The sequence below is a fragment of the Anguilla anguilla genome, chromosome 1 (genome assembly GCF_013347855.1).
Source record: "Anguilla anguilla isolate fAngAng1 chromosome 1, fAngAng1.pri, whole genome shotgun sequence".
Classification (NCBI taxonomy): domain Eukaryota; kingdom Metazoa; phylum Chordata; class Actinopteri; order Anguilliformes; family Anguillidae; genus Anguilla; species Anguilla anguilla.
In genome coordinates, this window is record NC_049201.1 from 48,813,340 (window position 1) to 48,885,428 (window position 72,089).

The 72,089-nt window shown below is 44.9% G+C and overlaps 2 protein-coding genes across 4 annotated transcripts in view; both read left to right on the forward strand.

Annotated features, from left to right (window-relative positions):
- Window positions 1-12,197: 12,197 nt before the first annotated feature.
- nr4a3 (nuclear receptor subfamily 4, group A, member 3) lies at window positions 12,198-49,778 on the forward strand. 3 transcript variants are annotated; one of them, XM_035394652.1, is made up of 10 exons: window positions 12,198-12,567; window positions 14,269-14,320; window positions 15,752-15,907; window positions 16,964-17,045; window positions 22,623-23,491; window positions 33,946-34,075; window positions 36,429-36,592; window positions 37,172-37,371; window positions 42,782-42,960; window positions 47,644-49,778. In XM_035394652.1, the coding sequence occupies exons 4-10, from the start codon at window positions 16,982-16,984 to the stop codon at window positions 47,931-47,933; spliced, it is 1,896 nt and encodes a 631-aa protein (XP_035250543.1). In that variant the 5' UTR covers window positions 12,198-12,567; window positions 14,269-14,320; window positions 15,752-15,907; window positions 16,964-16,981; the 3' UTR covers window positions 47,934-49,778. The 3 variants fall into 3 exon arrangements, with proteins under 3 accessions (XP_035250543.1, XP_035250535.1, XP_035250551.1); XM_035394644.1 differs by lacking the exon at window positions 14,269-14,320; XM_035394660.1 differs by lacking the exons at window positions 14,269-14,320; window positions 16,964-17,045.
- A 5,891-nt stretch (window positions 49,779-55,669) lies between these two features.
- stx17 (syntaxin 17) overlaps window positions 55,670-72,089 on the forward strand; it is a 29,116-nt gene continuing 12,696 nt past the window's right edge. The window contains exons 1-3 of the mRNA XM_035382423.1: window positions 55,670-55,868; window positions 56,982-57,289; window positions 58,920-58,985. Coding sequence (XP_035238314.1) covers window positions 57,167-57,289; window positions 58,920-58,985 — 189 coding nt within the window. The 5' untranslated portion in view covers window positions 55,670-55,868; window positions 56,982-57,166. The remainder of the gene's footprint in view (window positions 55,869-56,981; window positions 57,290-58,919; window positions 58,986-72,089) is intronic.

Sequence of the window (72,089 nt, forward strand, 5' to 3'; positions counted from 1 at the left end):
TAGGATTACAACTTGGCAATCATGTAAAAACCCCACACAACCCAATAAAATGTCATTGTCTCAAGAGTCATGGAAGACGCATCCCAGTCATACTACCTACTGCCATAGCAAGTCGCATCGAAACATGGGCATGACTGCCGAGGCTTCATCAGGGGAACACCTCCGCACACAAAAGATCTTAGGGGTAAATGTCAAGCTATTCTGTAATTACATAGGTTTTTAAAAGAAGGTTAAAGAAGAACCAGGAGAAATTACTCAATGATCCAGATTGCCAGTGTGAAATAGTTTTTTGAATGAGACTTCTTCCAAACCACAATTCACCCAGAGGTCAAAAAGAAACACACACAAATGTATAAAATACTGTATGAGCTATATATATGTATATATATATATATAAAGAGAGAGAGAGAGAGAGAGAGAGAGAAAGAGAGAGAGAGAGAGTTCATCCAGTATTTTAAACATCTGAGTCTTTGGAGTTCATTTTATGAGTGTGCACATGAGCAATCAGCTATTTTCCTCTCAGACTTAAAACAAATTGTAATTGCTTTGTTGGTTTCGAACAGCAGTATTGGCATGACATTCTGATAAGTGAAATTAAGTTTTTTTGCTCTTTGTTTAAAAGGTCAGTGATTTGGGCTGTAGTTTTTACTCACTGCCGGGAACTATCACACAACAGGCAGGGACAGGCATATAATTAATGTGGTGCGGGAGTGCGTGTGTAAGCCGCACGCCCACACAGCGTAGACCAACCTGCGCTGCTTATGACACCCGGGTCACGTCAGGGCCCAGCCTTCTCTGGCATCGCAGGCCACAATCCCGGCCTCTCTGATGCCGGAGGCAGAACCCAGTCACACGAGAGCGGAACACAAGTATTTATTGCCCATTAAAAACGCAATACTGATTTTCCCTCAGCTCTTCGGTTTAAAATGCAAAACAGTCAAACACGAATAAGCAATCATGACATAAATACAACAATGATGTTAAACAAACAGAAACATTTCAGCTTAACATTTCTAGTTACATTGTTATTTAAGACACGGAAACATGTGTTAACATAAACACACTTCTGAAAAATTTTTTTTAATATAGCATTTTATTGTAGCTTTTAATACATAGTTATTGTTGTAATTAGCGTACACCCATTTCACACAGCTGTGACCTGTGAACAGGAAACCATTGTTGCATCCATTGTCATGCCACAATGAAAAACACTTTTGACATGGTTCATTACTTTTTCTGCAACATGAAACCCAACAGTGCCTGAACTGTGACCCAGTAGTTCAGAATTCTGGCTCCTTCAGTAGGTCACACGCTGAAGACTAATCACCTGACAAACAGTTTTGTTTTGTTTTTTAAACTACAATAGTTCTCATTGGATCAAGGATGGCATCAATAGCAATAAAAAAAACGTTGTAGTATAGGGCATCACATTGTCTGTAGGTTTTTGTAGTTAAAGTCAGCAGTAGATTAGCCCTTGGCAACCAGGTCGGTGGACACTTTCACCAATCAATGACTAAGCAAAAATGAAGGCTTAAGCACTTACACACTTAGATACACTAAAACCAGCATACACACCAGTCCACCAGTGCACCCCTGCAGTATACTAAACATAATGGATTTCACCTTATAGCCTACAGAATATTTATCGCTCAATCTGTTTGAATTCTACAGGTATATAAACAGCCTAAAAACTATAAAAACAAGAACATACTTTTACTTTTCATGAAAACACTTTGTTATCATGTAACTTTGATTCTTTTTACAAAATACAAATACATATGAAAAAAATACAAAAATACAAAATATACAAAAGAAGAATCCATCAAAATGTGCAAACTTTATTTTATATTTTTGAAAGGAGCACTAAGAAGACCATCATTTTAAAATATATAAACTGCACTTTGTTATTTATAAAAATATGTCCAGCTCAAAACTTTCTCTTTTAGGTCAATAGCTGGCAAGGCTTTTACAAAGGCAGATCAACTTTCCCACTTTCCTGAAAGTCATATTCCGGTCAAATCTGTGGTCAGATGGGCCTGGAGTGTTGCATAATTTTTTATTTTATTTGAGGCCCCTCATAAATATCAACATTTCAACACAATTTGATGTACAGTGATTCACATTTAATTTGAGTGTTCATCCAAATGGCAATGTTTAAGCTGTAGAGCAGAGAAAGCAGTACTCTGACAATGCTCAATGCAGTCAAACACTTATTGTATCTACAGTCCACTGGTATACATTAACAGCTTTCTACCATAAATACATTTCTCCACTTCTCACCAAGAAAGAAAAAGAATCATAAAACCTGCACCAGCTTAAAGTGCTATTCTGTGACTGTGAAAATGGATCAGGTAGGAAATGAGCAGACTGACAGAGGTTTTTATGCAAAACTAATAAAAAAAATAATTTATTGGTCCAAGGGCACAAAATTAACAATTAATTAAGAAGAAATTACTATTATTTGACTTCTGGTTTCACAGAGCTATACAATTAAAAACCACAAACTCTTAAAAGACTTATGTCAGAAATACTAGCTAACAAAGGCACACTTACAGAATATACAGACTATAAAACCACTGATTGTTAACAGTACTAATTTATATTTAAAATCAATTAACACAGTATTTTCATGCAAATAATAAAACAAAGCAATGGGCTTTTGAATTCACTGTTCAATATGTCAGGCTGTGAAAAGGCACCCATTTCAAGCATGGCTTATTATCTGAGATCATAACTGAATCTGAATACAAAAAGAAAGCAGTTGGTACAATCTTCTTTTTATTGTAACTTCACATATAGAAAAAATCCTACCAAGCTCATCCTAAGCAGCATTTTACAGGGTGTGTCTAAATGAAATGAAATGAAAACAATTGGGAAGAAAAGCTACAGGGGCTAATGACATATATTTGTGTTTATTTGGCAAGTAGTTTACAAACTTTCTTTACCCTTTACCCATTTAATGAGTGAATACATCTTCTGACCTGTTCCTGATTAAAATATATGACATATGTTGAAATATGTAATTACATTTCTTAGCATGTCAAAACAACAGTCGGTATGCCATAGTTAAGGCAGTGCATGTAACAGCTAGAGCGCTTAATTGGCCATTATGACTTTCAGAGGAAAGTGCATCACCTAAAACTTTTTATGGATTATCTCTTGACCCACCTAAACAGCACAGACCAAGTTTGGGGACCACTTGACTAGTCCACACTTGGTGTATCCATGTTTTTAGGCATGAGTCCCCCATCCGTCCTCATCTCCCCTGGCGTGCACGTGTCCCATGACCCCCGTCATGTGCGGCGAAGCACGCCGCTCTTCGCGTCCGTCTACGTGCGTTTGGGAAGCGGGCGTGTCACACGGCAGCTGCGGAGGCACGCTCCCCGCACACGCGTAATCCCAGCATGCCCGGCGCCGCGGGCCCGGTCACCTGTCCCAGTGGCCCGGAGACGTGTGCAGTCCCGGGAACGGGTGATGTAATGCAGCCGCCGCTGCGCTAACCCCGTGTTCGCTCCAGTGACACATCATCACAAGGCTCATTCCTGCCCTCTTAACACCCCGCTGCTGCACCACACGCGGCCCGGCCAGGGACACGGAAAACCATCTCGCGGGCGTCTGTCCAAAGTGGCCTGGCTTCAAAACGCAGGCCGCAGATACTTGACGTGCAGCCAAAGGCCTTCGAGCCAGCACAGTTACTTGAGTACCTGACCCCAAGAGGAGTGACATCAAAGCTTTCCTTTCGTCCAGAAATTATAACATCCAAGGGTTGTCTTGTGATATCTGTATATTTCGCCTTTATTGGAGGTAATTTTCTTATGATGTCATCTGGGCAGTATCGCCTGAAGAACATTCTGGTGTTCATGTCAATACGTTAAGAGGTCCGGCAGATATTGTTTGAATGAAAGTTCCATTTTTACATGTCGCTGTTCAGATCACAACAAATGGCGAGCATTGTAGGCTGAACGGCCTGTTCTTGTTATTATGTTATGTTGTGTTATAATGTTACAAAAACTGAGAAAAACTGCATAGTTTGAAACATGTCAGTTGTGATGTCAACTGAATGTATGCTACAATTTTTGCTAATGCAAAGGTTATTTAATACTTTAATAAGTGAATTACTTTTGTCTCATCTGTATATTATGCATAAATACCATTATTTGGATGGTGGACGCCATATTTTATTTTCAAACTTTTAAAAGAGAAGCATCTAAAGAACAAATTAATTAAATCTTCCTGCCGATTGATCAAATGAGGGCCTGGTTTCAAAAAAGAAATTTGAGAGGATTTTCACTCGCAGATCACAACACATTTCACGAAAATGCATCACTTAGAAATCCCAAATTAATCACACATAAAAGTGCAATGACTACAGTCCTCTCACACATCCAATACTTTCCACCAAGTATGGCGTTTTCTTTGATCCCATTTTCTTTGATAGCATTTGGTTCCTAGCTTGCAACTGTTTCTACATGAAACACCAAAAAGAGCAGGAGAAATCTATTGCATCTTGCAGATCGTTGCAACTTTCTTGAAAAGTGACCCAATCTTCTACAATGACAAAAAATAAAATTGTCCCTTTAAAACAGCCAAAAATCCAATCCCATGTTGGGTGTACAGACTTCTCTAAAAACCCATGACCTAACCTGAAACTTTTTCTGAGTTTCAATAAACTACCTACACTTTATAGGCAACTTTGAGAGTAGTAGAAGGTACAAAAAAACAACAACAATATAGTACTTCAGCTCTTGGCATTTTCCATTCTTTTTTAGGTGAAGCCCTCAAAAAAATCAGTATCAACAACATGGGCCTCCCAATGAGATACAGATGAAATAATATCCTTATGACCTCACAGTTGCTGTCCCCATTCCACTTCAGCCCTGTCTATCTTTGAACCGCCAGACATTCACTATTTAGCATGAAACAACTTCCTCTACTTTCCACTGTGCGAGGACCTATAGAGAGGAGTTGCTTATGCCATCTAATCTAAATCTACTGGCTTGCACTTGTTTGGGATTTGAAACCTATGAATCGTTCAGAGAAGAAAGAACTACATGCCCGAGTAAGCATACTAAAGCACTGACCAGTGCTGACCCGAAAAACTGTCCACTTCAGACACCTCACAGCGTCGTAGCCACTTCCACCATCCCAATAACCTCACTTCCCCTTGAAAGGGGAACCCCGGCTCTATTTTTAACTGCCAACACTTCTACAAGGTAACACTAAGATAAGAGGAAGGAGCATATGATGTCAGTTTATATCCACCTCCGTCCACACTTGAAAATGATTGACGGTGAATAAATGCAAAAGAACACAGGAACAGTTGAATAAGACCACGTCAAAACCTAGTATATGCCTGGACCTCTCCAGCTGACCAATGATGTAACTTCATCACTCAGTCAGTCACAGACATTCGCGTTTGTAGGGCTGGCCCCGCTGCTGCGGTCCAGCCAAAAATTGCAGCTGAATTTAAGAGGCTTCAGGCAGAAATGACAAAAGAATAGTTTTTCTGGCAACTTAGGAAGAAATAAAGAAACCCTAATTGATCCATGTGCCTGTCTGGTCACTCACACCAAGACCAGAGATTCAGAAATAAGGCTCATACCCATGCATTCTCACACCTGAGTAAAGTTTTTCTTCGAAAGAGACAGCCCAGCCTGTGAGTCAATCCCTCACTCACTTACTCACACACAAACATAAAGTTTCAACCAACCTGTTGCCTGTGACTGATTAAAACAGGACAAAAACCCTGTCACCACTTCTTGTACCTATCTATCAACTGTTACATTTCATTCACAGTGTATGCCAAAACTCCATATAAATATTACAGACCAACAACTGATTGAGAACAAAAATGAAGTTACCGATGTTAAACTCCCAACGGTGAGAAAGCAACTCACAGAGTTGATCTATGACGACTGGCTGATTCATCCACTCAAATGTCATTCCTAATGTCAGGGTTCTGATTAGGACATGGAAAAGATCAACTCTGACAATGGATCCAGGCATGAAATGTGCTTGGCTTCGCTAGAGCAAATCGAAGTGTGGGATATGATAAATAAATGCTAGGTAAATCTTCTCGTGATATTCATGACTCATTTCATACCTATTTATTCTATGATATTGTGAAATATCAAAATCAATGAGAGAACCTATCTTTTCCACTTGGACAAGAAAACAAATGTTACAAAATGGTACAAACCACTTTCAGCTTGAAATACCAAACTGGTCAGTACGATGAGCTCTGCAATATATATTCTCTACAATATATTGAACAAATGCTACATTGGATTTAAAACCTTGTTCATTCCACGAAAAACAGCAGCATTAGATATCTAATGCTGCAGTAAACTGAACTTCTTTCAATTTGAATCATATTAATTAGCGACTGGACTGAGGTGCAAATCTGTTTTTTTTTTTAAGTAGCTCATGAATAATTTATGAATGTGGCATATGTAAACACGCAGACACTGCATGTTGCCCTGAAGGGCTTAGCTCTTATATCAACTAGCGGCTATTACAGCCCACAACCTAGACTCTCTAGACTTCACAGACGTGCAGGGAGAACGAGGCATCTTCAGCAGGAAAGTTCTCCACTCATTCTCATAGCTCTGTAAACCATGTTGGCAATACTCTGTGGCTGGTGTGAACCCAGGGAGAGAGAGTGCGAACTGAGGACAGTCACCAGTTTCATGAGCATGGCAGAGCTCTCAGGGAGGTTTTGAGGAAATGACCCAAGATGCTCTGGCATTTCCCAGGTCAAGAGGGCATGTACCTGGACCTTAAGACTCTCCGGGCACTCCGCGGCTGTGGGTCTGAAGCACGCAGGTGATCTTTCGAGGGAGAGGGCCCCCCTACATTAGCCTGCATTCCCCTTTGGGCTGCAGCCTGCATCTTTGACATTAACACTCCTTGAAACTGGCCTTTGGAGGGACCCGAGTGTGACTCACACAAACCCACGTGCACCACACACACACGCACACGCTCACTCACTCACTCACTAAATACAGCCCACGTAAAGAATTCCCCATATCTCTGAAAGGACACAACCTGCTAGGGCAGATCCTGAGAGGGATCCTGTCAGTGACAGCAATCTACCACTGAGGAACTGAGTCTTGTCTTGTTATGTTCAATTACCAGCTTACCATTACAGCTGAACAATAATTAAGCGTTTCCCCCCCTCCCCCCCCCCCCCCCCCCCCCCCTCATGCATTCCTTCAAAGGGACAGATGTATAAATCCTCACCTAAGTCTTCCATATTTTACCTTGTCTCCCAAAAAAAAAGTCTGAGAGAATAAACCCAACACCGGCTGTAGCTGCAGCATGCTGGAACATGACGCCCATGGGGCTGTTCTACTCTTTGAATACTAACCGTGGCAGTTATATTAACTCTAGAGGACTATTCCTGTCAATCTATTACAACACATCACGTGGCAACCCTGAAACACTTAGGATAATTCTTATTGAATTTTAATTCTTGTGTGTTATCAACATATTCTCCAGTGAGCTGTTGCAATGTTCAGCCAGAAACTTCAGCTCTGCAAATTGCCTTTATTCAACTTGAATGATCAGACAAGACCTTTGAACAATTATTGCCCTATCATTAAAATGACATATAGCCCCTTAGCGAAAGCTTTTCCATTTAAGGTTATGTCCATTTCCAGCCACCTCTTCAGTTTTCAAAACAAACGTGTTTGTTGCTAATAACATTGACTGGTTGTCACCATTTGTGTCCTCCGACACCACCCCCGCTCTCATACTCATGATGCTACTTCCCAAACAAGTGATGGTGACCCTCACTGTTCTGTAAAAATACGTCGCCACAATCACATGGTGCAGTGCTATTCATTGTGATACAAGCTACACGGGAACCCAAGTCAAACCAATGCTAGCAGCAGGTATGCATTAAAAAAGTTAAAGCACAGTGACATCCAGGTACAGTACCCTTGTCATGGCCCCAAGGGATAGCCCTGGAATGCACCGGAAGGAACGTTCTGCCGCCTAATCGTCATTTGCTGCAGATCCCTGAAGGGCACCCTGCGGCACTCACCCAGCCATGTTTTGAAGAGGCTGTTTCCTCTCATCAGCTTTGGTGTGAGGAAACTATCAGGCAAGCAAACCCTGGGCTGTGAGGGTGTATAACTGTGGCCTAGTAATCACACAGAGCACTGGAATGGTAACCTGCTCTCGACTTGTTCACAGGCGGCAGTGAGATAAGCCTGTGATGGGCTTTTAATACGGGCAGGGGAATCCCCCAGAGCTCTTTTCACGAACAATGAGGCAATAGAATAATATGACCCATTCAGCACAGCTCCATTCCACTGGCATTGCTAAGAACTGCCCTTTTCAAGATTTCCACCTTCAGTGGCATTTCTAGAGTAAAATCCAGATAAATTTATCCACGCAAAACTGTCTTTTTTAATGCAACACAGCTGATACTGGTGAAATAGGACATGGGCTTAAGGTTTCAATTAAATGAGCATCTTAGTAAAACTTCCAATTTTCTTGTTAATTAGATCATATGTATTATGTGACTCTGTTCATTTAAATTTGGGAGGGGAGGATAATATTTAATGTAAAAGTTGTGCAAGTTGCTCTGGATAAGAATGTCTGCTAAATGCCTGTAATGTAATATTTCATATCCATAAAAGCAGGACTGAGCAGACAGTTTTCACCTTTATTGCCATTTAACATGGGAACACAGCACAATGGTACGAGGGATTTTCAGCGTAACTCGGGCTCTCAACAGGTTTCCGCATGGACAACCATTCACTGCTCTGTCGTCTCATTCAGGTTTCAATCTCTAATCTGTTCTACTTGGTGGCTTCCATAAAAGCACAATCTAAGCTTCTGTGGATTATAGGAGAAGCAGTCGTCATCAGCCTGATAAGCTTTCAATAGAGAAAGTGAATCTTAGCTGTCCTTGTTCGACATGTGGATTGGTCAGTAACCCTTCAGCACTAGAACTGGGTATTTAACCGCAGCGAATTGGATAGTTTAGGCTACACTACATTTGCCATGTCTGTTCAGTGTCACAGAGAGTCTACACACTGACAGTCTACATGACACGACGTAAATTAAACTACATTGAGCTACATTTCTGGGTGAATAACTTTAAATATACATAAACTATAGAAATGTTGACCGTAGAGACACTTTGTATTCAAGTCCCACAACACAGCATAGCTCTTATTGCTCACGAGTTCTGGTGAAATAATATCGCTAGAAGATACGTTACGTTATTTAAGTAAAATTATGTAAAATTTTTTTTTTTTTTTTTAAATTCCTGATGCATTTAACAGAATCACACAAAGAGTGTATTTATAACACGTCTTGTGCGCATACAACACTTTTATAGATAACAAAATACTGGAACAAAATAGCAATTGCATTATTACATGACTTGGGAGTCGGTCAGGAGGTGCAGTCACCTCAAGTCAATAAGTATTTACTCTTAATTCTCTTCAGCCACAACTAAAGCTGAAGGAAATTCCCCGCTCGCGTAGAGTACCCTAGTTAACGTGCCGTAGACTTTTCCCCATCACAAATCTACCAGAACAAGCGCAAACTAAAGCAGACTGTCGAGGCGATTGTCGTCAATGTGGTGCAGTCAAAAAAGATTCTGCTTCGTTCACATACAGTGCAGCGGGAAAATTAACAGTACAACCTTTCTGCAGACGTATAGAAATCCTGTGACACAGTTAAATTATACATTTGTAAGATTTTTTTATTTGAGACATGTCCAATATGTGACGCTTTTCCTGTCCTTTTAAGTGGGGATCAATTTTGCCGGTGCTTTCAGACACGTGGACAAGTATTGACAAGGGCCGCACTCAGTCAATTTTCCTATTCACTACATGCCTACAATAGATTCAATAAGCTGGCTACTGTAACATCTCACTACTTGGCTAGGAGGTTTTCGATATAAATAACTACGACCGTCAGTGATATTATCTACAGATAACCGTTTTGCAAACGAACTACCTAAATTTTGAGCGAGAATAGCAACGTATCGCAAAAAGTCAATGTCAGCTAGCTAACTTGTTGCACGCGCACTAGTTACCACATAGCTGTGTCAACATAACCAGGAATTGGCACCCATTAGGCAGTAAACAGTTCGGTAGAATGAAAACGTAGTTATCCAGCCAATAAAAATCTAAAGGCTACTATTAAGGCTGGCTTGCGAAAAGAGAAACATATCTACACCAGCATGCCGTTACGTTCACAAACCTGTTTGTGACAGCACATTGTCCAAGATCTACCCGTAAAGTTCCCAGTGTCCGTGTCGTGTGACCCACTTTAACAAATAACCGCGTTAAACGGCTCCAATCATACCAAAGAACAAACAGCTCACAATTTACACAAAAAAGAAATAAAACACGTTAACCATGCAGCTGGCTAAGTAAATAGGTACCACAACGTAGCTAATGGTAATGGCTGACAACTGAGCGTATAATCAGTCATACTTTGCGAGTATCCAAGAATACCGAGATGGTAGCCTAGCTAGCTTAACTAGCTACCTCACAAAACATGCATTAGTGACATACACTTAGCAAGTTAGCTAGCTGTCAGTTACTATCTAATAAACATAGATATCTGTAAGCTATAACTTGCCAAGTAAAAACAGGGACATGCTTCCGCTAAAAATACCTGTCTACGACTATATTTGGCTTTGCTGGATCACAATCAAATTTCTAAAATAAACGGACCCGCCCCAGCACAATGAATGGGATCTCTTCTATCTCACACTGCTGCATCTCCCGCTGCTAATTTTAGTAACAGTGCTTGCGTCAATCACGCGCCTCAGTGCGTCAAGCTTTGTCCCCGCCTTTGGGGGCTGATCATTGGCCAGATTCGAGTACGTGGCCCAGGAAACCATGTGTCTTGTGATTGGCTGTCGCTGATTTTGTCTTCCCTTTGGTTTAAGCCGTCGCATTTAATTTTTTGCTTTCCAATGCCGCCGTTGTGAATTCCCTGAATCTCAAGCGTCAAGATCCCCCATGAAAAGAAACAGCGATTTAGGATTTACTACATTATTTGTCAAAGGTAGTAATCAGCAAGAGCACCCGAGATAATCTAAACTGTATTTCCGTTTTAGTTATGAATGTCTAATATATTTTGTGGCCAGCGGAAAACCCCACATCACCAATTTCTATTTTACCACTAATAGTCTCCAACAGGTGCTAAATAGCCTGTATAAATCAATTTGTTTTTATGTTTGTCGCAGAACACAACCCTGCTGGTCCGCAAACATTTCCATCCTCAAAGGAAAACTTTGCTTTCATATAGAAGTACAGTTTCACAGGAAATTATAACAAGAGTTCGACTCACCTTAAAAGTAATGGGGCCATTACACAAATGGATACTGATCAATTAATCTCCGGGCATGTTTTAAGTGACCCCCCAATTATAAGATGCTCATTACGTTACGGTACTGTGGTTCGTATGTTAAGAGAATAATCTACACTGCCTATTGTAAAATTAGCTGAAAAGCACAAGAAAATGGCAAATCTTGTGGCTGATGCAGTGCAGAGTGCTTGCCTATTTTTATTTTTTTTATTTTGTTTTTTTCAAAAAGTGTTGTTGGTCATATTTCATTTTTGGAAATACTTCAAAAATTGTGTTTTCAGTTACACACATTATTAGTACATTTTTGTATGCTTTGCTGTTGCTATGCAGCAATCAAAATCATTCATAGGGTTAATGTGTGTCATGGATGTAATGAATATACTTTTATGTTCTGTGAGATTTGGTAGAAACCAATTTGAAATTAGTTTTGAGTGCTTTAAATGACAGGATTATGCATTCAATATGGATGCCCATGTTAGGTGAACACATACTTATATATACGAAATAAAGAAACAATATAAAAACAAAGCAATACTAGTTTTATTGTGCATTCTTTTGTGAATGAATGTGGCCTACAACATTATTAATGGTATTTAAAGTTCTGGATTTTTATAGCACATGTGGAGCAATACGAGCGCAAAACAGTTAAAAGTAAACGCTCTCTGAAATTTGAATATTAAAATCGCACGACTGCATATTATATGAACAGATTATGTCCTTGAATCATAAAATAAACATCTCCACACTCACCGCCCTTTTTTATTTTTTCCTTTGGCACAGTGTTGAGAGAGGTCTTATGTGTCTACTGTAACAGCGAGGTTTGGAGCTCTACAGTGAGTGACGTCACCTCTCCCATGGCGTCACATTGACGTCTCGCATACCAGCAGCTCTATGCAGAAGGCAGACACATAAATGTGCTATTAGACTTTCTCTCACAGAGCTCTCCACATAAACAAAGCCACATTGCAACTTCATCACAGAGCGCATCATCAAGCATTACTAACACGGGGAGACCAGATCGTGCGGATCTAGTCCTCATACATCGGAGTATTTTCTTCAGTAGAATTTATATTTTTGTCACTACATCTACAACTACTACTACGACTATACGAACTGCTATATCTACTACAAGTTTTGATTTTTATAACTATGCTGGAAATCGACCGGAAACTTTAAGGGGGTTAATATCACATGTAAAGACGGAACCTCTACAGCAAGCAAGTATGTATCAATCAGTATTCTTGTGGATGAATGAATGGTTGTGTGCTCGTTATCGTATAGCTCATATCAAAAGAAAACTTAATTTTTGAATTATTAGGCGTTCTCGAAATTATTTTCTTTTCTTTAATGGAAATTACTACGAACAGAGAAACTTTATCGTGCATTTTGATACGCTGACCTGTTGAATTTGCAAGTTTGTAATAGACAGAGAGAGGATAAGAAACCGATTTGCCTTCAAGTGTTTGATGTCCTCCGGCGAATCGAAGCGAATTCGATGAGAATTAAAGGTATCATATTCTCTCTGGTTGTCATGGAAATGGGATGCCACTTGCCGACAACCACGTAGCATTGAAATAGACGATACAAGAATGAAACCAGTCTTTTTCTATTTTCCTTTCTTTTAGACAGTGGGCTACACACATGGCAGTTCCTAAGGAAACCTTTAATTCTGTCTATTTTTCTTTGGTTGTTTCGCTTCGTAGGCCTATAGATAGCCTACTTCTACGTTTTAACGGAACGACAGCCTTATCCATCCCGTGAAGGATATTGTGTCATTAAGCTATTGACACATCTAGCCTAATCAAAACTCAAGAGTGTTTGTCAATATGTGAATGAGAAATGACAATGAAATTGCTGTTTATTTTTAATACTGTGCTTATAGCGATGATAAGGCAATACAGTGAGATAAGATTAACACTTTTCGAATGTCCGATTTACGCGGTTTCGTTTTGAGGGGTTGTGTGGTTTAATCATAATATTGTTGTCTGAATGATAATTCGTCTGATTATTTGATTGTTATAATAGCCTATAGCCATAGGTCTGCTTGTTGGGTCTGGTGTGATCAGGTTTTTCTCGTGTCGTTACGTTTCCTTTCTATTAGGCTGCTGTTAGGCAACTAGCTACAATCATACACGTGATCGTTTTAACAACAGTTGTGTATAGTAGGCTACTTGCACTTTAAAGTTGCCCTTCAGTGGGTTATATGTGTTCCTAAGCAGTTTCGGGCATGGTCTTGGGTCCTCACTTCCTTTGAATTGAATGAACGACAACGTTGGCTTTCAAACTATAGATTTTGCTACAAAGTCCAACTGAAATAGGCTGCATCTAAGCACACACGAACACACACACGAAATGCATAGTGGTTAAATTTTTATTTAACCACTTTGACAACCAAGAAAGCTCGCATAAATTCAGTCAATGGCAAAAAAACAAACAAAAAAAAAAGTTCAGCAGGCTATAACAATACCGCCTAATCTTTTAAATGGCGCGTAAGGATTTTATTGGACTTGGTGACCAAATGCGTTTCAAGCGCAAAACTAGCTACTATAAAATATTGTCTAACCTATGTTATTATATAATCATCTAAGTATATTCAATATTGAAAAAGTATATACATACATACATACATACATACATACATACATGCACTTCTGTCTCAACGTCAGCCTGATTTTTTTTTTTTTAAAGACAACTCTAGTTTTATTCCATAACATATAACTGGTGCTTTCGTTTATATTTTTGTGTTATAACTATATGTGGGCAATATTCTCTACTTCCCAAAGACATTGGCTGTGAACTGAGAAGGCAGACAGTAAAAGCACTCTGGCAGACTTGGTTCCTCTACCTAATTTACTGTACTTGTACAAGTTTTTCTGTCCAGCTTTTTATTTTTTTCCTCTCTTTTCTTCGTTTGTTTGCTAGAAAGCCTCTCACTGTCTGGCTTATTGAAGCCGGGGCTACAGCCTCTTACAAGGTGCGTGTTTAAAAGATCATTCACGGTTCTCTAGGTAACCAGTCTACTACCGGTCTGACTTGGGTCTCGTGGGTGGGTCTCTTCCATGATTAAATTCTATTAAACATTCTGAAACATTTGTATGTTCAGAATTAAAACCATAAACATTTAAAAGATAATGGAATGATTCAGTTTTATGTCATTGTACCTGTCATTGAATTTGACTGTAAGATTTTACGCTCAGCTGGCCTTCGCTGTAGCCGAGGCAGCAGTGCAGGTTCCCTGAGACAGGCTATAATCTGGGCAGTACGGAATTGAGAAATGTAGCCTATTGCTCCCTGTCAATAAAAGGCAGGATAAATTAAAATACGATAAATTCAATTTTGCTTAAGCCATAAGTTCTATCCGGTGGTCATCTGAATCTACTTTACGCTGGGAACAGGGACTGTTGCTCGGTGGTTGACGAGGTTGTGTTTTCTGAAAAAATGGTATAGGCTATTGTAGAGAGGGGGCGCTAGACTCTTTTAAATAGCCAGTAGTGATGCGCTTCAATATATTTCACAGTGAAACGCGAAGGACTCGGAAGCTTAATTGTGTGAATATCTCAGGTGAATAATTTTAATGCTCCTCGAATAAATAATTTATTGAGCGTTGGTACACTTCAGTAAGCCGGAGGTTTCTCCAGTTTTCATGTTCAATGAAAACTTTTTTTAAATAGTAGGCCTATTTATGCTGCTTAAATATGTATTCGGATGTATTGTATGGTGCAATTTTTATTTTTTATTTTCTTTATCAAAAGAATTACAACAGAATTGCTTTCTCTTATTTGTTTTTTCATTACTTTTCTAGACATTGTTAGAACTGATATGTGACAGCCTATGGGTTAATATGGACCTCAGCACCTTAGTTGAGATTACTTTTTTTTACTCTTTTTAGCATTTTCTAACAATCATTTTTATGTTCTTATCGGCACAGCTTGTTACTTTGTATTTTATATATAGCCTGCTGAGATATAACCTAAATTCTAGGATATGCAAGTACAGATTCATCCAATAACCTCCCAAACGAATAAATATGTTTTTACTTAATATAAACGCATTCTTTTTATTGTTATTCTGTATATCGTAATTATAATGATACATTTTATTGCTGTAAATTAGTGATGTTTTTTTTCTCCCGACTATTTCCGGCTCTTATTGCCTTTTAGCCTACCAGCAGTCTCGCCTTCCAATTTGCAAGTTTTGATTTAGAGATAGCCTGGTTTTTATCCTTTATTTTGCCACTTTATGGGGCTGCTCTAAGATTAATAACTATTATTATTATCCATGTTTTTATTATTTATGTTAACTTTTGGCGGAATTTTCAGCAGTCTGAACTGTTTCATTAAATGTTGTCTTTCAAGCGATTTCCTTTGCGTTTTTTAAATTTGCTTTTGTAATGGTCTATTTACAGACCCCGGTTCGGAAGAGCGCCCTCAGCTGAGCTCTGAAACCCGGCTATCGGACAGTTCAACCAGCGCAGCGTCCGCCGAAGCTGCCTCTCACCGCTGCCTTGTTACACCTCCGCAGAGGAAACCAACCACAATTCAGCGAGCAAAATTCCAACCAGGTAAACTGAATCCAATTGCGCTAACCGCACACGCTGTGTCAATTTAGTGCAAACCCGTGCCATGTACAAGTTGCTCAAAACACCTAAGCATCTAAGTGAATTCAATGTGTTAATATTTTGAGGTAGCCCATGTTGATAATTCAGCGTGTTAATTGGGTGAATGTATGTCCGTTGTTCATTTGTTTCCATGCGTAACTACTATGCTACTTTGTTATAGTCAGTGGCTCTTAGATCTAATTTGGACTACGTTTAGCTAATAAACTTTTTGTTATTTCTGGTGTTTGTTACTCAATATATTCAGGACCGCGGAAAAAACATTGGGTTAATAACGGGTGTAGGCGACGTAGAGAAAGCAAAAGCACTGTCCCTTAGTTTGACATTATTTTGAATCTTTGTGTTAGAGGACATAGACAACATTTAATAAAATACATACACGCAGAACATCAAACATGGAAACGAAGTTTCGTTGTATGTAAAGTATTTGTGCAATATATCTTATAACAATTATACAGAAATATTAAATATTATTTGTTGTGGTAAATGTGACACGTATCTATTATATGAAAACGCAACTGTTAGCGGTCGGCATGTAATATGAAAAATCCCCATTTTATTTAAATTGGTTCGCCTGAAGTACAAGACGTTACCATAGCGTCCATCCGTTACACCGCAATGGCTTTAGATTCGTGCCCTCCGGTTGAGATATCAGACGTGCGGCCGTAGCGTAGGAGAAGTTTTAACCTAAAAAACATACTGTTATTTTTAGTTTGGCAATGCTAATATACAACCATTTTTCATGGTGTATGTTTCACTTTTTGAAGTAGACGCCATAGTTTATATGTCCTGTTTGTGATCCTTTGTCCAGGATGTATCACTTGTCTTCCAATGGTCTGATCATTTGTTTGTCTGTGCGTGAGTGCGCGCACGTGTGTTTCATGTTTGCGCGCGTCCTTATGAATGCCATGCCCATTTTATACACCTACTTCTTTAATGCCTTAGTTTCCCATTGCCATTAGAATGTATATTCATTTCTGCAATTCATCTTTTGTTTGTTAGATCTATGGCATTCTGACAATGAGCAAGCGCGCACAATTATTGGAACAGCTGCATTTTATCCACCTAAAATGCACACCTCGAGGTTAGAAACTTGTTTTAAACTCTCAGTTCCATACGCTTTGTCGTTGATCGTTTGAAAAGCTGTGTGTAAAGCATCTTAATTTGGTGTCTGTCCTCTGATAACAGTTGCGTCCTCTATGCACTCTTTTTCATAAATGGGTTAGCCTCCGGCATCCTTCTGTGCCATTTTCGCATTAACAAGAGGGAAACAAACAAATGACAATGCACTATTAATGATAATAAACCTCCGTAATATACGACCTTTCATACAATTCATTCACAGCCTACTACTCACAACCCATTCACAATTTCTTCATGTAAAACATAAAAGACAAAACACCAGAAGTGTCATTCTCGTCACCTTTTTTAACAATTACAAATTAAATAAAAATGTCTTGATTGTTGAATGACTAGATAATCATATACACTTGACCTTTAGGATTGAATGTGTCCATAAATATGCAATCCCAGAAAAATGTGTGTGTGGGTGTATGGGTGTGCTTGTGTGTGTGTGTGTGTGTGTGTGGGTGTGTGTGCAGTTGCCTGTATATCCAGGTTATTGTGCAAGGCTTGAGTGTAAATGGGAAGTCCACCAGGACAGTGGCAAGAGGCAGCAACATATTCAAGGGACGTTGAGATATTTACAGGGACTTTTGCTTGCAGTGTCCTGTTATTTTGGTTTGACCAGATTTAGTCCAAAGTGGTGGGTGTCTGGTTTTATTTTAATGAAGGTTTGTGGAGGTGTCTGATCTTATCTTGCAGATATAAAATCAGTTGCCTGAGAGGTCACTCAGACCAAGTTTTTATGCTACACACACTACTACAGAAACGCCAGGGCAAATGTTCTTGTGAAAGGTACAATATTTCAGATAAGATCCTCAATAACTGGCTGGAAAAGCAGAATACATAAAAATAACAATCTATAAAGCATAATTAGATGGTACAAATCTTTTTTTATATTCAGACGCAGAAGTCTCTCTCTCTCTCTCTCTCTTGCTCTCTCTCTCTCTCAGAGAGTGTGTACAGCTCTCCTACATTATAGTAATGTAAATAAGATCTAGGGTTTTTCTTCCTTATCATGGTGCCTGTGGGAGAAGTCTAGAAGTACTGATACATTTTTTCAGTTTCAGGGCAGTGACTGTCAGTGACATCACATAATCTTTGCAGAAAATATAACCTCAAGGCTGTGACAGCATCCTTGAAACAAACCTGGAATACATCAGATGAGAAATGAATTAATTCCCTTTTTTTTCCAAAGCAAAATTTTTTTTTTTTGCTCCATTCAAAAGTTTATGTCAGGGCTTGTCCAGTCACTCCTCCCCAAAAAAGAAAGATGAAAAAAACATGTTGATAACTCACTTAAATGGGTTGTCGACCACGAGGCACAAACCTCAAAAGCGGAAGAAAGTGGCCTTGCTCAAAGTACCCTTCAAAGTCGGGTTGTGAAAGGGCCCGGCTGGGGTGTGTTTCCTTTGTGGGAGGAAGAGCTGGTCAGTTGCACAGGCGCCCACACCACACGGTGATGTCACAGGCTCTCCTTCCTCACCCACCCTTTCCAGTGTGAGTGGGAGAAAGGGAGAGAGCAGGCTTTGCTCTCTGTGATGTATTTCCTGCAAGAAAGTTTGACTCATGAAACGCTCCATTCTTTTGACTATTACATTGGAACATTTGCTGATGACTGTTTGGCGAACGTGCTCTCAGCAGTCCATTTCATTTTTATGCACATGTCTTCAAACATGTAATTATATGACAAAGATGATCATTTTAGAATTTTAATGAACGGTGTAACAGTCTATACATACCCAAGATTTTTTTATTAAAAAAACACAAGATTTTTGTGCTCACTTATAAATTGAACAGTTTAGTTTTTCTCGTCTGCAATTCTCAGTGGTTGCATTGTCTACATTGTCTTTTATTTAGTAAATAACTGAATAACTATTATCATTGATGTATTGTTATTTTTAAGAGGCTTAATGCATACATTGATATGATTATAGGCTTTGGAAGGCTAGTTTATAAGGTATATTGATGATTCTAAATAAATATCACAGAAGAATTATGGTAGTAAAGATTGCATTGCTTCTTCCTATGAACTAAATTCTGTGTTATTTTACAGATTTTTTTATTATTTTATTATTATAAGTTGCCAGAGAACTAACAAAACTGTTTTTTTTTTTTTGTAACAAAGCAAGTTCAATATATAGGTTTTTTTGACACGTTTCGCCATTGTGTGTTAACTACCTTCTGAGATGTATATTAAAAGATATAGTTGACCTTTTCCATTTCCCAAAGGATTATTATTATTGTTGTTGTTGTTGTTGTTACGCTATTGGTATTGTGATAGAGGTAATAATGTTTGCTGAAAAGGGGTTAAGTATATATATAAACAGAAACGTTTTATGGATATTAATAATAAATTACAAAGAAGATGTATAATTTCATCTTAATTTAAAGTACCGCTTATTAGCTACAGATATCGAGAGTGGTAGGGAAGTCTTTTGTTTTCCGAAGAACTTCCTCAGATTGCGCGCGGGTGGCTGTGTGCGTGTGTGCGCGCGAATGTGTGGATATGTGTGCATAGACGGGTCTGTGTACACTGCCGCACCAGTCATCAGAGGGAAAGGATCCGTACATAATTGATAAGTCCCTTGATTTTACTAAACAAATATTACGTACTGGAATATTAGTGATTACGGGGACACCAGACGAAAAACCTGTGTAAACAGCGTCAATGGGACGTTTTCTTTGTTGACAGTTCCCTGGTTGAGCGCAACGAGCAAACACTGAGAATCTCAGTGCGCCGACAGGCACGATTGATTACACAGGCACCCTTTCCTCCCTCCGCGCACAGAGTACACATCTACGTGCTTTATTTTCCCTTTTAAACTAAACAGCCTAAGGTAGAGGGCTGTTACGTAACTTGTCTGATAAGGCAAGCCATATGATTTTACTCCGATCGGATCCGGCCTCGCAGTAAGATATGCTGTGTTTTCACAGCCTACTCAAGCAGATCAAGTATCAAGAACACGTGAGACAAGTTGTAGTATCTTTTATGCGGAAAACGATTATATTCGAATGCGCATGATGTAGCCTGATTCATGTCATTGCTTCAGCTGCATTGTAAACACAACTGGTGGGAATATGCGAATCTAAAGATATTGTCCAGGTGTTATTTTTAACATTGCATAAATACTCGTGTAATATATATATATATATATATATATATATATATATATATTCTGCGAGTAAAAAAAAAAAATCCTACGAGTATTTATGCAATGTTTAAAATGTAAACATTGTAAACAAGTATTTTAAATAAAAAGCAAAAGAACTTATTTCTGAAGAAATTAGGTGGAGGTGCAGTTATGAAATAACTAGGAAATAGTAAGAGGATAATTAATGGCAGTGATAATAATAATAATAATAATAATAATAATAATAATAGTAATAGTAGTAGTAGTAGTAGTAGTAATAATAATAATAATAGCTGTGTAATAGTCTTTGCAGGCCAATTGCAGGTGGGTGTGTGGGGTGTTATTGAGGTTAAGTGGTTGGGCTCTGAGCCTGGTGGTCTCCAGAGAAAGAGGGCAGTTTAAGTAATGATGCTCGGTGGGGTTTGGCTCCTGTGCACCACCTGCCCCCCGCACGCGGCCCCCGTTTTCAGCTGTTCCATCACACGGCCCTCCGCATTGTCAGCTCCTCTGGATAGACCTGCAGTCTCTCAGAGCGAAAGCAGGCCTCTCGGATATACTCCATTTTTTTTGGCTTGGTGGTCCCAGATCAGCTCTGACGTTACATTTTATGAAGTGGCAGACTGTTACCCAGCGGTATTTCGCCTGACGTTCTGGCTCAGCCCCTTTGTTTTGTTACGTGTTTTTATTTTTTGTAATGCAAGGCCCAAGTTGCCACTGAGATTGACGAGGTAATTCAGACCTGACAGCATGGCTGACCAATGAGAGGGACAGACACACCCTGGCACATCTCCGGCTGTCCCATGGTGCTGCCACTAAAGATCTTAAAGATCTCTGTCCAGTTTTTTTGAGGCATTTTTCTGCGAATCGATTGGCTGAATCGATTGCGGATGCGGATGTGTGACGCCTCCCATTTCGGGCGAGATGGCTGAGTTGACGTCAGGGAGTGAGGCTGCTGTAGGTGGAGGTCGTGTGTGTGTGTGTATGTGTGTGTGTGTGTGTGTGTGTGTGCGTGTTTGTGCGCTTCACACCCCCGGATGATTTAGAGGACAGGTTTAGCCCTCCCACTGCACTGCAGGGGTGCGAAAGAGGCACAGTGATGGTTATTAAAATTTAATGAGTGCATAGAACAAACAGGGACTTATCTGTCCACAGGTGAGGCTCTTTTGCCTGCTTTATGATGTCAGAAGACAGCCACGGGAGGCAAAGGGGACACTGCACTGTGGATTTAACATCTTTATGTGAAATTTTGTGGCAAAGTGCAATCTTTAATTATTAGGTTTGAAACAAAGAATATAAGAACCGGTTAATGTTTTTCTTTTGTTTTATACACTTATAATTATAGAAATCTTAGGAATGAAAAAGTTAACTAGTCATAAAAATGTACTTTGTATGATTTTTATGACTGGTTAATCATTTGATAATTTTCAAAGCTCACAAGCTTTTTTACATACATATTACCTCTTGATATGTTTTAGTTTTTGCTGTCAAAATTGCACTTTGTCTCAAAGCTCTTATTTGTTTTTGAAAGGGTGTATGTTGCTTGCATGGCTGGTACTCTACTCCGGTGGGTGGAGGTCCACAGCCGTCTTTCAGCTCTCCTCCAACCTGTCATTCACTCTGCTACCTCAGCTTCACTCTCAATGTAATGTCACTCAATCACTAACACGTCTCTTTCAAGAGGGGGGTGGTTACTTTTCTTACCAAGCACTAACACAATGAAGGATATTCAAATGCTTTAACGTGGATAGAAACATTTTGTGTATTTTCGTGTGGTTTGTGGTTCACGATTAAAGCCTGATTCAATCTGACAGCAAAGTGGTTTGTCCTGAACTCTGAGCAGCACGCTTGACTGTTTGTTTTCACTTGCTGGAGAAATGAAGTGAGTTCTGCAGTCTCTGAAATTAATTGAAAAATCGTGTAATACGTAAAAACGTATCGCGCGCTGAACGCTCGGTGCTGTCATTCAAAAGACAAACTGCTTTGTGGTCAGACTGAATGAGAAGGCCGAACTCCTGTGGGAATGCACTGGGGGACTTGCTTGGTTCATGGTGGCCCTTCATTAAAATCAGTATTATATACTCCAGATAAGAGTGTTTGCATTGATGCTCTCTCTTTCTCTCTTATATGGTGTTGTATAGCTGTGTGTACACAAGAAATCTGTGAAGATGATCTTGTTATCTTGACTGACTGAATGAACATGACTGCTGTTGAAATAAGGATGTTTTTAAATTAAATTCTCTCTCTCTATTTTGCTCTCTATCTCTTGCTCTTTTTTTCTGTCTTTATCCCTCTCTATTTCTTATTCACTGACTCACTCACTCTCCCTCTCTTTCTCCCCTCACTCTCTCTCCTGTTATCTTCCTCCCTCTCTTGCTCTGTTTCTGTCTGTGGGGCGGCCGTTGCAGACATGCCCTGCGTACAGGCCCAGTATGGCCCGTCCCCGCCCGGCTCCAGCTACAGCACCCAGACCTTCACGTACCCTGGGGAGTACAGCTCTGACATCATGAACCCAGACTACACCAAGCTGGGCATGGAGCTTGGGAGCGGGGAGATCTCGGCGGCCGCGGCCACCACCTCCCTGCCCAGCTTCAACGTCTTCGTGGAGGGCAGCTACGAGCCCAAGTCCTCCTGCCTGTACCAGGTGCCCCACCACAGGCCGCTGATCAAGAAGGAGGAGGAGCCCTACCCCCCGCCCCCGCAGCTGCCCCTGGCGCAGTCCGAGGACACCATGCCCAGCACCTCCATGTACTTTAAGCAGTCCCCGCCCTCCACCCCCACCACCCCGGGCCTGCCGGGCCAGCCGGGGGCCTCCTTCCTCTGGGACGACCCGCACAACCTGCCCCCCGTCCCGCAGACCTGCATGGGCTCCAGCCCGCTGATGGAGTCGGGGCCGCTCAAGTCCCCCCGGTTCCCCCACTTCTTCGACCAGTCCCCCCCGCACGGCGGCTACGAGGCGGGCCTGGGACTGCCGCTGCGGGCGGAGCGCTCGCCTTCCTCCTCCTCCTCCTCCTCCACCGCCGCCTCGTCCTCCTCCATCCAGCACCCTGGCCTGGAAGCCCACATGTACCCACTGCACATGGGCAAGGCGGGGGGCCTGCACTTCCGCCCGCTCGGGATGGGGCCCTGCCCGCCCCTGCTGGGGGGGGAGAGCGGGCTGCCGTCCCCGCCCGGCCGCTCCACCTCAGGGGAGGGCACCTGCGCCGTGTGTGGCGACAACGCCGCCTGCCAGCACTACGGCGTCCGCACCTGTGAGGGCTGCAAAGGCTTCTTCAAGGTAACTCCCCCCGCTCTGCTTTTAACCTCTCACTCCTGGTCTGGGGTCTCCTTCCCCTCTCACTCCTGGTCTGGGGTCTCCTTCCCCTCTCACTCCTGGTCTGGGGTCTCCTTCCCCTCTCACTCCTGGTCTGGGGTCTCCTTCCCCTCTCACTCCTGGTCTGGGGTCTCCTTCCCCTCTCACTCCTGGTCTGGGGTCTCCTTCCCCTCTCACTCCTGGTCTGGGGTCTCCTTCCCCTCTCACTCCTGGTCTGGGGTCTCCTTCCCCTCTCACCCCTGGTCTGGGGTCTCCTTCCCCTCTCACTCCTGGTCTGGGGTCTCCTTCCCCTCTCACTCCTGGTCTGGGGTCTCCTTCCCTCTCACTCCTGGTCTGGGGTCTCCTTCCCCTCTCACTCCTGGTCTGGGGTCTCCTTCCCCTCTCACTCCTGGTCTGGGGTCTCCTTCCCCTCTCACTCCTGGTCTGGGGTCTCCTTCCCCTCTCACTCCTGGTCTGGGGTCTCCTTCCCCTCTCACTCCTGGTCTGGGGTCTCCTTCCCCTCTCACTCCTGGTCTGGTCCTTCCCCTGGCTTCAGATCGCCAAGCTGAGTAACTCTTAGTGCAGTTCCTTTCGGAGGGGATTTCTGTCTAGATCAGTTTAATGGTTTAATGTTGTTTGAATGGTCAGTTCAGTCATGATAGTTCAGGCATGTTATAATATTATTAATACATTTCAAGACGTTAATGGTGTTACAGACATATAATTCTTGATGCCCCTGATAAAGCTAGCGCAGCATTGTTTTTGTACGGCTCGTAATTTCCATTAATGTCCAGCTCAGAGTGAATTGCGGGCGATGGCACTGTTTGGTGAAAAAGCTATAGCGTCCCTTGTGCAGTCTGTTGTTTTCGAGAGAGCACTGTACTGTAGGCTGGCTGGCGTGGCCGCTGTAGCGGCTGCAGTGGTTTGCATGCTGGTCTGAACTGTCTTGTGTGCCGTTCCCATGGTGTGCGTCGGGGTTGATTGAACGCTCCCTCCCCACTGAAGCACAGCTGTGGAGGGGGTTGTGCGTCGCGCTCGCGCTCCCAGCTTTGTGCTGCTGGAGTGGGTGTGGAACCAAGGCCGGGCGGCTAGCTGTAGCAACGGCGGCGTGACTGAACAGCCACAATGCTGGCGAGGGTATTTCTTTAGAGTGGCTGTTGTCCTGCAAGTGGGCGCTGTGAAAGCCCAGATTCTCTCTCTTCTCTCACCCTCTCTCTCTCTGTCTCTCTCTCTCTTTCTTTCTCACTGTCCATTTCTCTCTCTCTTACGGGGAGACTCATCAAGTGTTCTCACAAATTATCTGAGCTGCCGTTCTGGGCCCTGGCGATGCCCGGTTGCCACGGCACTTCTGAGGGTCGTCTCCCTCGGAAACCAGCTGGAGAGAACCAGCACTACAGCGCCGTTGAGAAAAAAAAGGATTAAAAAATGGCGCTCCGTTTGCAGAACCCCTGATTTTTGCGATTTGGCCGGACGAAGGATTTAGCAGTGCGCTGTCGAGAGAGGATTCTTTTACTCACGGTGGATGTGACTCACAGGCGTGCTTTTGGGGCGAACCAAATTGGCAGCAAAAGTGAGGATTTTTTTTACAACCTTATTCTTTAAGATAACCAGTGCTTGGTTACCAAATGAAAAAAAAATGTGCTTTGTGAAATACAGCCCTTTATTCCGAATAGTAGGGATTCCTTTGAAAAGATTGACCTGTGACCCACCCACATTATCTGGCTGTCAGCTCCCAGTCCAGTTTGAGCAATTGATGACACTGTTTCAGTTCTCTCAGGATAGGGGCTTTGGGGTTTTGCTATTTTAACTGCATAACACAAACAACCCTGTAAATTAGTAATATTTGTAAATAGAAAATATTTTTGGATATTTACAACTCCAAATGAGCTTTTCTCTAAAAAAATCTCAATACAGCACATGTATTATTTTACATCTAATATCAGATTCACACAACAGTTTCACAACACAGTTACCAAATTCACAGCGTTTGAATGTCCAATAATTTTTTAACAGCAGTGGGATTTATGAGGCATATTTCTGCCTTATGTAGGCTGAAACAGAGAGTAATGATTTTAGTCATAAAGCTGTAGTCACTTCCTGTTTGTTTGTACAGATTAAATAAAACATGACTAAATTATATACAGTGGATGAAATTACGACTGCGTGTTTTTGAAACAGATGAATATTGATGTAGCAGTTTCTCTGGAACTCCGTTGGAAGTCATTTTAAATGCTCAGTGCTAAAATTTCACCACTAAAAAAAAACAAATGATACATAAAATACAAAAATAAATGTCCACACATAAATTGCAGCACACTAAAAGCAATAAGCATAACCCCACAGGATTTACGTCTGAAATAGTGCACAGGCACGGTTGTTCATTCATTCCCCCATTCATTCTGTACTACCTAATTTGCTTAAGACATTTTGTGCATGATTAAAGATAAAAACACACACACACACACACACACACATATATATATATATACACACACACACACAAAGAAATAAAGAAAGGAAGAGAGAGTGGCAGCAAAAAAAGATAATTGAATAGCGCCTGTGGTCTAGAGAAATAAATTAGCCCTCTTTTCAATTAGTTTCACAATTTGTTTTTATTTAGTAATTAATAAAAGCGGGGGGACTGGTGGGCCTGCGGCCTTTGTGTCCATTACTGTAATCCTCTGTGCCGAGGTGCCGCCCGTCAGCACTGGAAGCATCTGCCAGCCTTCCCTTCCCCGAGCGAAGCCGGAATTACACACCGGGCCATCTCCCCAGCAGCCTCACCTCAGACCTGTGCTACCACACCGACAGGGCCCCGCCCGCTCCACACGCATTTACACCGTCAGCTACGAACAACCGCCCGCGTATCTGTCCACTTTACAGGGCACTGCGCGAACATGTTAAATGATGCAGTAAAAACTCATTAGTGTGCAATGTATGTGCGTACCACTACATGGCACCAGTATTTTTGGTTATTTCGCATAAATATATTGTTCATGCAAAAATTGTGAAAAGTAGACATTTTATTTTCCAAGTGGACTTTTTTCACATTATCGTGTTTTCTAAATGGTTTCTTTGAAATTTAAATAACAATAACAATAATAATAATGTTAAATATTTTAATTTAATAGAATATTATTATTATTATTATTATTATTATTATTATTATTATTATTATTATTATTGTTATTATTAGTCATTTTACTAATTTCTGATAAAATAATTAGCAAAGAAAAACCTCTTTTTAAAAACTCCATTTTTAAATTTGTGAGTAATTGTTTCAAGTGTAAGACATTTTGCAGAAAGGAAAGTGTAGAGTGCAGAGGAACTTCTAATCTTCTAATCTTAACTTAACTATCCTGCAGTCTGTGAATAATGATCTGTAACAATACCTTGTTTACTGCGCGCAACCACCATCACAGGAACTCTTTCATAAGCAGGGGACTCATATCCACAGTGACTGTAACTACTGAGACTATTTTTGACATGACACAAAAAAAGCATTATTGGAGCCCAGAATTTTTCTCAGAGTGAATGAAGCTATCATGTAAGTTTGTTGCTTTGACATAAGCGCTCAAAAGGCATGCTTTGTAATAATAAAAAAATCAATTTGCAAAAAATATGTGTTAGTATAGTATAAAATAGTATAACTGAACCTTTGACAGAAAGAGCCAATTATCCTTTTGTACTTTTGTCAACATTTCTATGTTTTCTTTCATTCAAGTCTTGTGTGCTCTGCTTCCTTCTTTCACAAGTGTGGGATTGCACATTGCACCGCTGACTATATAGGCATGAATATGTCAAGGGTGATCTACTGCTTTTGTGCTTCCAACCGTGAAAGGGGGCTCGGTATAAAACTGACAGAGACACAGAAGCCAAACAAAGCTAAACATATGAATAACATTTAAGGATAATCTTCCAAATTAATACCCGAGATAAATTAAATAAAACATGACAAACAAGTTAATTAAATGGAGATGGGCAAATTAAGGCAATACAGATCAAGTCGGCAGTATACACCTAATATTAACCCTCAACGTGCTCGGTCAGCCAATTAAAACTGACCCACTTCCTTCTTCTGAGGAAATAAAATGAATAAAAGTACCCGAGCACTTTTAATTAGAAGGAGGCCGTCGGTGACTGCCAGTCATGCTGCCTGCGGAGAGCCGGCCGTCTGATAGCCGCTGATTAGGGGAGGAGTGGAGGAGTGGAGGAGGGGAAGAGTGGGGGTCCCCGAAGGCTTTTAATTTAAGCCCGGCTATTAGCACATGTTACATGTCATGAATCTGCTTCGGCTTGCCTCAGCTGGCTCCCGGGAGCACTGTGGGCGCGGGCTGCAGTCTGTGCATGCTGCACGTGTGTGTGTGTGTGTGGGGGGGGGGTGTGTGTGTGTGTGTGTGTGTGGGGGGGGGGGGGGTGTGTGTGTGGAGGGGAGTGTGTGTGTGTGTGTGTGTGCGTGTGAGGAGAGGTGTGCGGTGGGTGTGGGGTATGTGTGTGTGTGTGTGTGCGCGTGTGTGTGTGTGTGAGGAGTGGTGTATGGTGTGTGGGGTGTGTGTGTGAGGAGGGGGGTGTGTGTGTGTGTGGTGTGTGTGTGTGTGTGAGGGGTATGTGTGTGTATGTGTGTGTGCATGTGTGGAGGGGGGGTGTGTGTGAGGGCTGTGGTGGGAGAGGGAGGGGGGTAACAAGGGCTGAAATGAACCAGATGTCGGTCAATTGCTGTGCTCCAGCATTTTTGCAAAAATGCAAGTGGACAGGGGACCTTGCCAGCTTTCTTGTCCTTTTACGGCTATCTGTAAACTTGATTGACAAGGCAGCTCTAATCAAACTTTGTGCATGGCTGCAAAGCGTTGGCCATGGTTTAATTGAGATTATGCTCACTTTGGGGATAGTTCACCTTCCTCCCTTCCTGCAGGGAGGATGGCTATGGGTCTTATGGCAAACAGCCACAGTCATGGCGCTCCAAACATCTGTATCGACTGACTTGAAATTCAGGTTAGGCTTGATGGGGTACAGTGGGGATACAGAGCATGCGGATCAGTTGGATTCCTACTTTTGTGCTGTCTCAGGACATGCAGGAGCCTGTCTGTTCCTCTCCTTTTCCCCTGCTGCTGTCCCTCTCATAAACGAAGCAACAGGAAAAGTTCATGCGGATGCGGGGCTAAAACATTGCACAGAAGCATACATAATGTATATGCGAGGCAGCGATCACTGATCACTGACAGGCAGAAAATAGTGATGGTCTACTTATGAATCCCACCTGTGCACTTATTTTTATGTCTTAATTTATGTTTTTTTAATCTCTGCATTTACATGGCAAATGCCCTTATCAAGCATGACGTAGACTCCAGCACAGGGCAAAAAATGAGTGTAGTATATGCAAGTATAATGAGTATAGTATATGCAAGTATAATGAGTATAGTACATGCAAGTATAATGAGTATAGTATATGCAAGTATAATGAGTATAGTATATGCAAGTATAATGAGTATAGTATATGCAAGTATAATGAGTATAGTATATGCAAGTATAATGAGTATAGTACATGCAAGTATAATGAGTATAGTATATGCAAGTATAATGAGTATAGTATATGCAAGTATAATGAGTATAGTATATGCAAGTATAATGAGTATAGTATATGCAAGTATAATGAGTATAGTATATGCAAGTATAATGAGTATAGTATATGCAAGTATAATGAGTATAGTATATGCAACTACCTACTAAACGCTAACGGCGGCCTGTCAAGTCCATATCATACATAAATCATATTTTAGTACAACTTAAGAAAGACATATGCTGAACATTTTTGTTCAACCTGCAGATTAGGGCACACGGCAGCTGTATGAACTCAGCTGAGTGCATTTTGGGGAGGCGACTGAGGAGCGATGTATGGAATCAGACTTTATTTTAATCCCAGAGGGCAACTGATGTGCAGAATCAAGATTAAACACAATACAAAAAAAGAATCACATGACAAAATAGAACACACAGAAAACACACCGTTACCTGATATAAAGTGCTTAGTGCCTGAGAGGATTTTTTTTTTTTGAATTTGTTGAGTAAACTGATGGTTGAGGGAACAAAATAATATTTGTATATGTTATACAATCTTTAGTAGCTTAAAGCATTGACCTAAGCCTAAGGGTAGAGGAAGAGATTCAGAGTGCAGTGGAAGGTCGCAGTCTTAAAAGGATATGTAAGGGGCCTCTGTAAAAAAAAAAAAAAAAATGAAAAGGAGAAAGGGGAACTGTGCAGGTGCAACAACTGCCACGCTTCCTGTTAGGTGTCAGAGTGACATCTGTCAGTCACGGCGCGGCGCGGGGACGATGTAAATGTAAATTCTCCCCCTGCCATCTCTCTGTCCTCCGGAGCTTTCCGCACAGCAGCAGGCTGTGGAGGGGAGACAGGAGACGTGCGAACCGCTGTGCTGCGTGTCACAGGGGCTGTCGCTGTCGAACCGCGGAAACGCGCGCGGAGACCACGCAGGCTCTGCCCGTCAGCAGTCACAGAGTATGGATTTGTGCTTCCCGTGTGGGATGCTGGTAACATGGCAGGAATTAAACCAATTATTCCATTGTTCATGCGTTTCAGCCGCGAGATCGCTAACTGATTACTGGAATCAGTGGGCATATATTTGTGGACAAACAAAAGATTGCGATAAATCCAGTATTTTATGCATTGTCTTTAAGATTCATGAAAGGGAGCGTTAAGAACCCAGTGTGAAGAGGACAGATAATTCATTGATATTCAATTTCCAGCCTGAATGTGCGAGCGAAAAGAAATAGAACTGGAGACATAGTGCTTGGGAGGTGGGTTTGGCTATGTGGTTTGCATTTTGTGAACCACAGAACATTTGAATGCCAGTTTAATGGATAGAGTATACAGTTGTTCTGGCATTGATTGTCTGGTCTAGCCTCTGTTAACCGAGGACCATTAACCGAGTCTGGTCAGTTTCAGTTTTGTATTTAAATGATCTGAAAAAATGCCTTAAGTTAATTACCAGTATATATCAGAGACCTGCAAAATGCCGCCTGTGATGAGAGAGAGTGGTGTTTTTTCCCCAAAAATGCTATTGTTGCAGTGAAGGTGCTTTATTTAAATGTGCATGGCATTGAGCTTCAAGCTTTGTTTTAACTAGGCTTGAATGGCTAATTATGAAGTGTATTATGAAATGAAATGCTGAATAAAGATCTTTCTTAATAAAGGTACTTTTATGCTGTAGTATCATTATGTTCATAAAGATCCCTTAAAGTTTTATGAATCGCAGTCAGAACAAAGCCTGCCCAGTATGCCAGTTGTGCACTCCAGTAAAACAACCTATATTAGGAGAAATATGGGTAGAGTTCTCTAGCTTTGTCCTGTATGTACACAGCAAAATGCTCTTGTTTGCTAAAGAAAAGGCTTTGAAGATACATATGTGCTGAACTTCCACGCTCCTCAAATTAATTATTCTGTTTGAGAACAAGAGATTGTTCCCACAGAATAACTACCAATCATACAGGCATGAGTGCAAATGCTGTCACTCTCAGAATTCATTTTTGACTTTTCGTTTACCTGGAGGTTAAGGTGAGGATCTCCCATTTATGTGCAACTGTGGCTGCTCATTCTCACTGGAGCATTTAAGAGCATTAGGATTGCACAGGTGTATGAATACGAATCTCCTACTACCTGAATCTAAGAGCAAGCTCAGTGGATCAGCAGGTCTGATCACCAGATATGAGCTCTGTGCTTTGCGTATGGCTATTGGGCGATAGATATGACTGCACTATAGCTTAGGTCCTCTGACAGCCAGCTGTCCCGTTCTAATTTTGGGGAGACTTCCGTGACAGAGGGGTCAGAGTGTGGCTGGACATGGAAGTGCCAATGTGCTTCTTACCCCAAGGTGAGTTTGCCAAGAAGGAGAGCATGTTATTTGTGGGGCATTTCTGACTGCTCCTTGGCCCCTAGACTGGTACAGACTGTGCGACCATGGGGTGAGACCATGTGGTGCTCACTCTGCAGCTACGTAGACAGGGTCGATGGCTGATGTGAACACTAGCTGTCCCTGGGAAGGACACTTTTTAACCTGTGCCTCCATGTGGCTGTCAGTCGTTAGAGTTAGCGTTGTGTCATCCCCTGTGGGTGGGCAGCATTGGCCTGCTACATGAATTGCCTAACTTGAGGTCTACCCAATCTGGGGAGAAAATGTACCCCTTAACAAAGCAGGCCAATGGAGCTAGTACATGGATCCATGAGGACGCGGCTGGGCCTTTAACACAGATTTGACAATAGGAGGTAGAATGGTGCATGGGGTCCCTAGCAAACTCGTCGTTTTGTTCATAGCTATGAGGACGACCCCATGGATTCACCACAGCATAAGCCTACGGGAGATTGTGTCAGCCAGTTACTGCAACTGGCAGTGCTTCATTTTCACCAATGTGGAAATTATTTTCAGTATTTGTGCAAGATAAAAAGTTGGTTGTTCATGAGAAATTGGCCAAGGCCTACCAGAGATGTAGCCAAAGGAAGGTTTGGGGTGGGGGGTGAAGAGGATTAATCATTCACACCCCCTTCACGTAGATACACACACACACACACACACACACAAAATAAATTCCCAGCTATGCCACTGAGCTAGGAATTTATTTTGTGGCTGTTTTTATAATGTAAATGTTCGCTGAAGTGCTCTATGTTCATATTCAGATTTGTTTTGAGCAGCATTTGTAATTGTAATTGGTGTTATTTAAGACTGAAAGGTGAGAGTAACTTTAAAAAATAAGCTCATTTAGAGAGGGTTTTTTTGGGGGATTTCGTGTTGTTCCGGTTTCAAATTGTTGAATGTGCTTCAAATGCGCTTTAATGTAAGACCACATTAGTAGATGCATTTAATTCACAAACTTGTAATTATCACTTCACATTTTAATAAAAAAATACACTTGTTGAAAAATATGTTAACCATTATTTTACATATATTTAAAGTAATGTTAATGTTAATGCAATTTAGAATTGATGTATATAATCAGTTCACTTATTTAGAAAGAAAAGAAGATGCATATATGATTGACACTGGTCAATCATAGAAATAATGTTGTTTAAAAACTATGCATGGTTCGAATATAAAACAATGGATAAAGAATGCCAAATTAATGGGAAAAGCCTCTAATACAATTTCCAGATATTCTGTCGGGCAGTACAGGGCATTCACTAATGCATTTGTGCGAAAGGAGAAAAACCTAAAGCTCATGCGATAGCAACAATTTTGTGCATACGGGAACCTGTCATTCAGAATTTACCTTTATTATTTTGAAATGTTGCTTTATACCCTTTTCGAGGAAGGGAAACATAAAATAAATTGCTTGGTTATTAGTCTCCTATGGGAATGGACACGTGTGCCGTGCCTGTTCTTAATTGGTTTTATTTGTTTTATGTGCATTAGGGGCATTTACACTTAACGATATTCGCACACTTGACACGGAGGACGCGCTAGGCCGAGCGGAAATGCTGAGTGCCCTCACTGATCTCTATACCAAGTTCATTGCTCTATACAGATTGCTATGGTTAGGTGAATTTGGACTTGACCTTCGTAACCCCGACAATTTCCGTTCATTTATAGGAATGAATTTCCTTTGAAACCATTAGGCTACGCTAAACTGGGCACAAGGGCCTTCTTTCTGGATCGTTCACCCTAAATGCGTGCAACAGTAATCAAATTTTATTTTTATTCATGTTTTGAATTTTGCTGATACTAGAATAACTAATATGAAATTAAAATAAACCATTTTAATGTTTCGAATGCATTTTCCAGATCAAATGAAAATATAATTGTAAGGTCAAATATTAACAAAACTCACTGTAAGTGCGACAAATTGTGTATCATTTATGAATATCTTGCAAAAATACTCGTAGTACCGGCGTGAATGCTGCGTCCTTCGCTAAGTTCCCCGTATTCGCGCGAAGCAGGCTACTCAATTACTTATTGTCATATTTTTCTCCTTGAAACAGTAGTGACGACGGAAATTCGCCCAGAACGTTTTGATTTCATTTTAATAAGGTCAGTAATAATCGCGGGGAGCCAGCCGAGGAGAAAACAGTACCCAGAAGGGCTATTCAGAGGCGCGATCCACAAAACCCCGGAGGAGCTACGAGATGACCCTGGAGTTTCACAAACAATTTTATCACGCCGAGCTGCCTGTCTCGCGGGACCAGCTTCAGCACGCTTGGCGCTCATCCTTATTGTCAGCGGCAATCGCTAATAAAATTGTCCCTCCTGCAGGCCAGCATGTTATGAAATTAATTTTATCTAATTATACTGATGGCACCGTAGCCTTTCACATTATAATTAAAATTTGACCTGCAAGCTTCGTTTTTAATTATTTGCAGGAGGCAAAATCTAATAAAATCAAATAAATAAAGTGTTTGGTTTGCTTATTGTTTCCTCTGCTTCATTGTCTCTGCAGAGAACAGTACAGAAGAATGCCAAGTACGTCTGTTTGGCCAGTAAAAATTGCCCTGTGGACAAGAGAAGACGGAACCGCTGCCAGTACTGTCGTTTCCAGAAGTGTCTGAGTGTGGGCATGGTAAAGGAAGGTAAGCCGCAAACAAACTCACACATACGAGTGAGAATGCCAGCAACGCTTTCCGGACACCTCACATTGTTAAAACAAATTTGCACTCCGGGGTGTGATGTCCGTATTTTATTTTCCTCATTTCCAGCCTATCATGGGAAACCTTTGCATGTGACCTCTCCCTGCACCCTCATTTAGAGACGAGGGGAGGGAGAAACAACCTTAATATAGGCCAGCTTTCTAAGAGCCTGTGAAATACAAGCTAATGATCCCCCCCACCCCTCCTCCCTCCTCCTCCAATACTGACAGTCTTGCTACCATTAAGCTGCACTTGGAGAGATGTGGCTAAAATCAAGGTTCCTCCATTACCACGCTCTTAAACTACAGCAACCAGCACTTCCTGTGTGTTATAATCAGGCCCTCCAAAGAACTAATCATTGGTGGCGGTGCTGTTAATGACTCAACCTATTATTTTGTCACAAGCTGCAGAGCCGGACCGGTGGTGTGTTATTTGCTGGATGGTTATGCTCTGTGATGGCTTGAGACTGTACCGGTGGTGGCTTCTCAGTGGACAGTGCGCTCCACGCCTGTCAGGAACCATAGTTTAAGGCTACAGCAGTCAATATAAATCTCGTCAAGGATTTTCAATAATCCTGCTCTTGCCCTGTTTGCTGGAACCTGCATAAAGGGCCCTGCTGGTGGTGGGACAGTGTCTATTCAGCTTAGTCGAACACTGCTTTAATATATTACGTTTGCTTTCCTTTATATATCTAAACACTATTGATGTCATATTTTGTTGGGAGAAAATGCCTTAATTTATCAGAAAAAGAATTTCCCCTCACATCAATTAGCTCTCAAATTGGTTGTCCCGTATCCCTCATAAATACTGGGATAGCACTGAAGTGCCCTCTACTGGCCAGGAACAGTTGGAGTGCTTTTTCCCGATCACAGCGTCTGTACTACAAGTGCAAACACACCGTGCGTTTCTTTAGCTTAGCTGGGATGCCACTGGTTTTTTCATTTTTGTAAGTACCGATGGATCCCTGACGGAGTGGGATGTATCAGACGCACGGCCGCCTCTACAGTTTTGGTGGCCCTAGAGAAGAATGTTGTTGTGGCTCCAAAGTGCTCAAGCGTAAATCACGCTCACCACTTAAACTTGAGTTGTGTGGCCTTTATGCCTACCGCCTGCCCTGATCAGACACCACAGACTACTGTCTCATCGCTTACGCCCACGAACAGATTCATCCAAATTTGAAAGCAAAAAAAGTTTTTTTTTATTTTTTTTTAATAAAGGTTGTGGTTATATAGGTGCTGGGCAGCAGTGATGAGCAGTGGTGTTATTACCAGCTTGCTGGGTTTTTTAGAACATATTAAATATGCAAATACATTACTGAGGCTTCTACATGAACTGCTTTTTTTTAAAGTGTGAACTGTTATTTTCATTGAAAGGTGCGTGTCATGAACACTTTGATGTAATAAGCCATTGTCCCGTAAGCTTCTCCTGCTAATTTATCATTGATGACAGATTCATCATGGCTTGATATTTCAGCAGAAAATACAAGCTGCTCTTTGAAAAATCTCCTCAATTTGTCATTTTTAAAGGATTTTTAAAATGCATATGAAAAACAGCCAAACGGTCTATACACACAACAAAAGTTTTTTTTTTTAAATCATAGAAAGTCATATTGAGTCAATACGATCCGTCATATTGAAAAACCATCACCCGTGTACTCAGACAACAGCTATGCATGCACATGGGAGGCTGCACGAAGTACAAAGTGTTCTTATGAGTTGGCACTTCTTGTTTTTTGCATTGTGTGTGTGTGTGTTTGTGTGTATTTTAATTTTGAATCACACCATAGAAACTTAGCATGATTTAAAAAGCTGCCTTCAAAGCAACTGGTCTGCTCTGTGTGATGATTGTTCCTTCTTGTGCGTCACAATCCCGGCCAACGTGAAGTGGCTGAAGTGTCTGTCACAGCATGAGGGAGAGATTCTGCTCTAGCAGCCCTCCTCACTTGTAGAACTCTGTGGTATTTTGGTGATTACTGAACTTGCTAAACCATGCTATCGAAGAACAAAAGAAAAAAACAAAAACAAACACTTATTCTTAATTGTAGGGATCGGTTTTGGACATGTTGATTACATCCAGACCTTAATGGCCTAATCATAACCTAATTTTTTTTAAAGGAATTTTTGAAGGGATTTAAGTCACAATTTTGTTAAATATGCCTCTTAATATTAGCCACACATACACACCCCCCAAAAAAATCAGCAAGTGTTCTGCAGTGTCCAAAGCGTTCGGCCCGTTTGTAGTTGTGTTGTGATGCTGTTGAACTGGTTTGTCATCTTGCCCCTCCTGCTCCTCGCAGTGGTCAGGACAGATAACCTGAAAGGGAGAAGAGGTCGCCTACCCTCCAAACCAAAGAGCCCCTTGCAGCCAGAGCCATCTCCTCCCTCACCCCCCATCAGCCTCCTCAATGCCTTAGTGAGAGCGTACTCCCAGTCCACGCCCCGCGAGCTGGACTACAGTCAGGTAAGGCCTGACGGGGGGGCGGGGGGGGTGTGTCCGACTCTGCCACTCTACTGTCCTGGCCTCTCATCAAACTCGCTCTGCTCCTCTTTTCCTCTCCTCATATCTCCCTCTGTCTCTGTCTCTCTCTCTCTTTCTTTCTCTTTCGCTTTCTCTTTCTGTCTGTGTCATTGTGATACTTTGTAGTGTGAATGAAATGTTTAACTCTGTGCCTTAACTTAACCTAATTAAACACAGTTTTCGGTAATGTGACAGCTGAGTGAAGTTTAGTTTTCTGCATTGCATTGGTTCACTGCTGTTCTAAGCACTGGTTTTCAGTTGGAATCCTCCTGTTTTAAAGAGTATTATTCCTGCCATACAGGGGCAAGGTGTTCTCAGTCTCAACCCCATCTATTTCCATCCCTGAACCATCGTGTTAAATAGGATAGATATACGTTGTGTTATGCACAAATATTAAAAGTCCTCTGGAAGCCCATTGGCCCCTCTCCTTCCCTCCAATTCAGTGCCCCTGACCTCCTGTTGCCCCCCCCCCCCCAGTTCAGTTGCACTGACCCCCCAAATTCCCCCCCCCCCCCCCCACAGTTCAGAGCTACTGACCAGCCCACGGCCTCCTCGGACGCCCAGCACATCCAGCTGTTCTACCGGCTGCTGACCAGCTCCATGGAGGTGACGCGGAGCTGGGCCGACCGCCTGCCGGGCTTCCCCGAGCTGCTGCGCGACGACCAGAACCTGCTCATCGACTCCGCCTTCCTGGAGCTATTCGTGCTCCGATTGGCCAACAGGTCAGTCTCCTCCCTCCGTCTCCCTCCCCAGCTCCCCATCTTTGCTCCGGCCCCGGCGCTGCCAGCCCGATAAGCACGGCACCAGCGAAGCGGCGTAGCTCGACACCGGGCTACGCAGCGAGACGGACGTGACGGGGCTCTCTGTGCGTATGCGTGCGCGCTTTGTTTTCGGTTTTTCTCCCCGCGATGACGCCTCGGAGGCCGCTTTTCTCCATAAAGCGCCGTGCCGCCCACCAGGCCCCTCTGTTCCGTTTGAGGATTTTTAAAACGCTGCCATCGCAGGCTGAGTCACGCCGGACCCGTGCGCAGTTTAAAAATGGATATTGTGTCCATGAAGAGAGGCGCAGGAGTAATTGAATAATTAACTTGTTGATTTATTTGCAGCGCGGGAGGTTGAGTGATTCAGTGCCAGAGCTGCGGAGATAATGAGTCTCTGCAGAGTAGTGGGCTTGTTACTGTAATTACACTCACACGCATACCCACACACACACACACACACACACGCACATACACACACACACACACACGCATACCCACACACACGCACATACACACACACACACACACACACACACACACACACACACACACATACCCACACACACGCACATACACACACACACACACACACACACACACACACACACACACACGCACATACACACACACGCACATACACACACGCACATACACACACACACACACACACACACTCACACGCATACCCACACACACGCACATACACACTCACACGCATACCCACACACACACACATACACACACACGCACATACACACACACACACACACACACACTCACACGCATACCCACACACACGCACATACACACTCACACGCATACCCACACACACACACACACACACACTCACACGCATACCCACACACACGCACATACACACACACACACACACGCACGCATGCATACCCACACACACACACACACACACTCACACGCATACCCACACACACACACACACACACACACACACACATGCATACCCACACACACACACACACACACACACACACACACACATGCATACTCACACACACACACACACACACTCACACGCATACCCACACACACACACACACACGCATACCCACACACACACACACACACACACACATACATACACACACACACACACACACACACACGCATGCACACACACGCACACACACACACACGCATACCCATGCACACACATACACACTCACACACACACATGCATACCCACACACACACATGCATACCCCCACACACACACACACACACACATTGATAGCCCAAAACATGCATTTCCTTTCTATCGGAGGACATGGGCAGAGGGTGCCAGCCCAGGGAGAGTCTGAGGCGTGGAATGCGCGAGCCGCGGACCGTCTGAAAGCTTGTGCATCACCGCCCCCATCAGGCCGTCCGTTTAACGCGGCTCGCGTCCCTGCAGTCGCGTCTCGAGCGCACACGCGGGTGCTCAGGCAGCGACGTCCCTTTTCACTGTTCTTCAGCTCTCTCTCTCTAAGTGGCGATGGGCTCTCTCACCCGTGGCCGTCGGAGAGGTGGGGGGGGGGCGGCGGTTTGAGAGGCGCCTGCAGCGCGGGCCCAGAGCGCGAGTCGGGTTCGGCCGCGCGCGTTGCCGTGGGAGCCCCGCTGACCGGCCTGGGGAATGCGCCTGTTTAAATTTATGGGGCGGTAGCGGGGCAACGGGGGCCCAGCCAGGCCCACCGCCGTGGGGGCTCTCCCCCTTTTGTGTTAGCGGTTGTCCGGGACGGAGGCCCGTCACGCTGGGGCTCACTCGGGACAATCGCCCCACCCCCACCGCGCTGATCCCCTTTCTCCCCCACCAGCCCCACACAAAGGTGTTACAAGGACAGGGACCCCAGAACAAGGGAAATGACTGGCCTACAGTCAAAGCTCTGTTCCACCCACAGAGTACAGCCCTAGGTACAATAGGCAGTTGTTTTAGTTTCGCAGTTGACTAGTGGGTGGGGATGGAAGTAGAGTGGGTTTGTTGTCATAACTGACATCTTGGTCGTAGCTTCAGGAATCAAGCTATTCAGCAAAGAAATATATCTGTTTTATAACAGATAATTCAAGGCCTTCTTCCTCATTGACAGTGGAATTCTCAGCCGTTCCATAAACTCACCCTTTTCGCAAATGCTCAGGGTTTTGGGAAGTGTTCTTTTGAGTTGCGCTGCGCGAAGTTGGCCCGAGTCACAGGTGTGTCACGGGCCGGGGGGTGGGCGGTGATTCCACAGCCGCGCCGGGGGGCCGTAGGCCGGGGAACTCTGACTCAGTCGAGACCGGGGATTCAGCCGGGCCTACGTCAGGCACCGGTACCTTCTGATGAACTCCCACAGCACGGGGCGAGACGCGGCACAGCCAGACAGCTGCTGCCTGCTCCCAGCGGCAGCCATCTTTTCCCGCCCCTCCCAGCTCGGAGAAGCCAGCCTGCTGGTGGCTGGAGTCATTTCTGTTCTCCTTGTGGAAGGAGCTTGTTAGCAATGACAAGAAACCCGCCTCCCTGCTCACAGCACATAAAATTCCCTGAAAGAGACACTGTTTGCTTGCAAGCCTGCTCCCCCACAATTTCCCTACAGCCATGGCAGTGAAATAATAAGACATCTCAATTCCCGCTGTCAAAGGGGACTTTGTTCTGCGTCTCGCTGCCGAGCTTTCGCCGAGGAATCCGGCTGTTCCCACGAGCGCCGTCTCCCCTTTCACACTCCACCCTCGTAGCACATGGCCGCCGCCACCATATTGCGAGAGGAAGCACGATCGCGGCTCGCTTCGGCAAGCGACGCCTGGCGCTAAATTTGTCACCGGCTGATGAGGTTTGGACGCAGAAGGGCCTTCTGTCGCAGACGCGTCGCGACCCACGGACCGCAGCGTCGGGCGGTCGCTTCCGGAGCGTCCCTGCGACTCTGTGACGCACTGGTGCGCGGTGCGCTGTACTTACCCCCCCCCCCCCCATCTCTCCAAATATTTAATGGAAGCTGAAACACAAAGGGAGAGAAATGCAGGCAGTCCTCCTCTGCCCCCACCGTGACCCTGTGGAACAGTGACCCGAGAGGCTTGCATCTAAAGGCCTGTTCTGCTCAATACCCTCTCCTTGTCTCTCCCCTCCTCCAGAACAGAGAGCAATTTGTTTTTTCCATCTGTGAGAACTGATGTTACTGTCAGTTATTTATTGAGTTGTTAGGGAACAGGAGAGTTTCCGCAGTGACCGTTGGAGCTGAGGGGGAGGGGCTGTTCGTAGGAGGGCTCCATGGAACATATAGAAACAGTAAAACCTATGACATGCTATGAATTCTGAAAAGCTGGGGTAACACACCACCAGCTATTCAAATGGGCAATTGTGTAGCGTGGCTGAGCCGTATGGTGCCACCCACTATGCGGAATCTGTTCTGCAAGGTTATAATTAGGCACAGCAATATTTAATGTACACTTGGTTAAACATGGATAATTGCTGTTTCCATAAAACTGGACTTTCTACTGGCAGCTCAGAGGGTGCTCATCAGAGCAATTATCGGCGCTTGTAGAGCATGACCCACAACATAAGTTAAGGTGTTAAAGCAGCGAGGAGATTTCAGACAAGCAGTCATGGCAGAACTCTGCAAAAAGCAATTAAAATGGCTGAATTGGGGCTAACGTTGTGGGGAGGCTAAAGGCTAAAGGCTTAGGTATGTTTGGTGCCTCAGTGTGCGGTTCTACTGAGCGCCTTCTGTTCCCTCGGTCCAATATCGCTCCCTGCCTAAAAAATTCCCCACACCCCTCCCTGACCTCCACTTATTACCCCATTATGCCTTGCTCTGCCCCTGCTCTCCCACTTTTGCCCTGTACCCCCACCACCCCACCGCCTTTGCTGTCCACATCTGGAGCCTCCAGCCTTTAATATGTACTGACTTGTGCTGCCTGCCTCCAGGGCAGATGAGGGGGGAACTTAAATCCATTAGTCAGTATTAATAAAGCACATGTTTTCTGATTAGCCGCACCCCAGGGCAGCAGACACAGCCGGGGTAATGAGCTTTTAATATTCCTTGCCACTTGTGTCCCTTTCCCTCTGCAAATGGTGAGAGGGAGAGAGAGAGACTGTGTGTGTGTGTATGTGTGTGTGTGAGAGAGGGTATGGGTCAGAGTGTGTGTGACAGAAAGAGTTTGTATGTGTGTTTGAGAGAGAGTGTGTATGTGTGTCTGTGAGGGAGTGTGTGTGACAGAAAGTGTGTGATATAGTGTGTTTGTGAGCATGTCTGTGAGTGTGCATCTCTCTTCAAAAAAAAATGGAAAGAAGGAAAGGGAAACAGAGCCTGAGAATTGAAGGAAATGTTTTATGTTATGTTTTTATGTATTTATGTTGCTTCAAAAGTAAAATCCAAACTTCTTTCATACAAAGGAAATTGATTGGAAATAAATTGATAACAATTTTTTTTTCTTCTTGAATCTTACAAAATGGAACCAACAGAAATGAAATGCTGGAAAAAATTGTTCTATGCAGTAACTGTTCATAAACACTCCCATATACAGTGAAATGCAAACCTATTGGGGCAGTGACACATTTTTTGTCATTTTGGCTCTGTGCTCCAGCACATTGGATTTGAAATAAAACAATGCACATGAGGTTAAAGTACAGACTGTCAGCTTTAATTTGAGAATGTTTACATCCATATCTGGTGATCCCTGTAGGAATCACAGCCCTTTTTATACATAGTCCCTCCATTTTATGGGAGCAGATGTAATTGGACAGTTGACTGCTCAACTGTTTTTTGGCCAGCTGCTTGTCTTTGCAGCATTAATCCATGCACTGGAAACCTAATGAAAGGTCTAGGGTTGATTCTAGGCATTTGCAAAGGTTAACAGACAGACGAGACTAGTATTAATCTCCACTAAAGTTATGGAAAGAGGAAAGTGAGAGAAAGAAAGAAACTGCTCATAATCCAAAGCACCCCCCTTCCTCCTGTGAAACATTGTGGATTCCAGGAATATTTTTAATAGGTTTATTTCGGAAAACACAACTTTAATTACTTGCATTCCTATCTTTGATATGTGGTTCTCACCAGTGCTTCTAATTTGCCGTTATTGTAATTGTTTCCGTGCCCAGGGTCTTAAAATCTGAATGGTGAGGGCCAATGGGAGCTCAGGTTGTTAATATGTGATTCCTGACATGCCCTTCCATTGTTGTTGTTGCCAATACTCATTACAAAACTGCGACCATTCTGAGGCAATTTGTTAATGAGAGCAAGAAGACTGATGCTGTTCCTTGCCGAGGAAAAAGAAAATCCAGCCGAACAAAGCCAGTTATGCACCCTCAGAGAGGAGCTGAGATCAACATAATGACAGTCACGAGGCTGAATCGGTCTGAAACCGTCGCTTTCCCCTTGTTGTGCCGCAGGTCCGTTATCCCAGAGGACAAGTTTGTGTTCTGCAACGGGATGGTTTTGCACCGGTTCCAGTGCCTTCGGGGGTTCGGGGAGTGGCTCGACTCCATCCGGGATTTCTCCTCCCACCTGCAGAGCCTTAACCTGGACGTGTCGGCCTTCGCCTGCCTGGCCGCGCTGGTCATGCTCACAGGTAACTACCCGCTTCCCCCCGCCCCCCCCCCCCGCCCCCCCCAGCCTCCAACGTAACTCCCGTCCTCGGACGGGATCCTCGCCGCGCCCGCGTTCGAGCCTTTAATGCGCCGTGGCCAGCCGCTCGCGCGCGGCGTCCGATTACCGCGTTTCCGCGCGCGTTCGGCGCCGCCTCTCTTTGTGAAGGCGGTGGTTAATTAGTCTTTCTTCCGCCGCTCTCTCTCGCCGCGCGCGCGGCCCGGAGCGCGATTGTTCGGCTGATTCGAGGCGCGGTGTTAGGTGCAGGTGCGCGGCAGGTGCCGCCGGAGATCGAGCGCATCTGCTCCGGCGCAGATGGCCGGCGCTCTGATGCAATTAGAGCCGGAGTGTGAAACGCCGGCCGCCCGCGGCAGACGCCGTCTTTCCCGCGGTGGGTGCCGGTGTGAGAGCACCTGAGAGAGAGAGAAAAGAGCGCTTCTGCTAGCAATGATTTATTCTGCCGGGATATGAACAAAGCTCATCTGACATGTGGCAACAATTTTTGGGCTTGTGTGTGTTTTTATTTTCTTCTTTTTTTTCTTACACACGCAGTCCACTGCTTCCCCCTCTGATTCCTGCTCTCAGAATTTTCGGTTTTGCTGAGTTTGTTTTCTTTGGCTCTTATAAAGCTGACCAGTGACTTCAGAAAACAGGGACTTTTATTTTGGAAGCGTGGTGTGGAGATGGCAGGGGAAGTAGAAGGCTAGGGGCAGTGTAGCAGTGGTGAGTGGAAATGGTGACTGGCACGAAGGTAGCAAAGGACATAATGACAGCATTTGGGGCAATAAATGAGGACTGTGTGGGTCACAAAGAGATGGGCATGAGATGGGCTGTAAGACGAGCAGGAATGGGGACACAGGGAAGACCTCAGAGGGATTTAGCAGAACAAGAGCTGGGAGAGATGGGGGAACCTCAAATGTCACATCTCCTCTCGCACACAGAGACAGATGCATCATTAGAACTACAGAGCACATAAGAACTCGATACAGTGCAGCAGCATGCGGCAGGACACAGTCCTGGGCATTCAACTCACACCTTATCTATAGTATGCCCTCAATTCAATTCAGTTCAGTTTATACTTATTTGTATAGCACTTTTTACAGAGACACTGTCACAAAGACGCTTTACAGTGGAAATACAAAAGAAAATTGGGCAAAAATCTTGGGAGGAACCCGGTTATAGGGGGGCCCATCCACCGCTGTAAAGATAGAGTGAATGGTAACAGAAATTTCATGAGGGGTCTAGCAGAATCAGAGGTAGTTAAATTAACTGGTAAAGTAGGCAGTCCAAGCAGAGAGATGTATAATAATATGCAATTCAGAGGGGTTGGGTGATGCATCTTGGGCTCCAGGTTGCATCATGGAGTGGGCTTGAACCAGGAGAGGGACAAGACTAGAGCGGTCTACAAACTCAGGGTGGGGGAAGGGGCGGAAGCCCCCGGGAAGAAAACAGAGAAGAAGAAGGATTAGGCAGTATATAATTATGAGATTAACTGCTGCATACGTAGAGAGCTGAGTGTAATATGGAAAAGCCCCAGTGCGCTATGCTATGGCTGCATATCTAAGAGATGTGAAGAAAGGAGGTATACACAATCATGAGAGTGATCCTGAACATCTGACAGTACCTCAACTAGGCACAGGACAGCGAGCCTGAGTGTTTGCATGCAGTGACAGGGCAACAGCAGAGCATTCCCCCAAGTATACCTGTTACATGTGTTAAAGTAAATATTGAGAGGTCTTTCAGGAGCATCGCTGTTTGTGGATGCTGCTTCGCTCTAATCAATTTGTACAAATGCAATAACGCCTTAATAACAGCATTTGTGAATAAATCCGCAATTTACTGTGAACGCACCCGGTCACCACCGGGTGAAGAACGCTCCATTACGGTAGAAACATATAATGCGGAATTAAGTTCTTCTTTTGCGGTTCGTGTTTGTGTTTGTGCGTGTTGCCTAGTGACAGACACTGAAAAACCTGCAGGAACGGGCTCCTGATGAATGGCAAATGTGGCCGGATCGATGGATTGAATAAGTGTGTGTGAATAAGCACAGCAGGGAGATTAGCTTTGGACGACAGCGGCCTGAGGATACGAAGGTTCACGGAGACAAGACAGAGAGAGGGAGGGAGGAAAGGAGGGAGGGGGGGAGGGAGGGAGGGAGGGAGGGGGGTGGGAGGCCATAGTGTTAAATCTCCCTTCCTTTCTTCTGGTGCCACACTGCCGCTTCTGACCTCCAGTCCCAGTCTTACAGTTCACTCTGTCCTCCTACAGTCTCCCTCTCTCCCTCTTTCTCTCTCTCCTTTAACCCATACCGTTCTTTTGCTCACTCTCCCTATTCCGTCTTCACGTTCTCTCTCTTTTCCACACACGCCCATCCGCCCATCCTTTTTTAGTCCATTGTGCAACAAATGGGATTGGGAGAGTCAAGAATACTCTCGCAAAATTCGAGAACAGTCCTTATCAGGAAAATGAGCCGAATTCCATCTTGTCTTGTGATGCTTTCGGAGTCAAATTTAGTCTCAAATTGGGTGGAATGTCTCCAGACACTGTCCGGTCTGTGGCGAGGTCGGGCGCTGGACGTATGGCGGGTCAGCGTCTTTGTGTTTCTGACTGCGTCGCCCGTGTTTTTGAAAGGGGGGGGGGTGGGGGGGTGGGGGGGGACAAGCAGAGCAGCCGCTTCCCCAGCCCCTGTGTGCTTTCCACAGCCCTCACGCTGATGCATCTCAGATCAAAGCCTCCGAGCCGGACGGTCGCGGCGCGGGGACGGCGAAGCAGCGCCAAGCGAGGCTTTGAGCTGGAGGACCCGCCACGCGTAATGCAGGCCGCGGGGCCCATTTGGGTACACGGCGGCTTTGAAGTCGGTTCTGAGCGGGCTGTTTGTTTGCCATGATTCACTGAGGGATCAAATGAGCGAATGTGCAAAATAAATAAATAAATAAATGAAACTAAATGGAAACTCAACTCAAGAGGCGCTGCAGCCCGGGGCCCTGAAATGACAGCACCGGCCGCGCCGCCGACCTCAAACTAAAAACGTCTCTCCCCCGACTCTTGGGTCGCGGGGAGAGCCGCCGTCTAATTTGACTTCCCGAGGGCGCGCAGCGGGACGCTCCGCGGACGCGTATTGGGCTGTCGGGGGGAAAGAGTCGCGGAGCTGTCGGGCGGCCCCCTCCCCCAAACGGCTACCACCTCCGGAGGAGCACTTAACTCTCTGGCGGAATCGACCGGAGCGCCATGGTGCTCTCCTCACAAATGGGCCGCCCGGCCGCGTCGATCCCGCCCCTCCATCGCCCGCGCGCCGCCGCGGCACTCCCGCCTATCGACTGCACTAAAAGTATTCGCCGCACAAAAAAGCGCCATTGATTACGTCCTGGGAGGTGGAGGGTGAAAAGAGAGGGAAAAAGAAGAGAGAGAGAGAGAGAGAGAGAGAAGCGAGAAATGGCGAGAGAGGGGGACGGAGAGAAAGACGGAGAGAACTGGTCGCTTCGAGAAAAGGAACAATGTGGTTCATGGTCTGGCGTTTCTGACAAGCCGGTCGTCATCGCTCTTTCCTCCTACAGCCTTTGTTTATTTCAGCATACCACCGCAGGTGGAAACTCCGCATGTCTGCGTGGCTAGCTGACCCCCCTTCCCCACCACCGAACCACACACGCACGCACACACACATTCTCTCTCTCACTCTCATGCGCACACACTCTTTCCATTGCTAACCGACCCCCTGTGGGGTACCTGTGGTTTGTATGGGGGAAATGGGGTCACAGAGAGATATTGACACAATGGTGGGAAAGGTTTTGATCTATACAGAAGTTGGGCAGTATGTTTGCAGCTGTCCTCATCAGGGAGTAGGAGTAGAACTTCCTTCTCAGTTTAGAGGACTCTACTCACCATGGGCAACCAAGTGAGGGTGGCACCAGCTCTGGCCCTCAGTCCCCTGCTCACAATCCCTACCTCACTCTGTCTGACAACAATTGCCTGTGAATTTCATGGCCTGGCTATAAATCGTATTCTTACTTTGTCAAAAAAAAAAAAGGTAGACTTCACAGGCATTTCATTCCACCGAACATTTATTTGAAAGTATCAAGATATTTCATTTCTCTTTCTTTTCCTTTTTTGTTGCAGTTATTTATGTCTGGCAAGATTAAAAGGCTGTACACTCTGTTCTCTGTACAGCCACCGCGGAATAAATTAGTATCACATTAACAAGCCCCCTGGTCTAAAGCCCTTGCCTGTGCCTTGACTGCGGGGTTGCCATGGCAAACTTAATTTGTGAGAGGCCTAATCGTGTTTGGCTGCTCAGAGTGCTGTATAATCCTGTTAATTGTTGAGCGTCGGGTGCTTGTGTTTGTGTCTGGCTCTCGGAGCGGTGCGGTGTGTGGTGGCATGCAGTGGGACAGGAGAGGGGCACCGGGGGGTCAGGGGTGTGAGCCGGAGCGAAGGATTCGCCCCCACAAAGGAGGGTTTCTCAGCCGCTTGTGTTTTAAGATTTATTGTCAAAAGTGCGTACCGTTTACAACATTTACAATGTGTTTACAGCGTTTCGCTTGCCATGTTCATGTCTGGAATGAGATTGAGCTGCCATAAAATTCTCACCAGTACGCTTGAGCCCATGATTTATCTCCCCTTGTTTCTCTCCCCTCCCTCTGTCTCTCTCCCCCTCTTTTTCTCTCTCCAGAACAGTGCCCGGGATTAAAAGAACCAAAGAAAGTGGAGGAGATCCAGAACAAGATCATCTGCTGCCTGCGGGATCAGCTGGGCTTCGGAGCGGGCGTGCCCGTGGGCGGGGCGGGCGGGGCGGGCGGAGCCTCCAAGGCGCCGGCCTCGCTGAGCCGGGTGCTGAACGTGCGGGCGGAGCTGCGCTCCCAGCGCACGCAGGGGCTCCAGCGCATCTTCTACCTGAAGCTGGAGGACCTGGTGCCGCCGCCGCCCGTCATCGACCGCTTCCTGGACACGCTGCCGTACTGAAGGAGGCCTCAGCCAGCAAGCCGCGCCCGCTAGCCCCGCCCCTCGCCCCGCCCCCCTCGCTGCACGGCACAGCAGGCGTCTCCCGCTCTTCTCCGCCCCCGTGGAGACGCCGCTGCCACTGTCAGAAGCCCCGCCCTCAGCGGCTGTGAATTGGCTCAGAGGGCCCGAAGGCCCGAAGGCCCCAAGGCCCCGATCCGGAGAAAGCGAGGAGATCCACTCACCTCTTTCAGCCTGGATAAAATCCTGTGGTCCAAATGAACTCTCAGACCGGGTTTAAATTTGTTGTCATAATTTTTTTAATCAATCAATTGCTTTCTATTTTCTATCTCTTCTTTGTTTTTTCCCCATCTGGGGGGGGAGGGGAAGTAATCATTGGCAAACTAAAGAGGGGAAAATAGACGTTCCCCTGTCTGAGTTAGGTTTTTTCCCCCTTTGCGATGGTGGGCAGCGTGATTTTAGCTGTTATTCTGTAGGGAGTTTTTTTGTGGAAAAGACTCTGACCCAATCTGGTCTCTGAGACAGGTTGGCATGCACTGTTAGAGCTACACCTGTAGTGCAGTTGTGTGTAATATAACGTCCCGAAGTTTTTATTTCGGGTAATCAATGAACTCTGCGATTTATTTTTCCTTTTTTTTCTTCAAAAAGTCAAGTCAGTGGATGTTTGTATCAAATTGTATCGCAGGCCAAGAGCATCATATGTGGATGTCTTTGGTGCATTCAGATTATGTAAGGTTCCTCAATACATGGGCAGCCATGTTCTGTCTGTGGTCAAGACTTAACATATTTTACAGAGTGAATAAAAACGAATACATACGAACACACACGGCAAGTTCATAATGGCAGTTTGCTCCTGTATTTTAAGTGCAATTTCTTAAGTGCTATCTTAAACAAGAGAGAGTGATTCTCATTACTTTATCAAACTCTAAATTATTTTAATACTAAAACACAGAAAGTAAAAGAGTTTAACGGTTTTAAAACAAAACAAGAAAAAAAAGCTAAATAAAGCAAGAGATAATAGCCAATCGATCGCACTAACTTTTGATGACGGAGTTCCACAAACTTGAATTTGCTGTAGCAGTTTTTTAGGAAACTGATCTTAGGGGTAAGACAACGGAATTGGGAGCGCTGAGAAGGTGTAGACAGATAAAATTAGGCTTAAAGCACTTAGACCTTCACTGAGAAAGTTGGAGGCAAAATTGGGAAGTGGTCTGTTCATGGTCTCAGGAGGATGGACATCTGGGTGGGTGACTTAGGGGTAGAGGGAACAGGATCGAGGGCCTATGGCAGGACATCGAGGACTGGCACGATACATTCCGCATTCATACTCTTTTTTTGTATGTTTATATTGTTGATGCCATTTATTAAGATGACAGAATTTGTTGCATAATGTCTTTATTTGTACAAAAAAGGAAAAAAAAGATTATATGCATGGTATATTGTATTGGCTTCGCCTGTATTTATTGCAAAGACTGTCAGCCCTACTTAGCTCTGTTCTTAACTCAGTGCTAACCAAGGGCTTGATTGCACACTGACTTCAAGAGTTCAAGCAAACAAAACAAAATGGCAGTGGTTTTAAGTAACAGAAATCAAATTATATAAATATATAAATATATATATATTATATATACAAAACTAATATTTTGAAGTGTTTTTATCTGATAGCTTTTTCAAATATTGTGGTACGAGTTGTGAATTGTTTTTTGAAGAAGAGAAACAAAAAGAAAAAAGAAAAATACTTTTTTCAATGTCCTTGGTTTCTTTTTCTGTTTCGTTTTTTTTCCCCCTTCGGTTCACTGGAGTTTCTGTTCAGCACTTTGAAATCATAAAATAGTACTGATTATTTTGTCTGAGAGTGTTGTGTGTTTGTTTGTGGACCTTCATCTCACCACAAATGGGTTTTCATAAGTATTGATAGTTAGTACTGGGGGAAAAAAACCCACTCCATCGAGACTATTTCTTGGCTTGCAATACTAATATCCAGCAAAAATTATTGAACGGATTATGCAACAATGGCCAAGGAAGACAGAAACCAGCCTTTCTCAGGGTTCATATTTACATTTTCAGAATATTCTGGAATTGAGTCACCAGTGATGTAAGTTTGATGCTAAATTTGTTGGTGGTGCTCGCTTCTTGGATACAGTGTTAGAACCTCAGAAATACCCTCGCGGGCATTGGTTGAGTCACTTTACTGAGGTCCAGCAAAGGTGTTTCAGTCCCAGCTTCCTCGTCAACCGCAGTTGGTCCCTAGTTGCATGGTCCCTATCTTGCATGTGTCACACACACGTGTGTATACAGTATGCAGCGAAACATCAGCACGCATGGGCTACTGCGCACAGAGGGATCATTTCTCCAGTAGATGCGTCAGGTGAACCTCATTATGCCCCTCCTATTTAAAGCATTATTTAATGGAAAAAGGTGCATTCACCTGAGGCAGATAATAATGTAAAGCCTAACCAAAAGCAGGATCCTCATTTCTTTGGAAGTTGTTTATTTGTTGCAATCAATAAGCACTGCCCAGAGAGAATAAAATAAACAGCACTTACATACCACGTGTAAATTTAGCACAGCACAGCAATGGAGAACATTGACATTTTCGGCTTTTGACAAGGCAACATACACCTTTTACCATTTTTAAGGGTAATTCTTTAACACAGTCAACAGCTTGTTCATATTTCAGGTTATTTCAGGACAGAGCGACTTACACATTTTACTAGTTTTAGTTTCGTTCTTCGACAGTTGACAACTGGAAATTCACCGAAGTGGTTCTGTTGAAGTCCATTGCTCAAGTGTACAAAGGCAGTGCCATGCTCCAGATTCCATCCCACCACCTCATATTTATGGCACTGGTTCTCTATCCATTATCCTACGTAGCCACACAGTGTACCTTCATTTGTTTAGAAGAACACAAGCCAATACACCAAATAAATATGTAAAATAATAAACTGGCTCAACAAAATCAACTGAAAAAAAGATGTATTCCAAAGTTCCAAATAGTTTGCCTTCATTTATAAGTACTCATAACCTTCGCTGTTTAGGGATGCTAATGTTTGATACAATTCTCTTGCATTCCCATGACTTGAAGCCACAATTACTGTGAACTGAGATAGGACTACAAAAAAGAGGATTTCAGGTTGCCATTGGAATTGACCTACTATTGTCTTCCCATGCACAGGAAGATAAAATATATTCTAAGTGCACCATGAGATATGTGAAATAATCCCACAACTAACTGTGAACAACATTTAATGTTGTGCGCATACACACACACACACACACACACACAACAGATTTGTCTTGATATGAATAGGGTGAAACCTGAGCTGAAACGAAGTTGTCAGTCATGTACATGTAAATTTACCGGGTCTGACAGATACCAGATACCCCTTCAGCGTTAATTAAAAAGTCCCATCCCATTAGAGCAGATGAGAACTGGTCACACCTTAAAGGGGTTAGCAGCTCTCTGTGAGGGCCAGAGGGTGAATGGGGGAGAGGTGGGGGTTAAATCCCTTTCGACCCGGCCAAGGAAGGGGGGGAGGTTGGGCCAATGTAATATTAAACAGCCGTGAAGAAGCCTCTATTAAGCGCACTCCTCTCATCCAGATGGCTGGCATGCTCCTGTTTATCCTGGGGTGCGCGGCACCTGTGACGCATAGGCACCTGTCAGTGGCGCTCTGACTGGGGAGCGTGACATCCTCTCCTGCGCTTGTCACGCACTGGTTTTAGACACAACAAAAAGGAACGCCCCCAAAATCCTCACAACACCCCTTTACCGATTGTCCTACCTAGCAGTCCCCACTCGCTGTGATGAGCTTGGCTTGGTAGACATACAGGTCTAGAAGCTGCGTGTCATATTTACGGGACCAAAATGGTTGTTTACTTCCTAAAAAAAGTATGCTCCCTAATATACTCAGCAAAATCCCAGAAATAAGCATATTATGTTGGGATTTCCACTGGGCTCAACAACTTTCCTCAGTAGTAGGCAAGTGCACTGATTCGGACACGGCCCTGGTGTGACTGCAAAATTCCAGTTTCTCATGGTCTGTCCGCTTGTCTTCACCTGGCCTGCCATTTCTCCAGATCGCTTATCACACGAGACCTCTGGCACACATACCAGTATTATAGTAAACCTGTATGATCCTGCATTAGACTATGACAAGATGTACCCTGAGAGTCCACCAACGCGGCTCACCACAGCTGCATAAAACTGCTAATACACTGCTCATTGGCACCCTGGAGGCTGTATGAATTATTTAAATAGCCCAAGTTGGGAAATCAGTTGCAAGAAATCCTGCAGATGATGGGCCAGAATTAACAGACCTGTTCCCTTAGCACAGAGTTAGAGTGCTCAAAGAGGGGATTAATTGGGGGGGGGGTGGGGTGCTGCTGAAGAGTGGGATTAGTAAGGTTCTTATGAAGGAGACAACAAGCTACATTATTGGTGGCAAAAATGACAATGATTACCTGCTATGGAAAACATATCCAGTCCTGTACTGGGGCCATTAACTGACCCTTCTGTTGCAAGAGACTCTTTCTCCATACATTTACAGATCTTTTAAGCACCTCAAAACATTGTGGCTTGAGTGCCTTTTGATTTTCCTGTGGTTTGCAACAACCATCCTTGTGCCCGCCTAAAAGCATACAGAGACCTTCGAGCGAGTGTTGTGGCCTCACAATCCCAGCCCTGGTTTCACCCTGAGGCCCCAGAAGTGATGTGAGGACCATGTATGTCTACGGCATCACATGCCACCATTTTTGAAACTTTTTCGGTCAGAGCCCAGCTCTCATTCGGTGGCTTTCGGTGCACCCACGCGTTGGGACTCCCCAGAAACTGCACACTGAGTGCATCAGCCAAGGTTCTGATGGCCTCGAGCAGCCACATGTGTGGGGAGTGACAGACGCTCTTCAAAGCCTCTGTTTCCTTTTTAGAAACGGTCTGTAGGAGACAGTGGGGATGGCTTCTGATACACAAGTGGCTGGAACTGAAAGAGGCAAGCACGCACGCTATCTGTCCCCCTTTGATGCGATGGTTATCGCTACTTCTAACCGAGAGACAGAAAGAGAGGGAGGAAAAGACAGAGAGAGGGAGAGACCTTGCTTTAATTCTAATATCTCAAGGGAGCAACGGTGAAGTTCAAATGCTAGGGGTCAAACGGGTTCGCTTTCAACCACATTTTCCATCCTCCTACTCTTCGGCTTTGTTATTCTGTGGCTGTACTGCAATACTTTCTCTCTCATTCAATGCTACTGCAGCGTTATCATGCTTATGGTGACATACCAGCAGCTTACTTCACCTCGTGTTGCATTGCTCCACTGCTGAACACTCACATTGAACACGCTTAATTTGTCTGGAAAAAGAAGATTTTTGTTTTCAACACAATCACATCATGTTACATCCGTGCAGCCAGGTGGTTATTCATTATTATTATTGTGTACTTGCTTTACTGACAGCCATACCAATGCATGTAATTTACATGTTAAATATATCCTCCATTAAAAAGGATATACAAAATGATTTATATTCATCTTCTTGTAATGGGAAATGCTGTTCCAGGAGTTTAAAAATTCTAGGTTGCCCCAAGTTGCATATTATGGGTACATTCTTTCGTACTAAGAATGTTGAACATACACTGTATACACATTGTTCTGAAAGAACATAAACCTCTGTTTTCAACAAGGGTAATTGATCAAGAGATTGGCTGTAACAAACACAGCATACCCAGGGGTTCCCCAGGACTGAGTTTGGGAACCACTGGCATAGAAGTGCAGGATGTACTTGTACCCCACTGAGTACATAATGGTATGAATATGAAATTTAAACAAATGCTTTTCTGTGATAAAAAGGCTTTACTAATTAATACACACTGAACAAACTCCACAATATCACATCTCCTGAGAAGTCGTGAGTCTGTGAATCACGATTAATCACGTTTAACCTTTCACTCAAGCCCTAACTGGTACTTTCCATGAACTGTTTTACAGTAACAGTTGTAAATATGAATTCAAATGAATTGGATTTTTTTTTTGATTGGTTGTTTTAATAGAATGATCAAAAGAGGGGAAGTTGCACTCTCTCTATCTGAAAATTATTACATTACATTACATTACAGGCATTTAGCAGACGCTCTTATCCAGAGCGACGTACAACAAGTGCATTGGTTCACGATGTAGAGGTGCAAAAGAAACACTAGAGTGAAGTAAGGATCGTAGTGCCAGAAGTGACCACATCGATCAGGACTCCAACCCTGTAGAGTAAGTAATTATGTTATCCAAACAATTTATTAAAGAATTTGTAATTCTGCAGTAGTTCAAGTTTAGGGGCGCAGGCAGCTGATTGTCCAGAGTAAGGAAATTGGTTTATACTTCATGGTCCTGATTGAATCCAGGCTGCGTCATTTCCAACTAAGTCCAGCAGGGGCAATGCATAATTAACCGTAATGCCACCCGTGAGGAAGGCCTTCTGTCCACAGGGCATTCCCATTCCACAATTTTCAACAGTGACACCTCTGGTCAGTTGTATACCTGGAATCTACCTGATCCAGCTGCACCGGTTGTGACATCCTTCCAGCACTATCTGTACACCTAAGCAAATAGATTGCAAGTAAAAGGAAGTGGCAGATAGTCGCATGCATTTTAGACCATACGCATACTAGTGCACACATTTTCTAATTTGAAGGAATGAAGTGGCACTGAGAGGACTGGCCCATGATCACAATATTTGGCTTTTCAAAACTGGCTCAAAAAAATGTAAAGGAAAATATTGCGTGGGGCCGTCTGGGTAGTGTAGAGGTATAAGCACTCGCCTACCACCACAGAGACACAGGTTCAATCCCCGGCAGCGGTACTTCCAGCTTGGTCAGACGTTCCTAATTGGCAGCGTTCGCGGGTGGGAAGCCGGTGAGGGTATGAGTCCTGATCGTTGCATTAGCGACTCCTACTGGTTGGTTGGGGCGCCTGTTCAGCAGGGAGGGGATCTGGGGGAGATAGAATGAACCTCTGCACGTGTTACGCTCTCCCAATGAAACTCCTCTCTGTCAGGTGAAAAGAAGCGGCTGGCGACTCCATATGTATTGGAGGAGGCATGTGGTAGTCTACACCCTCCCCAGACCAACAGAGGATAGCGCATCTACCAGGACCGTGATTCACACAGGGAATTGGTATAACGACTAAATTGCAGAGAAAATGGGAGAAAAATGGCAATATATATATATATATATCGTGTGGAATGGTTGTCCCAGTGTCACATTCTCCACAACTACCAAGCTTACATGCAGCAAACACTACAAACCAGTTGATAGTCCACCATCTCCATTGAGCATTTAAGTGAAGAGGTGCAGCAGTTAGCAAGAGTGACGGCTTGTGGAATTATAGGTAGGCCTACATTTGGCATGCCCATAAAGCAGGGGTGCACAATCACATCCCACTGCTGACATCACCTCTACAGGCTGCTTTAGAGCAACGTGTGTAATAATATTAAATTTCCTTCTTTGCTTAAACAATAACCAATAAAGAAATGCGAAAATACTCCTCGTCAATAAAGGTTTTTTTTTTTAATACACGAAAATTAAAACGATTGTTTTTGTGCTGAGAATGTACTTCTCTGCTCAAAATAAGAGTGATGAACCTTATTTATATGTACAAGCTATTCCATTAATTATTGAAAAAACGAAGGACCCAACGATACGAATTATGCTAAATTTGGCTGTATACCAGTAAGCAAACTACTGTTCCAACCGGTTTCAACACAAGTTCGGAATCTCTTGTTACAGTTTTACTTTTAGGTCGGAAGAAATTGTCCGGTACACAAGGAAGAAACTGTGAATCTTGTTGTTTACTAAACAGAAAGTTGAAGCGTGGCAGCTGTTGACTTTCAGAGAACACAATTAAAAGCTTAAACCTTAGCCAACCTAATATGTTTTATTTTATCTAGCTCTAACGGTAAGTGTGTTCTGAGCATTCGTGTACTACTGGCAACGAAATGTTGGCGGTGACAGCTTGTTTGCATAAACGTAGCCTACGTGTGTTTGTTGTTAAGCCCGATAACCTGGAGACATTAGCTACCTAGTTAATTAATCAAATGAATTAAAGTTAAATTGGCAAGATACAATTACAGAAGTATAGCGAGCTGCCTTGCAAGTGATCTCTGGCTACAAATGGCTAGATAACCACAGAAGTCAGGGAAGCCAAGTTGATCCATTGTTACGTTGAAGTTGCTAGCTAGCACGTCGTTTATTAGCTGCCCAACTTAGTTTATGCATAGCTAACGTTTTGAAATCAAGTAAGCTAATTTGGTGACGAATAAAAGATTTAATTCACAAAGTTTCAAAGCCCATGATTTGTTTACGCATCAAGGGTTCTCGGGTGACATCTCACATACTGTAACTGGCTGCAGCTGGCTTTCTGTTCTCATTTGGCTACCTTAATAAATAGTATAGCTACTATTTTAAATTCTGGTTATAGCTAGCTGTTTGGATCTTTATATTGTAGATTGTATACTATGTGTTCATAATGCTAGCTAGCTAATTAATTTAATATTTATAGACGGTCAAATCTTTCTTGCTACGTAGCTGATAACTTACTATATCGACTTGCTTGCGCTAGCTAGCATGCTGATTTTGTTTATGATCAACGAACTTAAAAACACGTCCTACGGGCGATATCACCACCTGCGATAAATAATAATAATCACATTAAAACACAAATGGCCATCCAATTACATGCTTGTATTCATTGTCTGCAGCTGTTTTTTGTTTTGTTTACTGGTCTGTTATTGCAAAATAACAGAACAGTATAATATAATGCTGCGTGTTATTCAATAATGTAACAGACAACAGGATACATATAATAAATACAGGTATGCTCAGGGTACTTTCTGCCATTTTGAATTATCATTAGAGTAAATTCCACCGTATGAAAATACACAACGATTTATTTGATAATTTAGTATGTATTTAGTGTGTATTGCGTATTTTGTAGCATAGATTAACTTAATTTAGAGGTGGTATGATTTTGTTTAGGTTCTAGGCAACTTCCATTTCTCTTGTATTCCAGCTCAGGTACCTGGTGTCTGAGTCCGTTGCCCATAGCAGCAGAGCTGAGTGTGACCGATGGGTTTGTGTGGGCTCAGTCTGTATCCTGTGGCCTGAATGTGAGGACGTGGTATTGCGCCGCGTGGGCTGCAGAGCTACCGGCGAGGCGGGCCGGCAGAGCCGGGCCTCAGCCGCTGCGACTGTAGCATGGCCGACGAGGCTGCGAAGTTGCCCTTGCGGCGCCTGGAGCCGCCGATCCACAAGTTCATCAAAGTGGCAATTCCCACGGACCTGGAGAGGCTGCAGAAACACCAGGCCAATATTGAGAAGGTAGAGGAAGCGACTCCTGCATTATCATAGGTGTGACAGGATGAAATACCCAAATACCCAAAACAACAAGCCTATAGTACTGCATTTGGACTGCATTTTTTTAATATAGCGCTTTTATCCAAAGCGCTTTACAATTGATGCCTCTCATTCGCCAGAGCAGTTAGGGGTTAGGTGTCTTGCTCAAGGACACTTTGACACGCCCAGGCCGGGGTTTTTTTTTGAACCGGCAACCCTCCGACTGCCAGATAATCGCTCTTACCTCCTGAGCCATGTCGCCCCATAGTAAATTCTGTCACAACAAAGATATGACTTGTATTAAACTGTGCGATACGTATATAGCATAGGTGTATAATGGTAAAACATTTTTTTTACACCTGTACTACATATATGCACATATTGTAGTTAATATAAAGTATACACTACATTTAATAAGTCATACAGATATCTCAAGGTCTTTTCGTATGGATGGAGTCATTCTCTGCCTGGTACCCACGGAGGACAGACTGAATCCCTTTTTTTAATCTGACTCTGGCTACAGTAGGTATGTAAATCACCCAGGCAAGTTGCCACTCTGCCTGGCCTGGCCTTGTGGCTGCCCTGGCAGGTTTTTGGTAGGGAGCGCCAACGGTTCCCCTCTCCTTCCACGGCCACGGGCGCGGAGGCCAGGTGGAGGATTAGGTGAAGGAGCCGGGGACCCGAGCGCTAGCACCTGCCGCTGTCAGCGGGGCGGAAGACAGGGCTCGGCGAGCGCTGGCCTGCTCCCTCACCCGGAAGCAGGCCCGCGGCCTCACATGGGCCAGCTGCCTGCTGCTTTTCAAGGGCTGGCAGCGCTGCACAGCGCTTTCAGACCCTGACTGCAGGGCGTAGGGAAGCATCGTCTGCCGCTCAGACACTTTCACGTGTAAGTCACTTTGCCCATCCTGCACCAATACAGGGATGTGAACGGGATTCACTCCCAGACAGCCCACCGCCCAAATTTAGCCTGATGTGCATCCAGATACAGAAATGAAATTATTTACCACAAATCAGAAAGACTATATGTGGACTCCTGCTGAACTTTTTTTGTGATGAAAAGTCAGGTGAAAATTTGGCTATGTTTGGTTTAACTGTGAAAGCTTTCAGGCCGACTAGGACGTAGCCAGGCTATATTGGGGTGAAACCTGAGCTATGTTGGGGTCTACCTAGTCTGCTGTGTAGCATACAGTATGCAGTACAGTTATCAGGTGGCTTGTCGCAATCAGTTGATGTGTCTCCAACGGCCCACTGATTTTTACCTATTGTAGTGTTTTACCACAGATGGAAAAAACCTTCTGATTGGTCTATGAGAGTCAGTGACTGACAGCACATGGTAACTCCACTAAGTTGCCACGTAGTCGTTGGGTGCAGGGTGGAGGAGGGCAATGAAAGGGCTGAGGTGTAGCTACTGTAGAGTGGAGAATGTACGGCCCTCTGGAGCAGGGTAGGCTTGTCATATCAGGAAGGTCACCTTTGAGAGCTTGTGACTGTCACACACCTCTGGGTACTGTGGACTCACGGTACCACCCACGGCAAACTTTGCTACCACCTGTGGTGAGGATGTAGATCAGGATGCAGGCCCACTATAACAGGCGTGTGTGTGTGCCTGTTGCAGTACCAGCGCTGCCGACAGTGGGACCGGCTTCACCAGGAGCACATCAACGCCAGCCGCACTGTACAGGTAAGTCACGCCTCTCTGTTCTTCCATAAAGAGAAACACTCCTCTGGATCCCTCCCTCCAAATGATCTGCACTGGGCTAGCTGGATTCCTGGGTGTCCAGTATTCATAATGCGTTCTCATTGGATAGCGTGGACATAGGAGTGGTTTCGTGCTGCCTTTCCTGGAGTGCTTTTCACTGGCTTTAGCTGCTTATTGGAAATGGCTTGAACCAGGGGTGCATAACTCCAGTCCTGGAGGGCGGGGCTGCGTGCTGGTTTTTGTTCCAACCAATTACCTTAGTTTTACTTTTCGGGCAGCTCTATAAACTATGCTGGTTCACACCTGTACTTGCATTTATAGTCTGTGGCTGGTGCTTTTACAAAAGTCAGATCAAGATATGATTGAGCTAATTAAATAAGAGCAGAAGCTTGCACAAAATCCTGAAATGGATTGGCCCTTGTTGTGCGCTCCTGGCTTAAACTGTGCAGCTGATTTACTGTTGAGTCGGACAATTAGGTGGTTGTACTGGGAATTCAGCCAGGACACTGTGCCTAGCACGCCTTGTCTTTTCCGCAAGGGCTGTGGGATGTTTAACGACCACACTGAAGTAGGATCCCAGTTTACGCACCTCCCAGAGCACAGTGTTCCCATCGCCACACTGAGTTACTGGTTTTCACGTGATGGAAGAGGAACAGTGCTTTCTACTGCTGCAGTTCCGCTGCTTCCCGCTGCTGCCTGGGTTTTCCACGAGTACCAACCAAGCCAAGTTCTGCATAGCCTCAGCCATAAGAAGGCCCACTGTGGCATGATGATCCGAGCACTCTGAACACACAGAGCGTTCCATACTTCAAAGGTGGCGACAAATACAAACAGCTCACAAATCGCAAAAGCTGGCATTTTAATGTGGTTATTGTTTGGCTTTGTCACCATTTTTAGGGGAATTTATGTAATCTGAGGGTTATATTGTTGTTGGTCCAAGCTTTGTACTGTGTGGTTTGTACTCTCCTTTATTATGAATAACAAGTCAGTTAATATTTCTGCTTCTCTTTTGTGAAATTATTATCTACAAGATTTCTGATTGTTGGCACTGTCTGTCATTGTGTGTGCCACTCAGTTGAGTGTAAATTTCATCTTCACACTGCAGATTGTCCTCGCAAATTGATGAATTTAACTTTGTCCACTGCTAAGCCAAATTACAATGTCAAATTCTGTCCAGTAAAGCAAACACTGGACTTGGCAGGCACCTTTGGCCAACGTCCTTACGCCTTATTCGCATTTTTGGGAAAAGACTTTGGCTTGGCGTTGCCCGTCGCTTCGATTACCAACATTTTTTACCGGGCGTCTGACGAAGATTCGGCCCGTGGCCTCGCGGGCGTGCTGGGGAAGCGCCGCGGGACGCGCTGGTTTGTAGGGTTCTTCATTTCGCCTGAAGGGCCCAAGGCTAACGGCCGCTCGCGAAGGGACGGGGAGATGAGGGACGAACAGCAGAGCTGCACACCGGCGGGACAGCGGAGCGCCGCACCGGGGTCATCTCCGAGCGATGGATGGGGGGCTTTTCCTCGGAGACAGGAGGCAGTTTAGTCCAGTGCGCGCCCCGTTCGGCGAGCCGCTTCTTTTAATCAGCCGCCGCGCAATTACCCGCCGCCGAGCGAACGGGCGAAACCGCGATTTGCATAACGCAATTAATTTGCGACGCGTGACCCGGCTGTCGGCGAGGGGGAGGCGAACGGCGGAAAATGACTGCTCTCTTCCTGTCTGTGATGGCTGCTCTGCGGTGTGCTTCAGTTAAAGCTCACGCTCCCGTTTTGTGGGTATTTAAAAAATTTTTTTACATTTTTTTAAACCCCAACTGTTCAGAGCACCCAGACAGATGGATCGACCGACGCCACATTGCCTACAGCGGTGCTTCTCATGCTCGGTCCTGCGGCCCTCCAGTGTGTGGTGGTTTCCCTTCTGCAATTGCGATACCCGAATTTTAACAAGCTGTTAATTTTTCTTAATGACTCTTTTCATGTTTAGAGGGATTATTTGCCCTCTTAAGCCACATTGTGTTAGAAATAGCTATGCATGCTAAGAAGAATACAAGTCCAGTATTCACATAGTGCTGTATTGCAAGCAGTTTGAAAAAGAGAGGTAAAAATGTTTTAACTGATCAAATGAAAGACTGGGATGAATCAGTAGGCTCCTAATTGGTGGAAGTGTGGACGCATCGCCACTAAAACTAACCACCTGGTAGATAATGAAGAATTAAAAGACAAAGCAAATGACGATGATCCAAGCCTGCTTTGTGTTAATAAAGTTTAAGGAAAGAATTATGAAAGAACAGCACCTTTCGAAACCCGACAGGTTTCAGATAACGGACTCTGCGCTAGCACAGGAAGCCTGCACACGCTCACGCGTTCACATGAGTGAAACATTTAAATAACGCACTCCTCCACTGGCCACCGCAAGACTGAGCCAGGTGACACGGGCGTCGGTGTCGCAATGTGTCATCGCACCACACCCTAACACGGGTAACGCCATTGGCCTTTGCCTCCGTGAGTGGAAGGGGGTGGATGGAAGGCCGCCCTCGGCTTTTGTGAGTTCATTTTAAGCGAGTTTACCGTGCTTGCATGTCTTTTCTTGGCGATGATGATTAGTGGAGTACTCCAGGTAAACTAAACCCAGGGATTGGGGTGAAATGAAGCCCCACTGTAGCCCACCAGGCACAGGGCGGGGCACCCTTGTCTGAAATGCCCTAAACTCCTGACCTTTTAGAAACAAGTTTTTCTCTGTGGTGAATTTAGGATGGCTGAAAATGACAAGGGCACACTAAATGCATCAGGTGGTAATCCAGCTCCGAGGAAGTGCAGGCATTTGCTGCCTCTTCCTCCCTTAGACCAGTTTGTGAGTCATGAGCTCCAGCTCACAGTAGAAGGACAATTTTACTGAGCCCCCCCCTCCCCCCCCCCACCACACTCACACACACACACACACACCCACACTCCCCCTGCCTCTGGCCCCCAACCCTCCCCCTGCTCACCCACCCACACCCCACCGCCCCACACCCAGTCTCCCCCCCCCCGTGCATTGAAATCAGCAGCCCTGAGGCTATGCCGATGCTTCGGTCGATCTGACAAACACAAGACATCCATATTAGCAGGCCTAGCATCGATTAACAGCGCCTCTGCCGAACTCGCCCCTTTATTAATTTAGCTCCCGAGTCGTTGGTGTCATGTGCGCTTTCCCAGCAGCCCCTTCTCTCCTCACCCCACCCTAATCGGGCAGCACGGCCCTGTGCCTACCTGCATGGGAATGGTGACAGGTGGCGAGCGGGGGCTACCATGGCTGTCGTGTGCTAAGTGCCTGCCAAACATTTACCGCTGTAGATTGTATCAGTGGATGATTGCCCCCACCCTCTCCCCCGGCTGGTTACAGACGGGCTGTGATGTCACAACTTCTCGGATACCAGGAAAGTTGCATCCAGGAACAGAAGGGAGCGTGCGACAATGATGAAAGCTCACTCCCACTTTGTCTGAAAGCCCTCCCCAGTCCTCTCTCATAACTACATCATCTGCCTCTAAGATTGCGTCTGCTGGAAAACTGTGTGCTGTTATGACACGCATTCACACAGAGGGAAGCTGTGTGTGTCACAGTGTGACTGCAACTCTGGGGAGCATTCAGTGGTGCACATTGTCTCTATTTACTTTTATGGCATAATGCACCATGAGGAGCAATTTTAAGCAGTAATGACGCACAGAAAGGATAATTATGTACATTTACATAAAGTACTACTTTAAATATTTGCACGCAAATAAAGTAGTAGTACACATTTATGAAATATATGGAAATAAACTAGTAAATAAAGTACTACATTTGGTGTATTTTAAAAAAAAATTACGAAATGGTAGGGTTGCATACAGTTATGAGTACCTATTGATTTGTGTGATAGTCTTTCAGTAATGTTGATAAATTGTCATGAAATTGTTGTTAAGAAGCAAAACTAAGGGGGTTTTATATGACATAAGCCTGTGCACATTTCCCTGTGGTTCATTTCTGTATACAGTTAAATGTAAATGTACTGGGGCAGTGACACAATTTTGTTGTTTTGTTTCTGTGCTCCAGCACATTGGATCTGAAATAAAAACATGAATAAGAGGTTGAAGTGCTGAAGACCGTCAGCTTTAATTTTGAGGGTATTTACATTCATATCGGATGATCAGTTCCGGAATTACAGCCAGTTTTATACACAGTCCCCCCATTTTATGGGAGCAAAAGTATTTGGACAAATTAACATAATCTGAATAAATTCATCATATTTAGTACTTGTTGTAAATTCTTTGCATTCGATGGCTGCCTGAAGTCTGCGACCCGTAGTCATCACCAGACGCTGGGTTTCTTCCCTGGTGATGCTCTGCCAGGCCTGTACTGCAGCCATATTCAGCTCCTGTTTGTTTCTGGGGCGTTTTGCCTTCAGTCTTGTCTTCAGCAAGTGAAGCGCATGTTCAGTTGGATTCAGGACTGGTGATTGACTTGGTCAAAAGCATTCCAGATTTTGGCCCTGAAAAACTCCTTGGTTGCTTTTCCCGTATGTTTGGGGTCATTGTCCTGCTGCAGGGTGAAAGGCTGTCCAATGAGGTTTGAGGCATTTGGTTGGATCTGAGCAGCGGTCACGTACGCCATCAGTGGAGGTAACGGAGAAAGTTCCAGTCCAAGCCATTACTACACTACCTCAGACACGTTTCACAGATGAAAGGGGGGTGGGTGCTTTGGATCATGAGCAGTTCCTATCTTTCTCCTCACTTTCCTTTTTCCATCTCTTTGGTACAGGTTAATACTCACCTGTCCAGATGACTTTGTTCCTGAACTCTACAGTTTTTGAATGTACTTTTTCAGCAAAGTCTGACCTGGCTGTTGTGTTCTTGAGGCTTGCCAGTGGTTTGCAGCTTGCAGCGAACCCTCTGAGGTTATGCTGGTGTTGTCTTCTCTTTACGGTAGTCTTTGACACATCTATGCCTACATCCTAGAGAGTGTTCTTGATCAGTTTGGCAGTTGAAAATGGGGGTTTTTCTTCACAATTGAGAGTGTTCTTCAGTCATTCACTATAGTGTCCGTGGTCTACCACATTTTTTGCTTTTGCTAAACTCACCAGTGCATCCTTGCTTTCAAACAATGTATTAAACAGTTGATTTTGATGTTTCTGATTGCTTTATTCTGATTTTGCGGACTCACTGGCATTGACACTTACTCATTTCGAGAGACAACAGCAATAGATCCTAAATGCTAATTCCGCAACTAGAATCAACTCCGAACCTTTTATTAGCTTTATTGTGCATGAACTAATGATGCAAAGACACACAGCTGGCCAAGAAACAGCTGAGAAGATAACTGTCCAATTACTTTTTCTCCCTTAAAATGGAGGGACTATGTATAAAAAGGGCTGTAATTCCTACACTGATCACCTGATATGAATGTAAACACCCTCAAATTAAAACCGACAGTCTGCACTGTAACCTCATATTCATTTAATTTCAAATCCAATGTTCTGGAGTACAGAGCCAAAACAACAATTGCATCACTGTCCAATTAGGTAGACGTGTAACATGTACGTATAATACATAGTACGTATAAATAATTTTCTAATTACTCTTTCCTTCCTTTTTATTGCCACATATCATAAATGTGCAAACTAAAATTACGTAGGCATAAAATGACTCTGGACAACCTACAGACAAACCTGCTTTTATTCTGTATCTCTGCGTCTGTTACGGATGCAAACTTCATCCCCCTCTTTAGATTACGTTGCAGTAGCCTGTAGCCCGTGCGTACACGGCGGGAGTGGCTGCGCTCCAGCCATGGCTACAGAACAGCCTTGTACCGCCGCGGAGCAGCGCTGTGGCGGGTTCAGCGGGACCCTTCTCCAATCGCCAGGGGGTGGGGAAGCGCGGCGGCTCCTCCGCTCCCGCGCCCCGCGTCTCCGTGCGGGGCGGCCTCCCGCGTCCCGCCGACCCCCGCGGGAGGGGGCAGAGTGCTTTCTCGTGTTTGGGACGTCGAGCGTGCGCTCGCCCCCCGGCAGTGAGCGAGGAGCGGAGGACGAATGGCTGTACAGCGGGGCGCGGCACGCATTGTCTGAGCTGACGTGTCACTCTGGAGACCCGAGAGAGCGAGAGAGAAAGTGAATATTAGCCCGAGAAAGAGGTGCGGAGAGTGACTGTTACAGAGAGAAAGTGAATGTTGGAGAGAGTGAAAGTGAATCTTAGAGGGAGAGAAAGTGAATGCTATGAGAGAGAGAGAGTGAAAGTAAATGTCAGAGAGGAGAAAGTGAATCTTAAAATATTCCTTTCATGTTCTTGTTGTGCGTCTTACAAAAAAGGAACGGATGTGCTTTTTATTTATTTTACTTTATTTTGCCTTTTGTTCAGTGTGTATTCCATTTTAATTGTGAAGGGTCTGCATTCAGTTGAATGAACTGTGCTTCATAAATAAAGTTTTATTGGTCGAATGAAAGCGATGAGGACAGTGAAGAAGAGGAATGATGGGTGGTGGTGTCTTTAGCAGGCGGCTGGATGTGAATTTTACAGGCGTTGCTTCACAGGATGTGGGCCCCTCTGCCTCCCTCTTGTCAGTCAGTTCTGGCCTGCTTTTCTCAGCCAAGTTCTTCTGTTGTGTACAGACACACTGGTCTGGTCTCCCACTGCCCGTAGCGTGTAGTCTTTTTTTATCTGGCTGTCTTTCTGCACGTTCTAAAAAAGGACATTGACCTTGCTATATCACATCCTCATCTAACCCATTTTGTGTTCGTTAAATGAATGACTTCAGATTATTTGTTTCTTTTATTTGGGTGTACTTCTTATGTGTGTACAGTTCTTTTTGGTTCTATAGTCAGTGTATTAGCAGTAGCTTTGACTAAAGGTTGTTATCCTGTTATCATCCAGTTGTCATTTGTTGGAGTTCATTTTGAAATAAATACAAAGGAAGAGCCTCCGTGTGTGTAAGCGTGATGTCACTGTGCAGTCATCATGCACGTATCAAGGCGTCTGTATTTTGGTCGCGAATTCGATTTGACGAAGGCTGCAGCCAAAGCATTTCATTTTTTACTTGAATAGAATTCTGTTTTGTTTTTTATTGCATTGTCTTTCATTTCAGATTTGTTTGAGCCATTACTTGTGCTTTACATTGTTAGTCCACACATTCTTATGGATACTCAGTGTAAACAAGTACAAGTCAAATCGTAAGTTTTTTAATTCTGTCAAATGTTTTTTCTGAAACAGTGTGCGTAGGGACTTTCCTCACTGCCATCATACTGACTGTAAGACATGTTCACATTTCGATGCCAATCAGGCACAGAATAGGTTTTTCCTGCTGGTCATTGACCACCGAAGGCGGCGTCGATGTCTGGCGGGGTTTGGAGCCGAGGCGATGAATCTGATAAAAACGACGAGAGATCGATCGGCGGACGGGCGCGGCGTTCGCGAGCGGCGCTTGTCTGCTCGACGTCGTCCCGCGAGCTCGTCTGCGGGCTCTGCGAACGACGGCGGCGTGAAACGGAGCCGCGGGGCCGAATTTCACTGTCTGTCAAATTCCAGCTCTGAATCAGCCCTCCCACCTCTCTCTCTCTTTTTATTTTTACACGAGGCGTGATTTCCTCTTCTGGTCGCTGAGAGGAAAATAAAAAGCAGACAGAAGGGAAAGAATGACGTTCGAGAACTGCGCGCCGCGCGCAGGTCAGCAGGTTCAAGCGCCGGTCGCCACGTTGAACTTTATTTCGATTTTGTTCTGCCGTTGGAATCGGCAGTCTTAAGTTTGCGTGCGACCGCTATGGCACTGGCACCCCTGAGCTGCAAGCCACTGAGGCTGCGAGCCTCTGACTGCACTGTGCCTCCCAGTCCTTCCTGTGCATCCTGTTTGCAGCCTTATAGCTGAAACCCAGCGGCTTTCTAAGGCTTCTGCAACAGTGAACGTCTGCCACTCCCGTTTCTCTCCAAGAGCGACTGAAGTTCTTACGAGATGCTTCACCGGAAGGACAGCCTGAAGGCGCTGCGAACCTCCGGGAGCAGAGCTGAGCAGCGCGCGAATCGTACGCGGCGCAAGTGCGACGACAATGCGACCTTTGACCCGACGATCGCTTCCTGTGCGACGGCGAGATGCGTACCCACTTCCTCAATTCAAGGCTGCTCCGTGGCCGTGGGCAGGGTCGCGTTTGTGTGCATTTTTTTTGGGGGGGGTGGGGGGGTGGGGGGTGGGAGAGGGTCGGTGGGGTGGGATCAATAGGACCAAACGGGGAATGGGATCAGAGTCAGGTAATTACAGCGCAGAGGAGATTAAAGCGGGCGAGGGCTTTGTGATCCTGGGCGGGCTCTTGATGTGTCCGGGCAGAGCTGGGAGTTAATTACACAGACGCTATCTCTCCACTTTTTAATCGCCCCCGCTCCAGAAACCTGCCGTCTGTGGGCACGCCCTGCCTCTGATGTCCCCCCCCCCCCCCCTCTCTCGGGACGGGTGAAAGTGTCGCGGGATTGTTTTTCGACCTTTCGACCCTGCCCCTAGCAGATCGCTCAGGTTGGCCTCGTAAAGGCATGCGCTGAACAGGCCACATCCCGCTGTGTCTGCAGCTAGCACGTGCTTTATTTCAGGTTTCTAGTCGTTCTCATCATTGATTTGAAGTAGTCAATCGTATTTTGAGGCCTGCTCCAGTGCAGCAAAGCCCTTGATGAACCTCCCCTCTGAAACTTGTGCCGATTGACTGTAGGCACTCGATGGACCAGAGGAGAATTACAGACAGACTGTAGGCACTCGATGGACCAGAGGAGAATTACAGACAGACTGTAGGCACTCGATGGACCAGAGGAGAATTACAGACAGACTGTAGGCACTCGATGTTCCTGAGCAGAATTACAGACAGACTGTAGGCACTCGATGTTCTGAGGAGAATTACAGACAGTCTGTAGGCACTCGATGTTCCTGAGGAGAATTACAGACAGTCTGTAGGCACTCAATGTTCCTGAGGAGAATTACAGACAGACTGTAGGTACTCGATGGACCAGAGGAGAATTACAGACAGACTGTAGGCACTCGATGGACCAGAGGAGAATTACAGACAGACTGTAGGCATTCGATGTTCCTTTGGAGAATTACAGACAGACTGTAGGCACTCGATGGACCAGAGGAGAATTACAGACAGACTGTAGGCAGTCGATGTTCCTTTGGAGAATTACAGACAGTCTGTAGGCACTCGAGGGACCAGAGGAGAATTACAGACAGACTGTAGGCACTCGATGGACCAGAGGAGAATTACAGACAGACAGTAGGCACTCGAGGGACCAGAGGAGAATTACAGACAGTCTGTAGGCACTCGAGGGACCAGAGGAGAATTACAGACAGACTGTAGGTACTCGATGGACCAGAGGAGAATTACAGACAGACTGTAGGCAGTCGATGGACCAGAGGAGAATTACAGACAGACTGTAGGCAGTCGATGTTCCTTTGGAGAATTACAGACAGTCTGTAGGCACTCGAGGGACCAGAGGAGAATTACAGACAGACTGTAGGCACTCGATGGACCAGAGGAGAATTACAGACAGACTGTAGGCAGTCGATGTTCCTTTGGAGAATTACAGACAGTCTGTAGGCACTCGATGGACCAGAGGAGAATTACAGACAGACTGTAGGCACTCGATGGACCAGAGGAGAATTACAGACAGTCTGTAGGCACTCGAGGGACCAGAGGAGAATTACAGACAGACTGTAGGTACTCGAGGGACCAGAGGAGAATTACAGACAGACTGCAGGCACCCAATGTTCCTGAGGAGAATTACAGACAGACTGTAGGCACTCCAGGGACATAGAGGAGAATTACAGACAGACTGTAGGCACTTCAGGGACCAGAGGAGAATTACAGACAGACTGCAGGCACTCGATGGACCAGAGGAGAATTACAGACAGACTGTAGGCACTCGATGGACCAGAGGAGAATTACAGACAGACTGTAGGCACTCCAGGGACCAGAGGACCTGTTATTAGGTGACTCTCATAACCAGATAAGCGAGCGTCAGACTAGACTGGAGACTCCCGGCCGCAGTGAGCAACGGCACAGTCAGCGTTTGATTCCAGCGGTTTAACGTGAGGCAGGTGAGCACACCGCAGACCTGAGAGAATCTGTGCTTCGGCTGGGCTCGCCCCCCCCCCCCCCCCGCGTACGCAGCTTTTATAAATCTCCTCAATAGCCGCAGTCTCAAGGCCGGACGCAGGGGCTAAATGCGCATCCAATGAAACGCAAGTCCTTCAGTCGGGCAGTTACGGTCCTAAGTGGGCCGAGATGCGTTCGGCACTCCGCGGCCACGCCCTACGCCACGGGCGGCGGTTACAACGTGCGGCGTCCCCCGCCGGTTCTCCAGACGCTCCGCCGGGGCGCGGAGTCCGACGCGCGTCGCCGGCGCGGCGCTTCGTTTCCGCGGCGACGGTTGGCGCTCGGCGCTCGGTGCTAGCGTGTCTGCTGAGCTATTTCTGGGCCCCGGCCTCCCGCCCACCTCTCTCGGGGAGACGATGAATAACGCCCGCAGCCAGACGTCCCCTCTCCGGTTCAGCGTCCCTGGTGCTTCAAAAGCACCCCCCCCCCCCCCCCCCCCCGGGGTGATGTGTCTGTCTCCCACTGATTGACGTGAGCTGCGAACGCACAGTTTGCTGTGAGCCATCGCTTCCTCAGCCCCTGCCAAACCACCTGCCCCCGACTTCAAACAGCAGTCTGAAAACGCAAAAACAACTCCCCCGCCCACCTTCTCTCAACGGCTCCACAGTAAGGCACGGCTTGCTTTTTTTTTTTTTTTTAGTCTTCGTGTTTACATTTTCTGGGGCTTTTTTTTTCTTAGTCGCTGTGGTTTTGAATGTCCTACACCATCGGGCCCCCGCAAAGGTCATATTTGCAACATTATAGTCGCGGATGAAGGACTGAGGGTGCTTCACTTATCTTCAATCTTTTTTTTTGTGAAGGCCTGCCGTTGTTAAAGCTTAGATTTTCTCCAGCTCGCCCTCGCTGGCTGCTCACTGTGTTGTTCGTTACAGCGAATGTGGCGTTTGTGGGGCCAGTGACCTCGAGTTGCCTCCGAAACAAAGAGCTTTCACATGCAGTTATGGTATTGTATCTTCAAAGCCTCTCATTAGGGGATCCCCTGAATCTCAGTCTGTCTGCACTGTAGACTGTGTAGGACAGAATGTTCACCTGCCATCCACGCACCACATGCTTGCTTGCAATTATCATAAAACCAGTTAGGGCACGGGTTTGTCCTTTTCTCTAGTAAGTCACTTGGTGCAATTGTTCTCAAACTGGGTCTGCTGTTTGTTTTAGAGTTAAGGATAGGGTTATTCTTAGAGAAGTGGAAAAACATTTCCCCCTTTTGTAATATTTCCATATGTCATAAAGTACATATTAGGCTAAGCTAGAATGTACCATCTAGATCGTGAATGTTCCACCTGGTGTACACATCCTTGGTAATATTGTATCATTTTTAAACGTGTATATTGGATGTACACGTTGTGTGTGTGTGTGTGTGTGTGTGTGTGTGTGTGTGCATGGGTGTGTGTGTGAGATTGTGAGCGATTGTGTGTGTGTGTGTGTGAGAGAGTGTGTGTTTGTGTGTGTGTCTGTGAGTGTGTGTGTGTGCGTGTGTGCATGCGTGTGTGTGTGTGATTGTGAGCGATTGTGTGTGTGTGATTGTGTGTGTGTGTGTGTGTGACAGAACCAGACATTAGTGTGCCCATGGGCTTGTGTCTGCCCCATTACAGCACTGGCTCAGCTGTACTCCAGTCTTTACCAGTTTAATTGCGTTGCTCCACATGTTTATTCAGCGCCTGTAATTAGGATGTGGCCGTGGGACCCTTTTATTGGCAGCCTCTTGACCTCTGACCCCCCCATGCCTCCTCCCCACACGTGCAGCTTCAGGCCGAGGTGGTGATTTTTAATTCCCCTGTCGCCCCGAAGGGGAACAGCGCTGCAGACTGTGCGTTAACCAGGGGAGGGGCCCGGAGGGGGGGGCCCAGAGGGGAGGGCCTGGAGGCAAGGGCCCGGAGGGGGGGGGGGGAGGGCCTGGAGGGGGGAGGGCCTGGAGGGGGGGGGGGGGGCCTGGAGGGGCTGCCCTCGGGAGCGCTGCCTCCCTTCTGCACCACACCAGCAGACACCAGCAGTCACACATACGCTCTCGGCCACGGGGGTCTCCAGTTAGGGAACGCTGTGTTCCGCCCCGCGCCCCTGCCCTCCCGGGTCAGCGCTGAGCGCGCGCGTTCGCTCATCTCCGATCTTTCAGAGCGGGCCGTTCGGCTCTCCCAGCATGCCGTGCGCTCCGAGCCCGCATGACGTGGTGCCTGTGCGAGCGGCAAAGAACTGAGACTCAGAATCACAGCAGTGCTGCTGCGCATCCGGGGGCTGTAGTGTAGCGGATAAGGTTTGCAAGGTGACAGGTTCAAATCCCAGGGGTTATGCCCTTTGCTATTTTACTACAGTATTTAGAAAATAAGGTGTGGAGCAAAGTTCTTAACTATGGTTTTAGGCCCGGAACTGGGACTTCCCAAAAACGTTTTCCAAAAAATATTTGTATTTCATAACAAATCTTAGCACAATCGGTGCACTCGCTGATGTTCTCTACATTCAACTACATTCAACTTTTAAAAATAGCACTTCAATTTTTCTATGCATTTCATCGTTTCAACTCCTTTATAAATACCACTTTTAAATTTTTTGGGAAAAACAGGATTTCCCAGGAATATTTGTAGTTCCCAGTATTTTAAATAGTAAGTTTTCAAGAAAATATTAACTCCTGCACTTAAACTTACAAGTCGCTTAACCACGAGTAACATATCCAGCTGTATAAATGGGCAGTGCACACAGAATATGCGCTGTGCTGGTTGCTCTGGACAAGGCCGTGAGCTTAGCACACAGTAACGTAATATCCTACCTCAGCGTATTGCTGCTCGTCAGGGCGAAGGGATCGCCTGTGCACTTGAGATTTGGGCCAGCGATCCGCCAGCCAATCCATACCAAAGCTGTGAGTATCATTTTGCTCCTAAGACCCGTTTGTCCCCTGTAGGGGACATGAGTCGCTGGCCTTAATCTCAGGAACTCAGGAATTATATTCTCCTGAATAAATGGAGAAACTC

Bases quoted from the DNA above. Each gene is read 5' to 3' on its own strand.
- nr4a3 (XM_035394652.1), top strand. From the start codon at position 16,982: ATGAGCAAGCGCGCACAATTATTGGAACAGCTGCATTTTATCCACCTA. The intron at 36,593-37,171 runs GTAAGGCCTGAC...CCCCCCCCACAG, and splicing joins GCGAGCTGGACTACAGTCAG to TTCAGAGCTACTGACCAGCC. The intron at 37,372-42,781 runs GTCAGTCTCCTC...GTTGTGCCGCAG, and splicing joins GTGCTCCGATTGGCCAACAG to GTCCGTTATCCCAGAGGACA.